The sequence below is a fragment of the Mercenaria mercenaria genome, chromosome 13, assembly GCF_021730395.1.
Source record: "Mercenaria mercenaria strain notata chromosome 13, MADL_Memer_1, whole genome shotgun sequence".
Classification (NCBI taxonomy): domain Eukaryota; kingdom Metazoa; phylum Mollusca; class Bivalvia; order Venerida; family Veneridae; genus Mercenaria; species Mercenaria mercenaria.
In genome coordinates this window covers 8144600-8216688 of record NC_069373.1, presented here as the reverse complement: position 1 = coordinate 8216688, position 72089 = coordinate 8144600, and the positions used below count along the sequence as shown (strand labels likewise).

Here is a 72089-nt window from a genome sequence, read left to right as displayed (position 1 = left end):
TCTCTGTTTGATAAAAGTTTTATACAAAAATGCAAATATTGTCATCATTATAAACTTTTTTTTCTTAATAACTTACCAACTTCAGTGCTAGTGTCACATTACAGCTAAGGTAACGGATACCTTTCCACAAAACATTAATTGCCCAGCATATACTTCATTAATATACAAGAACTCAAATAGCAATTCGTTATCTTTCTAGTTACTCTTCTAGTAATTTACTAAATTGTAGAATCATTAGAAGAAGTAACTATTGAACTAGCTCAATTATACATTAAATTGTAGACACATTCATATTGGTACTGTAAATGCATATTGGTACTGTAAATGGTGTATCAATGAACATTACTTCATCTCTTTCAGAATGTATACTGAGTCGTTTTGATGAATGCATTTCTTTTAACTACTGGCGTGTCTCAGAGCAGTATATTTGATTCATTTTCATGATCGGGTTTCCTTCCTCGTTTGAATTTTACAGTGATGTAAACATAAATATAAAATATATGATAATTCGTTGAAAAAAAAGGCAAAAAGAAAAAAAAAAAGCAAGAGCACCTATTTTAGGGAAGTCTCCAATTTTGCTCGAAACACTTGTATTTTTACAGAACTGTTTGGAGTGCTCCGTGCATTCACAATGTATGACTGTTGTTCCAATGTTGTCTGGAATACTCCATGCATTCAAAGCATGGGACTGTGTTGTTCGAATGCTGTTTGGAGCACTCCATGTACTCAGATCAAGCACTCACTCAGAGCGTGTGAATGTTTTGACTGAACGCTGTTTGGAATACTCTTTGCATTCACAGCATGTGATTGTGTTGTTCCATTGCTGTCTGAGTTACTACATGCACTCAGAGCATGTGACTGTATTGTTCCATTGCTGTTTGAGTTACTCCATGCACACAGAGCATGTGACTGTATTGTTCCATTGCTGTTTGATTTTCTCCATGCACTCAGAGCATTAATTGTGTTGTTCCCGCACTCAGAACGTGTAATTGTTTGAGTTTCTCCATGCACTCAGAGCATGTGATTGTATTGTTCCATTGCTGTTTGAGCTACTCCATGCACTCAGAGCATGTGACTGTAGTGTTCCATTGCTGTTTGAGTTACTCCATGCACACAGAGCATGTGACTGTATTATTCCATTACTGTTTGAGTTACTCCATGCACCAAGAGCATGAGAATGTATTATTCCAATGCTGTTTGAGTTACTCCATGCACTCAGAGCATGTGAATGTATTATTCCATTGCTGTTTGAGTTACTCCATGCACTCAGAGCATGTGAATGTATTATTCCATTACTGCTTGAGTTACTCCATGCACTCAGAGCATGTGAATCTGTTTGAGTTACTCCGTGCACTCAGAGCATGTGATTGTATTGTACCATTGCTGTTTGAGCTACTCCATGCACTCAGGGCATGTGCGGGTATTGTTCCATTGCTGTTCGAGCTACCCCATGCATTCAGGGCATGTGACTGTATTGTTCCATTGCTGTTTGAGTTACTCCATGCACTCAGAGCATGTGAATGTATTATTCCATTCCTGTTTGAGTTACTCCATGCACTCAGAGCATGTGATGTATTATTCCATTGCTGTTTGAGTTACTCCATGCACTCAGAGCAGGTGAATATATTGTTCCATTACTGTTTGAGTTACTCTATGCACTCAGAGTATGTGATTGTATTGTACCATTGCTGTTTGAGCTACTCCATGCACTCAGGGCATGTGCGGGTATTGTTCCATTGCTGTTTGAGCTACCCCATGCATTCAGAGCATGTGAATGTATTATTCCATTCCTGTTTGAGTTACTCCATGCACTCAGAGCCTGTGAATGTATTATTCCATTGCTGTTTGAGCTACTCCTTGCACTCAGAGCATGTAAATGTATTGTTCCATTACTTGTTTGAGTTACTCCATGCAATCGGAGCATGTGACTGTATTGTTCCATTGCTGTTTGAGTTACTCCATGCAATCGGAGCATGTGACTGTATTGTTCCATTGCTGTTTGAGTTACTCCATGCACCCAGAGCATGTGAATGTATTGTTCCAATGCTGTTTGAGTTACTCCATGCACCCAGAGCATGTGAATGTATTGTTCCATTGCTGTTTGAGTTACTCCATGCACTCAGAGCATGTGACTGTATTGTTCCATTGCTGTTTGAATTACTCCTTGCACGCAGAGCATGTGAATGTATTGTTCCATTGCTGTTTGAGTTACTCCATGCACTCAGAGCATGTGACTGTATTGTTCCATTGCTGTTTGAGGTACTCCATGCACTCAGATCATGTGACTGTATTGTTCCATTGCTGTTTGAGTTACTCCATGCACTCAGAGCATGTGATTGTATTGTTCCAATGCTTTCTGGAGTACTCAATGTACTCAGAGCATGTGATTGGAAGTACCGGAAAAATTTGTTGACATTTTATTCTATATCATTACGCAGACACGTTTTCTTGATCATTTTACAGCCTCAAAGTCACAGCAAATAGCGTTAGCAAGAGCTGTTTTGTGTCTGTATGTGTAAGCTTTATAGAATGCTTTTATTTTTATCGGGTTTCTCATACAGATTAGTCTTTATTGTAATCAGACAAAATGTTTTTGATCATAACATGTAAGACAACTTTAAAAAATATTCATGACAAAACAGTGTCATAAATCACACTGACACTATGTAGAAGACATTTATAAGCAGTTTCATATTTGACCTTTTGGTGGTAAGCCAAACTGAAAAGCTAAAGCCAAATTATGGCTTTTGAGAATTCCCCTGCAGACATGAAGAACCTACTCTAGTTCCTCCGCAAACAAAATGAGCCTAATGTAGTTCCTCCATGTAGACCCTAATATAATTCCCCTACAAATAATAAAAGCCTACTCTAGTTCCTCCGCAAACAAAATAGATCTATTCAAATTCATCCACAGACAATATGAGCCTACTCTGGTTCCTCCAGAGATAATGAAAGCCTACACTAATTCCTCTAAAGACAATTTTAGAGCCTACTCTAGTTCCTCCACAGACAATGACAGCCAACTGTGGTCTAGTCAAAGATAATGAGAGCCTACTCTAGTTCCTCCACAGACAATGACAGCCTACTCTGATCTATCCACAGACAATGGTAGCCTACTCTAGTTCCTCCACAGACCATGACACCCTACTCTGGTCTATCCACAGATAATGACGGCCTACTCTAGTTCCTCCACAGAAAATGACAACCTACTCTGGTCTATCCACAGACCATGACAGCCTACTCTGGTCTATCCACTGATAATGAGAGCCTACTCTAGTTCCTCTAAAGACAATCAGAGAGCCTACTCTACTTCCTCCACAGACAATGACAGCCTACTTTGGTCTATCCACAGATAATGAGAGCCTACTCTCTCCTCATATGAGAGCCTATGCTAGCACCTCCACAGATTATAGAAGCCTACCCTAGTCCTTCCGTACACAGTGAAAGCATATTCTAATTCCTCAGTAGACTACAGGAACCTGCTCTTGTTCCTCCGTAGACAGTATCAGACACCTCTGGTTCCTATGCAGACAATACGACCCTACCCCAGGTCCTCCACAGACAACATAAGCCTGCTGTAGTTCTTCCGCAACTCTACAGCAAACAATAAGAGCCAATTTCAGACCTCCTCAGACAGAAGTGTCAATAGCTAGCTGTACAAAGTGATCAGAAAGTTATTCTCATATGGCAGTTTATTCTGTAGTAGATGAACGCTTTGCACCACCAGTAAATGATTGCTGTAGATCTATGCTTCTTTCTGAGCTTCTGGATTTAATATAGGCCATACCGGTTAAAACAAAATATCTACTTTTGGTAACAGAAAACCATTTCATTCTCATTAGTAGACATTTACCTTAAATGCTGTCACAAGATGTGTGGGCCCGTCTATTTAGATACACATTAAATCACCTGTAAAACTGTCATAGCTTTGAAAAAAAGATGCACAACTAAATTCTATTTTTATTATTAACGTATTTTGTAATGTAGTCTAGGGTTATCAAATTGCCATAGTCTAGGAGAAATCCCGCCGTGGAATGTGTGTATTATTCCCAAATTTGTCATAAAAGTGTAATAAAAAGGTGTTTATTAAATACAGACATATATTAAAATTGTAAAGTCTGAAAAATGTCAATTTATATGTCCTCCATTATCATGCAACAACGCTTTTATTAATTCAGGATATATGGTATATCATTTGAGTAAAAATTTTCTCTTTAAATCATTATAATGAAAAAGTTAATATTTATCGGAAACTTAGAAGTACCATATCCGGACTTACTTTTCAAAAAAGGTCACAATGTTTTGGTAATAATATGGCTGCCACATTTTTGCTATGTACTTAACCCTTACCCTGCTATTTTTTTATAATGAACTTGCCCATCTTTCAATTTAGACAGTACCATTAACTGTTAAAAGGGGTACATACCAAAAAGATACTGACTGAATGGCGAACAGTGCAGACCATGATCAGACTGCACGGATGTGCAGGTTGATCTTGGTCTGCACCGGTCGAAAAGGCTTAATCACTTGCCACCAGCAGGCTAAAGGCTGTTAAACATGGCGTATAGTTTTCGACGAGTTTACTTTGAAACTTTAAATTTTATTGAAAAAAAAATCCTCATCAGTGGAAGATATTATTTTGCTGATTAAGTATTTTTTTTACAATAATTTAGGAATGATTAATACTGCGTTTAACATAACGATAAATTTAATTAATGAGCACTGAATCTTCAATGCTTATTTTCCCCTTATCTCGTAATGATCTGTAAAACCTGAAAAGTTTTGCGAAATCAAATTTACAACATGAATTTATCTTCTGAAATGAAGTTATTGACTTTTGTGACATAGAGGGATGTTTTATGTTTTACACCTGGTATATTACTTTGTATAAAAGTTTGAATGAAAATTGAACATTGAATTATAAATGTCACTAAGTGAAATAAAACATGACTTTCTCGTTAAAGGCATCTGCTAATAAGTGCCTATTGTTATGCAGTTGAAATAATGTAGAAAAATGCGAACACTTGTTTTTGTTATGAATAATTGAGTTTATTAGCAAAGAAATTCAAGATTGATGTATGAGTTTAACCCATTCCTAAATTCGAGCTTAAAAATCTAGCTTTAGTATGTTTATAATCCATCAAAAGTTTTAGTATACACATGTGTATAAAATAACATTTCGTTCCAGAAGAAAAAATAGTGCGTCTGATATTGTTTCTATATGCATGTATGCATAAATGCCCGTTATTTTTTCCCTGTATCCCTGCATAAATAGATGAATTTAGATCTATTGATAAACATTTTTATTATAAAAAAGTAGTTTTCATTTCAAGACTTTATTCATTTAAAACTCCACGATGCATCTCTGATGTAGTAAACAAATGAATGGTTTTTGAACAATTTTGGAATGTTCCTGCAGCTTGACCTTACAGCGGCACTATTGGTCAGAATGAACACGTGACACAATATTAAAAGATACCTGCATGTACAAGTTAGACCCAAGATCATGCAGATTTTCGTTGAAGCATGTCTTACTATATAAAGGCAATTACCTTGACTACAAAATGACAGTTATGGAGTAACATGACAAAACAAAATTTAAGCTACTTTACACAAACATAAAAAAAAAAAATATTTTTTTAATCAAGAGCGGGAGACACATTTTTTCCAAATGTTGCCGACATTTTACCACAATATGATTAAGACATATTATAAACAGTATTTAATATATCATCCACTGGTTGACAGACTCTGAAATCATATTGGGTTTAAACCCCTCTACCGCATAATATGTGAATAAAAGAGAAAGTATTTGAACCTTGGACCTCCCGGGGAGTCCGTCACTTGTATCAATCAGATCGGATAAATCCTGTTTCACGCCACCCTGCTTCCAAATATGCTGGCGAATTTATTTAGAAATTCTTTTATGAAAATATCAATTTTAAGTTAATTTTGAGCAATGAAAAAGTATTTAACTATCAAGGATCTTTTTAGATATTACAGACATATAAATACCAATGTCGAAATGTAATCATACAGATTCGACGCTAGCACTTAAAGAACTTAATATTTTGACGGTAAATTTGTTTCAAAAATCATTGAAGAGTAAATCTTGTGTTGTGATTTTCTTTACATTTCACGCTCAATGTCCAAATCATCATGGATGTTCAATGGTCAATATTATTACATTCTATTACTGATACGTTGCTCGTCTTTAAATTACAACTTAATAAATTAATCCAGGTGATACACTGACATATTTATTCATTAATTGATTTGGATAATACACTAATTCGCTCATTTTTATTACAGACATGCCCAAATTAGATGCCTGACTTGGTGATTTCCAAATCTGTTCACTACGACAATTGCATATTAATTTATTGAAATATTGGACAAACAAATTCGAAATGTGTGTAGGAGGAGACTTATTTGACTATACCCAGTATAATTCTTGCTTTAGATGCAGAATTTTTGCACACGGCTAATGCAAATAGATCTATCAAATAATTTAAACAAAATTTGTATGCTTAATATATCATATAAGAATCAAAGCATGCCGAAGAAATAGGCGCTTTGTGTCTCCCCAAAGGTATTTTTCCAGTATGCTGACATCAAGCTATCATATTGTCTTTAAAATAGAGACATAAATTTTAAACAATTATTCTGAAGGCATAGATTTCGTTTGAGCGTGCGAATTACGTCCACCCCAAATGAAGAATTCTGTCCGCATGCAAAAAAACGGTGCTTAGTATGGTCATACCATTTACTTTGGTAACAAGAAAAACATCTGCCGGCGCTTTATCCATTGAAATATCGTAGCAATTTAGCCGCTGATTATTACAAGGCGATTATACAACTGACAGTGACTGTCGCTACCAATTTGTCCAAATAGTTCATGAAGCGTGCAAATTATAGATGATCAATTTCAAGTTTTACGTGTAAATTATTGCCCTGCCTGACAACACCTTGATAAGGCGATGACTCTATATTGGGCAATTATTGCATTCTTCTTCCTTAGTCATTGTTAAGTTAGTCTAAGGGTACAACTTGATAGTGTGTTTTCATGGTACCCTTCGCTTGTATAGCAATTTATTTCAAGACTCATATATTATACCTGAAAATGGTTCAAATGTGCTTTACATACATACCGCAGTCACTCATAGCGCGAATTCGTCCACTGCCGTCTGGATAGAGCGAAAGAAAGCCCACAAAAGAGAGAGAGAGAAACATATTTCAGACACAGCCCTGTCCGAGTAACTTAGCATAGCTCTTTGTGGACAGATAGCACGGTTCTCTAACGTGTTCAGAGTATATCAACGATACAGTTGAAGTCCTTTTTCCCCATAACACTTTGTAAAATGAACCAAACAAACAAAAAAGCCAAAATACAATAGAAATAAACGGGACAGATCATGAATAAAGTAGATGATATACCGTGCTATACCAAAATATACCAAAAAACATCGCGTGATGGTAATATTTATGAAAATAACAGGAATTTTATTTATAAGTTTGGTGGTCAGTTAGACATAAAAAGGAAAAAAACATACTGCCGTCGTCCTAACGCATAGCTTTACAGAAGTATGCCGAAAATGTGGACTAAGTCATGCCGTATCTGGTATGTGTTGCTGTTACATGTTTCATCATGTACTTTGTTCATGATCTACTCTGTTGATTTCTATTGTATTTTGTCTTTGCTTCCTTGGTGCATTTTATAACGCCTGCGAAGGCATTTCTGTTACGTAGGCCTTTAGTTTCATTTATAGGTTTTGGATATGAAACGTTACTGCCACATATTTCCATTCGTCTTTACCTTAATTAGGCTCAATTAACTCTATTCATCAAAAGGCAAAAGAACCATAAAATCCACATACATTTTGGGAAATCAGCAACTCGTGAAAATAATCAAGATAAATTGAACAGTTTAAAATAGTTATTATGAGTTATAGTTTTTTTTTCACTAAACACTTGGAACAGTAAAAACATTTGACACCTGTCAACATTCGCCGCAATACGAATACCAAACATACGCACGCACACATACTCTCGTAAAATCAAGCCTCTTATGTTAGAAAAGAATTCTGTTTATATACCGTTTGCAAATAAATTTTACATAATTGGTTTGCCTTAAAGTAATATTGACTTTAAGCAATATTAAATTGGATGTAACAAATGCCCCTTAGGCAGTTTCATTAGGATCATACCAGATTGTGAATTTAAATCTATATAGTTATTAGGTCTATCAAGATGCTATCATGAAATAAATGACGTCAAAGCTTGAATGATTCCAACTGTATTCAAGCCACACTGGCTGCATGCCTGAAACCGAGGCAGTAAATTCTTGACATTTTAATGATAGATAATTATCATATTGCGTTTAATGACATTCTTTAATTAGTAATAAACCATTATATTTTTTTCTGAGAAAAAATAGGTATTTGATTGTGGTTGTACAATAGAATGTTAAATACCTTAAAGAAATCGTACTGTATTTTACTTTTTGAATTAACACAAGTTAGTTGGTTGGAAATAGACTTTGATAAAGATAAAAAAGTCCAAGGAATGGAGATAGGTTTCAATTTTGTATTTCTTTTTTTTCAAAATAGAAATGACATATTGGAAATACTGTAATTAATTTGGTGATCTATGACTCGGATGAGAACGTTTTTTTTTACCTGTTTATATATTTGAATAGTATGATTTAGGCTGTCTAGTGTATATTCCTTGGAACCAGGTCATTGACACAAGGTCCGGCTCACTTTGACAGACTAATTTTTACCTTCATTCAGCAGGACGGAGTACAAATGGCAACAGTCAACAACGTTATTGTGTTTTGTTTGTATGAGAATAAAAAAAAATCCTATCTCCAAACGTTTCAAGAAATTAAACTGATGAATACGTTTGTAGCTTACCAAAATAAAGTGACTGGCAATACAGTACAGTCATTCAAAAGCTTTATTTTTCTCTTATAATTTTGCTGTTAATTGTTTTACAGGCGTAAATAATTTAAAAGCATTAAAAATCCAGTATTTTATTTTGTATTTCCCATCTGCTGTGCTAAATGAAAGATAATATTTAAAGGAATACGTATTTTTAACAACATTAAACTCCAAGATGACCTATGATATTTAAACGAGGTTTGTTAAAACGCAATAGTTCTTCTGTATTGCTATTTTCATTTCACATTTACTGCATAAAAATTGTAAAACGATTGGGTTCGATTAAACTGTACACAATACAGACGAGTAGCTCAAGTCTGTCAGTGATAATACTATTACTTAATCTAATCAACAATATCATTCGAAAGGTAAACATCTTCAGTTTGATTGGAAATGGCTTCCCACGACGAATTCTTTAAAGAAATTAATTATTTTCAACAAAAGAATCTTAATCAATTCTTTCGGTGTAATGGAAAGTCTTATTTCTGTCACGCAGTTGAGCAATTGTCCTGCGCATTAAAGGAAGTCATTGATATTTTTGAAATAAAAGTTCTCAATTTCTTTTTGAAGTGGTACGAATAAAAGGTTATATGTAACATAAAGTGCTGCATTATTTTTTTTTAAAGTAAAGTTTCTCTTTTGGAAATTTGATAAGTCATCCCATACAATAGATCACGACTATTTATCGCTATTGCAGTTTCTCCTGGTGCATGCTTTCAATTTTAAATGTTTACATAACATTTGATATCTATTTTTACGTATTTGTGTTAAAACTTTAATTAATATACGAGACCTGAACCCTGTCTATTGAAAAAAATATACGACATTGGTACTGTGTAGCTCCCACGCAATGGTTTCTAATATTTAGATGCCCTAGTGAAAGTGAGTGTGCAATTTGTTTAACAATTATTCAATGAGATTCGGTCAATAAATGACGTAAAATCTGTCGTCATTGTTTATGTAGGGCAAATTTGTTTGTTGTAGGTAACAATTGTCAAACTATTGAGGTCTTGAGTTGGGTACTTTTCTCATAGAATTGGTAACTTTTAATGCGGTTAAATTGAAACAAATTACAAAATGTCACGCTCAAACACGAAAGTAAGTTTTTCGCTAAGATTAATGTTTTAAAGAAATATTTTGCCGCTGACAGATGGCCAAAGACAAAGATGATGTTATTTGCTTTCCGAGCATCTAGATGTTCTCAATAAATAATTTATGTGTCCTAAAGGACCAAGGCCAAAGTATTCCGCGAAATCAGAGAAGCTCCCCGCCGGTATTTATAGAATGTCTTATAATATCGTCGCACCACGTAATTTTACGCACACCTATTTCGACGCCATTTTTGTTTTGACCTCGCTCTCGATTAACTTGGGGTTTCCGATGACGTAATTACTCGGTGTAATGACAGAAAACATCATGGTTACTTTTACCGATAAAAAAGTTGGAAAGTTCAGGATTTGAAGATATTTATCAACTTACATTTACCCTATACATGATTTTTGATGTTTCTACTAATGCAAATTTTCATCCATTTTAAAAACGTCCCAGTGGAAGCTTAGATTAAAAAAATTTCTGGAAATTTTGTTTTACGTCTGCAGCCGACTTTAGTGCTGTCAAGGTCACATCACTGCCACGTGACATATGTAGTCGCACTATTTTATGCACTGTTTTGGAAGGTGTACGCATTATATATCAATGCCATCATTACTACACACTTCATTTTTTTCTCTTGTCAAGTAGGCTGTGAACACTGGGTTCATCTAAAGTTTTGTATAAAACAAAATGTGCCAAATTCCTCTGTAAACACTGCAGTCCAGAAAAATGAAAGAAAAAACATCAGACAGTGTTTATAAAAAAGCAGAGTGATTATTTATGTTCATAGCCTCTTATGTTCATGAATGTTAAAATGTTTTCAGATTTATTTATATCATTTGGCCTTAATATTGATTATCTACTTGCACCAGCTTTTGTGTCAAGTTTTATTGCAGCATCCATGACAGTTGTGGTGTAGCACATTACTTATAGTGATTGCACAAATATTTAAGCCAATCAAAAGCTTCGTAACAAGTATCATGTAAGATGCGTCGAAATAGGTGTGTTAGAAAAAAGTATGGCCGACCACACTAGTTGTTGTTTACCTTTTGATTTCTGGCAGTCAGCTGTTTAGAATAAGATGTTATTGGTATGATTCAATGCATAAAAGGTTAGTGTACATGCAACATCTAATGGAGTCACGTATGTTACTGAATGAAAAAGCGCGGCCAAGTTGCTTGTTATGTGCGTCGAAACTGGTGAGTCTGGGATACAGGAAAAGTAATATGATACTTTTTCCGAAGTTTGATAACATGTTCACAGAGCAGTAGAAAATACTCCATAAAAGTCTTCATACTAGTGATGTGCGATACGATAAAAGCGTCCTAATACTACGTTATAAGCTCATGTACGATATGATATTGCATTATTTTAGCTTTACTGCTTTAAAAACTAAAACAACTTTCATTAAATATCACAAACTAAAAACGACTGCCCTTAGAAAAAAATTTCTTGTGTCATCCTGTCCCATTTTTCCCCCCCCCCCCCCCCCCCCACTCTAAAGTATCTTTTTCGCTAACGTGATCTACTAATAATGTCAATTTAGATATATTCTCACATAAATTAGGCGATAACGCCAGCTTTATATCTACAAATCAAGGTATCGCTGAGATCGGGGAAGAGAAAATTAAAGCTATGAATATCTAAGAATGGTGTATTTAGCACTAAAACGTTGACTGGAATGCAATTACTTTAAATTAATGACACATTTAGTGTTATTATTACTTGTATTACACCTGTTAATGTTAAAAATGTTTTGAGAAATGAAGTTTTGAAGTGGAGAGAAATACGGTAATAACCTGCTGACAACAATGATCATTATTTGCTTGGTTGAATTTCCATTTCGAGGCTTGGACGTGAAACTATCGTGCAACCAAATGAATTTGATACAGTAGCTGTGTTGCCTCATCCCATAGTTTTTAAGTGCATTTCAGGAACTTTTCTTCCGTTGGAAAGCACATGTTACATTGTTGTTTGTTGTTTTTTTGTTGTTTTTTAAATGTGAATATACCCTTGTTTGAACCATATAGCTTCTTCTGTATTCTTGAAATTATATCTATGTTCTTTCTGCGGCCAAAGCTTTACTTCAGGTTTGTTATTACGCATTGATTTGAAAAGTTGCATAGTGCTCATGGTTTAAAAATCAAAGAACAGCCTTCAAAAGTACAAACATTTAACCGAAACCTTAAGTTATCACAGACACACTAAGTCTTGTTTCATATGCGACGCATCACATAATGATAACGGTTATTCGGCGTCTGAACCATTAAATAGCTACCAAGCCAAACTGCATATTTGAAATTGTGCTTGTTGAAGGAATAGCGTTAGTAAAACAATCTTCCTTCGTCTAGTATATCCTCCAACATCAGTGACTATCCATAAAGTAAAATAAAATAAGAAATTCGTACATAAAGAGCATTACATTCAATGGCACGATTTAGAGATCAGCTAGGGCAGTTTGTATTGCTATGATATTCTATTAACGCCGGCTGGTGGTCTATACTTCTGACCATTCTGCATATATCGTCGGCGGCAGGAATGTTACTGATTATTGCAGAGTTCCGAGTATTTCAAAAACAGAGAAAACTAAACTAAATTACTATCATACGTTATATAGTCGAGTCAGTTCTAGCTAACTGGACCGAACAACTCAGTACTGTACAGTGATTTAGTTCCATTGGAATGTCTCAAATTTCAAATAGTTTACCACATAAAAGATTATTTACTATTACCAATACAGTGTTTTGTGGAATTCATGAAGTATATTTGTGCCAGAAGTGAATAAAGCCAAATATTTTCTTCCGCTGGACACTTCTGCATGACTTCTATCAAACAGTCTTATTTAAAACATCGGTGAATTTTGATCACGTGGTGATGTTTCCCAGTTTTTCTATGTCGTCATTCCTCTTACATGGCGACGTACAAACGAGCTGCAAAAGGAAATACGTAAAATCGATTAAATGATGGCTTTAATTAAAAAGAACTACACGACTAAATTTATTAATCTGAAACAGTGGCTACCATTCTGTGATACTTCCAAAATCGGTAGGCCTAGCTGAAACACAGCTTCAGTGGATATCTTTATATAGTGTGCTCTTCACAACAAAGGATCTTTCTGTGGTTATCTCATAATTTAATCAAAGATTCATCTTATTAATTCAGTTTCGAAGTAGCGCTATAATATTCGTGACTTTTCCATAACATCTTTTCTATGTTCCACCTGCCATATAACCATCCATTACTCTTCTAGGAGCTTTATGGTGTGCGTTTGTGGTGTTCCCTTCTACACTGCAATAATAGAATTGTTTTTCATAATTGATAGAAAGTATCAATAGAGCATCTCGATGTACGGTGTGAAATTTTGTTGGCCGAACAGTTGGCCAAGTTTAAAGCTTTCCCGATTCGTGAACATCTGACTGTCTGCATTAAACAGTACCCATTAAATGTTATCATACATGGTCAAAACATTGTCCATATAAGAAGGCGAGCAGATGTCCACGGCATTACTTAAATATTATCAGCTCTCATTGTTGACGGATTTTGGTATGTTGTTAAAACATAATGCCGGTCAATGGAAGCTGCTTTTGATTTTTTTTTCGTGACCAGTTTCAAAAAAGGTGAGGTCGAGATGTGTATAGTTAGCGGTGACCTGACAGCAGATAACAATGATTTTTAAAAAATATATATATACACATTAAAAGAAGCATTAATTGTATTTTGTTTTGAAACCAAAAATGTTCACAATGTTTTACAGATGTAATTTCACCAGATAAAATTTATTACCAGCTAAAAGAACAGAAACGAATTTGTTTAAAAACGTCTGGCTTTATAAACTCTTGACAGAATTTACAACGGCTGGGAGGGATTTTCATTAGCAAAGATCAAAACGTTCAGAAAAGAACAAAGGAATAAAACTCTTTAATCTGAAAACTGTTCTAATACAAAATCGACAAAGTTACCCTTGGAGTCAAAGAAATCCATGTCAGCTAATCTTTACATCAATATCTGAATAAAATTTATGGCAAATGTTTAAAAGGAAAATGTAAAATAATGTCCTTTGTAACTTTTATTAGACTCCGAAGTCATTGTCAGTCTATACTTGTTTCGTTTGAAATTAGATGAGTTTCTTGCAGATACCAGTTTGTTACATACCGATTTTAGTTGTGTTATTGTCTGGGAAAAGGTTTTCATGGCCGATGTACACAATGACAGAATAGAACGAGAGGCATCAGCACAAATTTTCGCATCATGATGGCAAAGTTGTAATTATTTTGATATCGTCTGACATTTGGCAAGCAAACAACATTGATAAGAATGCTATTCATCTTTGTATCATTCTAGGCCATGGCAACTTTGTTGTTGTACTTAGCTTTCCTTAAAAGAAGCTACGAATCAGCTTTTAAAACACACCACTTAGGGGTTTTCGGATTTTATGCCTTCTTCTTTGACTGTGTCTGACGCTGACGGAACACGTAGCGGACAGGCAATTGGAATAACCTGGTGATTAATATGAACTTTGTCGTTTGTCAAGTTTCATCGGGTTCTTAATGACGTTTCTCTTGTTGCTATACCTTCTGCAGTTTGTGTCTGCTTGCTTACATTGTTAGCACTTTTACAAAATATTTTACATTTGTTTTTTGTTACCGTTGCGTGTGTTGATGATACGCCTATAGGAGATAACATTTATTTACACTGATCAGTAAAATTGGAAAATTTGGGACGGTGATGTGCTCAAATAATTGGCATAAGCTCCCATTTTTTTTCTTTTTTTTTTTGCAACACTATTCTATATTTTACTTTGTATGGTTGATAAAACCTACGAAGGCATCTATACAGTCACATTTGTAGGTTTCATGACTATACATTTTGGATTTTCACCCTTGTGGGTTTTTTTGGTTATCTATTTCTTCTGTCTTGTACTACAAAGTATTTTTTCTCTTAAAACTAAATGCACCAGGGGTTTACAAATTTCTTTGATCATTGTGGGATGTGGCAGCATTTCTCTATCATTCTTGTGAAGGATGCAACCAAAATAGGAAACATAAAAAAGAAAGTATGGAAATAAGTATAAGGCAATATTTAATTTATTTCTTTAGAATTACAATGTACAGTATTTACAATGGTTTTTACGTATCACATGAACAGGGACATTAACGTCCCTTGGCAAGGTAAAATATAACATTAAAATGTAACACGTATAAAGACTGATAAGGACATTGCTACAATAACGGTACACGAATTCCTGTACCCGACCTCCCTAATAAGGAACTGTCCAAGGCATGTACAGATAGCAAAGAAAACGAACAATGCGTGTTATTTCTAGAAGCACAATTAGGCATGGCTTTAAGATACAAAAACACGTAAACTAGTTATTGTTCTAGGTCTTCACTGGTCATGTTTTTTTCTATTTAAAATTAATTTACAGATGTACTTATACGCTTTATTACATTACAAAGAAGTACAATATATTTTTGCTCGTGTTCTTGCTGTAAATGAATCGAAGCATAAATTTAGGATGTAGCCAGCGACACTGAATCTATACTGAAATGGAGTTCTGTCAGTCACAACAAACATTCAGGATTTCACAACAGAGTAAGGATAGGAGCATATTTGAAGACATAAGTCGAACAGATCTAGATCTACTATTTTTTCAAGTGGATGAAATAGTGAGCAGATTTAGAATCTACTCTATCTTTGCCAAAATAGTAAATAATGTATGCTTAGGATAGATGCACTTACGTATTCGATTTATTTATCAGGTTATATACACAACGGTTTCATATTTAGTCATGTTTTTAATGAAAAAATGCAAATAGAAAAATTGTAAACGCTAAAAAATAACGTCATAAGTGACGTCATTTAGGGAGACAATGTCCTTATCATTCCTTCTTTGAGATCAGAGACAGTTCCGGTGTATCAACACAATATAAAATAGTTTGTTGACATATACACTTCAATATTAAAAGCTTACAATATGTCAATATGATATAATTATCATGTTCATGATATAAGAAACCCTTCAGAATGTTAAACTTAATGCAGGTAAATAAATTAAGGACACAAAATAACGCGCGTTCCATGTAGAACTAGATCTAAAGCGACATATGCAAGTCGACATCACAACTTATCCCAAAAAAAACATTATATGATCTCCAATCCTTTCGTATAGCTCTGTTCACGCGACTGTTCCAAAATGTAAATTATAAATGCGTGTGTGTGTGTGTGTGTGTGTGTGTGTGTGTGTGTGTTCGGGTAAACGTCTTTTTCAACAATTCTTCAGTCATATAAACGACAGAAATTATAAATAACACAATTATATATCTTCTCCAATATATCAACGAGATAGATAGTGCAGTTCTCGTCCTGGTGACTCGAAAAATGTGTGACAATAAAAGAATATAATACATATTTTAAAACCTTAATTGTAACATTGCAATAAAATTTCAAGTGCAATATTGTGGTAGTATATCAGTGTAATGATCTTAACTATTAAGTGTGTGTTAAAAGCCACAATCTATACTTAATATTTGTGGAAGAAGGTACCAGTATGTGATGTATCTCATCATATGATATTTGCACTTTTACAGCAATACTTGCGAAAAGGTTCCAGTTAAAATATATGTTAACCATATACTAAGTAACTTCAGTTTTGTTTGAGAGACACATGTTAAACGTAGAGACAAATTCTGTAGCACGGCTTTCACCGGATAAGTTCGTGAAGAAAATGCGAGGATTTTACCACAGCTTGCAGATCTTTTTAATATGTTTTGAAATGTAAGAATATTTTGAAGTATATCTAGATGTGAGTCCCATGTACACAATGGCGATATTGCGAAAAAAGGAAATATAAAATATACAGCTTATTTTTATTTGTTTGAACCAGTGGTTACAAAATTAAACCTTGTTTAACGAAGAGCTGAACAAAAAGTATATGTAGAAACTGACCAATAACAAATGTCGACAATATAAATGACAGAAGACAACGGACTCAATTTTAACAAATCATTTCAGCACTGAAAATCGAAAGGTGCCATGTCAAAAAATCCCCTAGGAAGACTTTTAATCTTGATGACTTACAATAAAAAAAACATAGTTGTGACAAAATAGATTTGAACACAGAAATGATAAGAAATTATTGTTCTGAAGAATTATCAGTCAAGTCATGCTATTGCAAAACTACAGATACGCCTCAAATTTCAGTTAAATGCACACGTATGAGTGTGCATGAATATGTATAAGTTTCATTATAATTTAATTATGTTAATCATTGTCATTGTGAACACAGAGCAGGCATGAACTAGACCACGTGGTTCTGTGCTTTGACAGTATCTCTGAAGTCTAACACTGAATGATACTATTTATGTTAAATCATTTCTCAGGCATGGGCCTTTCTGGACCCCTACAAAGACATTGTCTAAAGTAAAACATTAGTTTCTCTTAACAAGAGATGTTCATCTAAATCTATTTTTATCTAAAATGAAATGTTCATGTCTGAAAATTTAAAGAAAATAACAGTAAACTGCAAAATGCTACTTACAGTGTTAGAAGAAATCATTATGTCTGTTTTAGAATCTATCGGCTAAAGAGAATCAACACTGATAGGCATTAACAACAAATCTGGACCAAATACGTTACTTCTCTGAGCAATTCCACAGCAATACCAAATCATATTACAAACAGGTATCTGAATTCTTACCCATCTATTTATATCTGCCAAATTATTCTAAATTTATTTTAATGAGGAAACTTTAATAAAATGTCTAGATACCGAGGGTTCAATGCGAAACCTATCTGAAATAAATTAAAAACAGTTAGTTGGGATTTACGATGAGCCCTTGATAATTTGATAATGAAAAGCCCATCAGAGCGAGAGAAAAAACCCATAATGTATCCACATGTTGTACACCTAGAAAAAAAATCATGCCCTTCATGATTATCTAGACTTTGTGAACTTTCTCTCAGATGTTCAGCGTACTGATATTATAATAAAATTGCAAAGAACAAACTTGGCATACATGTAATATTAAAGTAATATGAACTGAAATGTACAGAATGTTTAAAAAATCGTTGTTTTTCGAAACAATTTCGTCACAGCAGTATGTAAAACTGATTTAATCATGATAAAATTGCAGGTCTTTTCGGGACTTTTTCAGACGCTATAATGATACGCAAATTTCTGAAACATGTCGTTGTTTTCGAAACAAAGTCGTCATTACAAGTTTGACCATATATAGTTTACATGACTCGAATCACCAACAGACTCCTGCTGGGGATCCTCTACCTGTCTGTTGCTATAGAAACCCTTCCATAGTCAGCTACTCTCACGCAAAGTCATTTGAAAGACACTGGTTAAATTATCCGAGTGTGTTGCTCATAAAGTTTTTTTTGTAAAAAAAAAATAAAAACAACACAAAACATATCAATGCCACAAAAAACAACCTTTCCCCTTGTATGATATTTTCCGTTCTTCACATATCTTATTATTGGCATTTTCACAACAGCTTTAAAGCTAGATTTGTACGCTCTTTAACGTTTCTGTACAGAAACGTCCCGCGTCGATATCTTCAGCACATTTCATATCTTCTGACAATTATTTGAGACGATGTAGAAGCTAAATATGTTCTATTTACAAGTGTATTCTAACCGTTTCTCTGTACAATTTTTGCAATTCACATTACAACACCAATGAAAAGTACAATTACACTGCCATGTTTTTGTATACTGATGTGTGTTATAGCCTCTTCCGCAACACATCAAGTCACACCCGTCATTACCGTCCGATCCTTTATTGCAATTTCTCCCAACTGTTCCTAATGAACCTGTCTTTTCGTTATATTCACAATAATTTGGTGACTTTTCGAGGTAAACTAAGTCCCGTCTTCGGGGTTTTCTGTTAGGTTTTTTGGATTTTTGTAGTAGTAACCTTTTCGGTCGTCGAAGTCGACCTCCTCTCCAAGGAACAACCAGTTTGGCACTTTTAAATTGTTCAAATAAATAATCTCCTATTTTTCTAAAGGGAGGTAATTTCCGCCAGCATGTTTTCAATGTACATGAACCGGAAGTTCCGTGACACCGGCACTCTGTACCCATATTATCTTTGACAGCCTGAAAAACATAACAGAGACAAGTAGAATTTTGACACCATGTATCAAAGTCGCCAAAACCATTTTATCAGAATTAAAGAACTTCACTCCTTAAAATCCACTAAAATTTATTTCAAAATGAAAAATGTGAGTTTTCTGGCCTGAATAAAAGTGCTAAATCAGGAAGCTGCACAACTGATATTTATATCTAATGGGTTATCTTTCATGATGGGTACCATGAGCACCACATGGTACCATGACAGCATCAACTACAGCTTTCAAATATTCTAATTCGTTGCATACTCTTAGCTAAATAAACATCACATCTCTATTTTGATATTGGTTAAGTAAACGTGGTATCCTAACTGATTTCTATCATTCAAATGCTCTAAAGTGCTGAAAATGATGTCATCCTGTATATGAAATAAAGACAGAAATGAATTAGCATCATGCAACCTTTATGATATAAGTCTGAAGAAGTCACACAATTCAAGCATCGCAAATATACTTTGGGATCGAATAATATCTTCGGTGCCATTTTAAAAGAAACTAGTTTGATATTCCGTAGTTGAAGTCTAGAAGCCAATGCGTTGCATTACTTCATAGCTGTCGGACTTACTTCATATACTTTTCACGGAAGAGCTTATTTCGTGATAAAAATAATCATTCCTCACGTTATAATCTTGTAAAGTGTTTAGAAAAGTGTTTTCCTTCAAAGCTTTATATCTTTCTTGTTTAGAGATTATTCTATCATGACCTTATGTAATGTAGTCACCAGCTTCCGGTCGTTCGGTGACTAATATTATGTAAATTGTTGGCGAATGTTATTGAAATTAAAAGAAGGGCAAATAATTTCTCTGACATCTAAAGACTGTTTACAAATGTATGTCCATGCCGTTTATTACATTATACACAACCAAAATTAACTTCATAAGAGAACCGAGGTGAAGTGTGTAGTTGAATCATGAAGTGTTTTACACGATCATAAGTTCACTGGTCACAATCAAATAGGAACTTAATGAATCACTGTTTTTCATTAATCTTGTCCAGTCACGTAAACTATTTCGTAAGCCATAAATCATTTCTGCCATTCCCGATTTTATCAATGAAGAAAACAATTTTGGAGATAATACTTTAGTAATTAAAATGCACTAGAAGTGATTTACAAACAATAGCGATTATCCGCTAGTATCAATATCGCATATCACCGAATATGAGGTCGTATTTGATCCTTATTCAGGTTGAGATAGAGCAATATTTGATCGTCAGCAAACGCCAGCGCGCACATGCCAGCTTTCAATTTCGGCATCGAGTGACCTATCGTACCTAAGTTAACTTTAAAATCGAAAAAGACAGACACTCTAGAGGCTTGATTTACACAATCTGAAAATACCAACTGTAAATCGGACACCGTAAACTTGACAAAGATATTATCGAACAACACAAAAACGTAAGTGAAGAAACTCAATATGCAAAAGAAAAACTATACAACGATCTGATCTGATCTTACCGTTATAATTCGTACAGGTGTATGAAACCAAATGCCTAAGCAGAAGAAGTAATAAATCTTTACTGACAACAAGGATAACTTTCCGTAATGTCGGGATGGCTGAACCCTGATACCCTTAAAACTCGACCAAAGTGTTCAGAAGAAATCAGTTTCTTCAAAAATGAAACATTTTACAAATGACATTAAATTAAACTTCACTAAACTCGGAGCGAAGGCCTGAGAATTTTAAATTGCTCAAGCCAATTGTAGTTAAAATCACCTTGAATCACCCATGAATTACTCTTGAATTACTGACATGTTACTATCATTCGAAAGAATGACCAGTAACTTGCTAGTACATTTCAAATACATATTAGCCAGTTGTGGATAGAAATCACCTTGAATTACCCTAGAATTTGCAATTCATGGCAGCTTCATTCAAAAGAATAGCCAGTAACTTGTTTTTTGTATGACTGATAAAATAAAACGACCATTTGAAGCCAAACACGTATATGCAAGCGATCGTTTGCGTTACACTAGACATTCCTGCGCAAATGGGCATGTCGTTCACTAAATAGGTAAATGAAATATGCAACCTTTAATTGCTTATGCCAATTAACCCTTTTCCAGGTATCAATTTCAAAACAAGGATTTTTGAATCTAACAGAAACATGAAATATATCTTAACAAGTTGGCACATTTGCTACTCATCCGAGAGGAAAATCTATAAAGGGTGCAACAGAGCATCATATGTAAGGCTTAGGATTGGCATGCCATTGGTTTCCGAGCTAATGGGATACAAGCAGCGGGAATTTAAGTTTGTTTCAAGGAAAATACACCACTGAATTCAACATAATCAAAATATTGACAGACAGACAGTAGCTGTCACCGTGGGAAAGCTTAATATGCAATTATTTCGTTTCATTTCATTGATACATAATTATATAAAATATTTCATAATCTGTCTAGGTGACATGATACTAAAAGTATAAAACTGGATTTGTTTTATCAATGACTTTTAATACGACCTTCACCTTTATAACGCATATTAATCCGATGACCTCTCTATGCAAGGTCAGTCAACGAAACAGGGCCAAAAAACTGAATACTTACGAGTTAAATGCCTGTGAAAGCAGTTTAAACAAAGAAGATAATACCATTTTTATGTAATATTGCAAATGTGTTTGATTTGGTCCATAAAAAAATGAAAGATAAATCTTATCAGCCTTTTAAAATACTGAAAGGATAAAATGAGGATTATTATGTCATAGTAAATGTTGGCAATGTTTATAACAGCTGCTAGTGTAGAAATATTTTCACGTGATGGATTTTAATATTATCTGTTGCATTCTATTCATTAAACTGGGATGTTTTAATTCTTAAGTATTATTAAAGTGAATAAATATGATTTTAAAATGCCACATCAATCTGGCACAAAATACCAAGAGGATTTCTTACATATTTGTAATGGTTCCCTCACCAGCATGCCCAAAATTTAAACAGCGTTTGACAGGGTTAATATGGCCAAATCCTCATCCATTACGAAGTACGAACACGAATTGGCTGTCAAAGAGAACAAACACGACACATCTTTTAGTTTTGGAGATAGACATTATCGTGAGTATTATCAGTCTGGGTAGACAATACTGGTATGCTACGGTGGCATGACCAATCCAGAGCTGTCACCTTAACGAGACCATTTCACCAAATGACAGAGATAAGCACTTGTCAACCAAACGCTGCCGTAAGTATTCACAAGGGGATAACTATTTGAACGAACCGTATTGCAAATAAAATAAAGACTGGAATGAAATTTTGAAACCAGCAAAAGTAATAGTGGCGACATAAAATTGCTTTAATCGGAAAAGAATGTCATTGGCAGATAAAGTCTATTGTAGGGACCATGTTCAAGAATGGTTAGATGGTTCACAAAGGCAACCACTATTGCGAATATAATCTAGATGTTGCCACTCATTTAGTAATATATATCAACCTGCAAGTCATTATGCATTTACTATTTTACATTAATGTTAGAGAGAGAGAGAGAGAGAGAGAGAGTAGAGAGAGTCATGAAGCGGATATGTATTTTCCGCTGTAAGTAATCAGAAAAAGATCAGATATGCGTTAGGAGATAATTTATTAATTTCAAAACTCAATTATTTTGCACCTGAGCACTATCCTTGAAATTCTGAGGGCATGATTTTTATCTGACAGAAATATCTTACAAAATAAAGTACATTTTGTGGTCACTTCATTTACATCAATAAATCAAATCAAAACCTAGTAAAACTGTTATAATACTGATTACTGAGCATGTTTTTCATATGGTTGCGTGCCTAGTATAATTTGTCATGGCTCACTCAAGGAGGCCACTCATTGCGATCAATCTAAGACCATTTGACACCATCAAAATAAATTTACTTTGACAGATTGGGCCATCAGTGGATTGTATGTTAGATAAGACGAGATAATAAACTCAAAAGGCGCTATGTTAATGCAGTCAACTAGTTATGATTGCCCACGCCAAATATCGCCACTATCTTGACATTGACTAAATTGATTTCAGTGTAATACCTATATCTAGCATGATGAATACCAAGGATAAATAAAGACTGCATACTATTCGGTGACCACTAATGGCATACAATTAGATTTAATAACGTATAATTGAATTTATGAAATATAATCTTGAAGTTATGAATTCCTTACTGATACCCTAATTATTTGGACGTCAAAAGTCAATGATCGACATTAATCTGCAATCAGATTTTATTATAAACAGTATAGTGTCATGGGTTTCCGAATTAAGTGTCATCGTTTCTAATACTTAAAAATGTCATTTTTCACTGACTATATCTTCAAAACGGAGCACTTAAATTTCTTCAATTATGATGACTGAAAAATTACGCTAACTGCTGAACATTATATATTTTGTAACGTTATAGCGGGGTTGTCCATATTTGTTTTTTTTTCTTTTCTGTATACATGCAAGTGTTGTAGCAATTCATGTTTACATTTTACCAGCATGTTACATCATTGACTTTTTTTGTAATTTAGTGTTTCTAACAATTATTTAGTCAGCAATGAAGCTATATATTCAGTATTATACAATGAAATAGTGCCCACTGGGACAGTAAAAATGTGTGTGACAGCTTAACTAAAATAAAAAGTTACATATAGTATCAAAAATATAACATCTGGTGTAGATAATAGTCTATAAGCACATCATTGTGTACATGATAGACAAGTAACAGAGTGAAATTACTGGTGTTGTCATAAAATGGTCAATGAGAAAAAAGGCTGAATGTGACAAAAATGAGACATATCCTATGTGAGTTAATGCCTTACTTCTAATATTACAGGAAGAATACCAGATTATATAATATGTATAACGATGCAGAGTAAGCCATAATGGGTTATCTAAATTCATGTCATGAAATCATGAAAATGAAAAGCTTTCGAAAAAAGAGTTATTTCCTCAAACAAGAGCTCACGTATTTTACATAATGATCTTCAATCGAATACAAAATTCTAGAATTTCCGCTTATACTTTAGTGATCTGAAAAGATATTGACATAAAGTATGAGTCTATAGCAATACATCATTACCTTGTTGGCATATGTTGCTAAGTCAACTGATACAAGTTTGAGCCATTGTTCCATTCATTCTAAAATGATTAAGTTTATCTGCGTACGTCTGCTTGCAATTGCTGCCTTATTCAAATATTTCTGAAGCTCCCCTAATACTAGGATATATCTTAACATTTTATTGAGGAATTTTGTTACTCCATTAAAGCGTTTTAATTGATAATTATATACTGCGCGTATTTGACAAGATTTAGACAAGATTGTTCGCATATTTGGTGCAGAATGAATCACATTATTTCTTTTAAATAATCATCACTTGCTTAACCCAAGACATCTTCCATTTGTCATACTTTGTCATCTTGGCTTAGACATGAGTATAGCAGGCTATAAACTTTGGTATTGTACAGGCTTTAAAGACATAAAACGATTTTTTTAACCTAATGGTTAGTTGTTGAAAATGTTCATTAAGTGCATTTTTTTTTCAGTGATGAAAAGATATGAAAGATCAGTGATATCAAATTGAATAGATCTGAAATTAGAAATATTAATTTACTGTAATTCAACTTCTTTTGATGACGGCTTTCAAAATAATGAAAGCACATGGTTATATGAAAGTAAAGTAACAATTTTCATTCTGTAACGAACATAATAAATTATGATCCTATAAATACTTCGTGTCGAATTACTGTTCAAATTCTACAGTGTAGAAGCTATATGTGGCCAATTTTAAAATATGTGGTTTCAGTAAAAAAAAATGCACCTAATGTGCATGAGGTCATTACTTGTCGAGAACAAAAAAATGCAATATAGTCCCTGTCTCATGTTAAATGTCATCTCATGAGAATCACTGACTTTATGCAAGGTTGCCATGGTATTATGAATGATTTCATGAACAATTTATTGTTGATGGTGAGACACCAATCAATATTTCAAATTTCATATTTTCTGGTCCTTTGGGATCACGAAGTCCATTCAATGTTCATGGATAATAGAGTTCCGCTTAAGCTGGTGCTAGGGGACATGAGGGGTATTGCACTTTCCACTACCTCTCCTAAGCAGACTCAATTAAACCGAGTATCATTTTGCTTTCTTGCATTCTTTGCTTCCAAAGGATCTTCTTTCAGATTTTATAATTATATGGCACAACGAAAGACTGAAAAGAGATAAGTAAATGTATGTGAAAGAAAAAAAAAATGTTTTGCAATTTTTTCTAAACTGACATACTTTCAGTTTGGATGAAATCAGCGAATTTCAATAACACATACATTAATATTCTAAATATGATTAATATCTAGTGAAAATATTCTTTATATAACTCATCAGACACTTTCAAGTAAGAAATTAACTTTTTTGTTACAACAGTCTCGCCAGTTATCTAAATTTTCATCACATCATCTAACCTAGTAAACATTTTAGTTATTTTGGCAATACATTTTTGATGATATATGAAAAAAATACGTATTCCATATCTTAACAACATGTAATCTGTTTTTACTTTATCACATAATCTACAAAAATGGTATTATATTTTACTAATCAGCGACACGGACAGTGTTTCAATGATACAATTTTTGTCCAATTTGTGGATAGCACTGATATCTTAATTTGGTAATCTGAGTACATCAAGGTACAATACACCCTATTCTCCTGTCATTATACTATTATCAATTGTCAGTGTATTTAAGGTTGCAGGTTTACTAAAGCTGATTGACATTTGACCCTCTGCCAGCGGATCACTGCTATAATTGGCTTCCACGTCTTCTTCTCTAAACAAGTAATTAATTTCGGGCGGTATAGACAAAAATATTACTATAAACTTCTTCAACTGAAAGTCTTAGAAATTAAAAGGAAATTTCAGTTTGATTTTTCTGAAAAAAAAACAACAACAACAACACAGACCTAAAGAACGAAACAATTCTAGTTTTCAATAAGTATCAGACTATTAAAGGTCCAATACTAAGGAAAGTGAGCATTTTAATTTCTTTTAAAAAGCACAGAAACTATTTCATTTTATTGGAAAATGAAAGTTGGTATGTAGAAATTCGAAATAAATCGCAGTATATGTACAATTATTTTTCTATGAAGTATGAAGAAAGTTAAAAAGACCTGGGGGTCATTCTGTCGATTCATTGAAATTTCAACATAATACACATACATTTCTTTGAGTTCCAAAGACCTTCTGTAAATTTTGACCTGCCAATCTTCATTATTTAGTGTCTTGCAGAAGTCTATGCACTGGCTATGAAAAAAAATGCCAACTCACTTTCCCTTAGTAATGGACCTTTAAGTTCTCTCTGACAAAAAGGGAACAGTATACTATAATACTAGGATAATACTTTATATTACAGCATATACACACCTCGATACTAACGTGTGCAACAGAAACGAACCCATACTGAATGATAAACAACCAGAAAACCACCTACTCTAGCCTCTTCAAAATATTGTTTACATCACGATAAACAAATTGACGGGTTTGCCAATTTTTAAGGATGAAATCTTAATAAAGTATCGCTAAATGCCATTTAATATAAAGCAAAAAGTAGTCATTAAATTCAAGAAGCACTCAAAACATATCGTTTTAAATTTGACATTTATATGATAAATTGCCATAAACCCTCGGGTGAATTATAATAATTATTGCATAGTTCTTTCCTATTATATACTAATACTTGGTTAAATACGATCGACTGGAAATGTGAGAAAATTTCTAAATGTATTAACCGCATCATAACTTTTAATGGCTGACTTTTCTGAATTATAAATATCTGATCTGAAATAAAACTGATGAAGGATTGGTGCAGACCTGAATGAAACATTAATAATTTGCTAAAATTTAAAGTCACCCGTCTTAACAACATAAACAACGTATGTTCTCCATGACTATTTGATAAACGACATTGTGTCTGAAATTATTAGTCCTCCACCTCTGATAATTCATGTGGGGAAGTTGGCAGTTACTTGCGGAGAACAGGTTTGTTCTGGTACAGAATCCAGGAACACTGGTTAACTGCCCGCCGTTACATGACTGAAATACTGTTGAAAAACGGCGTTAAACCCAAAACAAACAAACAAAAAACATACAACAACAACAACACAGCGACATCAGTAAAACTCCAAACTTGAGGTTCAAGAGTTTAGCATGTTGCTAACATTGACCTTGTATTTTCCACTAAAATATCCGGTCAGGGAACGTAGGCAATTTGAAACTCAACCACAAACAACTTACCATTGTCTCATTATATTCGTACCTATTTGCTTCTATTTGCTATTAATCTGAGATCAAACATCTTTTTCTTGAACACTACAACAACATTTAGCTCATATATTTGTACATACAGTTTCAACGGAGATGCACCAGACACCAGGGTCAGAAAATTTATAACATAGCTCTATTAATCTAGACAATAACTTGCATGAGGCCATGCTCTTTCATAGTAGAATATAGTTAATATTTTGAGAAATGTGAATCTGTTTCTTTATTTTTAGACATTACATACCTTTGGTATTTCTCTCTTATGAACTTAATTTAAAATGTTATCTATTTGATAAGTAAAAGTTTACACATATAGTTTTCTTCTCTGTTGCAGTTAGATATATGTTATGTTTCCAATGTCGTGTCAGTGCAAGAAAGGGTTTCATGGTGTGAGAAATCTGAGAAGGGAAGAACACCCGAAATGACATTAACCACACTGGGGTTATGTAACATTAGATGTGGCTACGAAGATGATAAATGGCTCAAACCGAAAACATCGTATCTCCTCCATTGTGGTGAGATATCCGAACAGTAAAGCGATACCCGATCTAAGCACAATACAATACGGAGAAGTGTGCTTCCTTGCGTTATGCCAAATTTGATATAATACATTTACGTCGAAAGACTGGGTTGAATTAGGAGTTAATCATGTGAAATAATTAATTAGTTTTACTACAGTATATCAGTTATGATGGTATGGCAGAGATAGTATATCTCGTTAACCGAACTTGAGAATAATATTGGTACCGAAGTTTGCACGCGTTCGCGGCCTCTACAACAATGAATTTACTAAACCAGTGATTGGCAGCGATATATTCATCAATAAGAACAACAAAAGATGAGAGCAGAAAAGGGAGGGACGGTGTTAACGCTCAATGATAAATGCAAAGTTCTATAGATTAAACCTTCTTGAAAACATACCTTGTGTCTGGGTACTTAGCACATGGAAATGTTTTAGAAAACAGCTTTATCTATTACTTCTACGTCATAACGTTAGTACCTAAGGCAAGTGTTTCCTGAGACAAAACACTGATTACTTTTCTAAGAATACGTCATTTGATCAACTATTATGTATGACTGTGCTTTGATTCTGAAAGGCTTTGCTTAGACAGGGGATGGATGATTACATTTCGTGCTGTCTCCATAAGGAAATCGAAATTATTTACAAAATCTTTGTGAATAACATATGTTCACCATATTTGAAACGACAAACAAGGGAGAAATAGTGTATGACTAAACTCACACTTTCGAAAAGAAAGCAACAATTTTATTTTCCCCAAAATTACTACACCAGTCATAAACCGTGGAGAAAAAATAATTAAATGTGTTTTGTTTAGTTCAAAAAGTGCAATGCATCAAAGATACAATCCTCTGAGTTAAGTTTTTACATGTGTTAAGTATCATACTATTTACAAGATAAAATTTTAAGATGAAAGGCGCCGACAACAACTGTTTCGAGACATCAAAATATAAATAGCAATTAATGACTGTTTTTGCTGCTCTCAGTTTAATTAGTTTTATTACTAAGCAGGTTATACTCTACAAATTAAATGATTAACAAGGCTTTGTTGTGTTAACATACAACGTTATTTAACAACACATAAAATGTCATGTAACGTATTTTTGCGTCGTTAATAATGCTGCCTTACCGAAGAAAGTAAGGAAGTGCACATTGGAGTTTTGCACATTGAAACAAATGTTTGAAGAATGAAAACAAGAGACTCTTGTGGCAACTATTGACTGATTTAGCAAGAAATGACTCTTATATATCTCTAAGAAATATTTGAAAACTGTGAAGAAAAAGATATATCTCAAAATATAAATATCCAAGACGTTTGGACTAAAATTAAGCGTTAGAATACCGGTTAGACGACTTTTGCCAGAACATACGATGCAAAAAATAGAATTTGTCTGTACTATTATACATAGATAGCAACTCTGAACTTAGTACAAGCATCTTGAGGAAATTATTGAAAGTAAGATCAACTTTTCTCTTTGTTAGAGATTTTTCTCTCAAGTGCTTCACATGATCGGATGATATATATTTGCTCACCAATTTTACTTCGTGCAATAACAAAAACGAGAACAATACAATGGAGAAATATTAGTTGAACTTGAACATGATAAATAAATTTAGAACAGTGCCAGAAGAAGAGTTATTTTGCGTCAAGAAACCCGGTATTTATAAAGTTCCACTGCTTACAGACTGCTAAAACCTTAAACATCAAACACAAAGTGAAATACAACAAGAAATTAAGAGTCACAACAATACACAGTTTACTGCCTTCTGGACTAACGGCCAGTTTAACCCATGAATGACGCGAGTAAATAAATCACGGGGTACCAGAATTTCACTCACACTCTTTGTCTCTCCTCTCTGTTCTCTAACAACTGGTACATACCGCTGCATGAGGTGTGCTTTACAACACAAAAATTATATCCCTCCAAATGAAGTCCTGGCAATGAGTTAATGCAAAAAGAACCGTCACATCCCTAATTTGTTTCATTTTTGTGAAACAATCGTCCCATAAAACTCTCTTTCTTGACATAAAAATGCGAAATAATGCATGAGTTATAAGACGGATGCTCGGTGATTTAATATTGCATTTGTTATATTTTTTTTTCCTTAATTTGTTTCAAATGACAAGTACAGACAAACAAAAACAGATTTAAAAAACAGCAGTGATTTTACCGCAACATATTATGTTTTTATGTTGGCTACAGATATCCATCTGCAATTTCCATCAACACAGGTAATCAAACTTTTACATTTGCATATTGCATCATTGCTTCTTTCAGGTACAAACTATAAGTCAATATCTCTTTAACGTTACATAAGTGGGTCTACCCAAATGACAAACTATGTTTAAAAGTCTACCCGGAATAAGTAAAATCCGTTTACTAGTAATGTTTGTTTTGATCGCATGTAATTTATCCTGTTAGAATCTATCTGTACTTAAACATTTTAGGCATGGGCATGTTTTTTTTTTCGTGAATAATTTTATTAAAGCATGTAGCCTTTTGAAAAAAGCACCTGTGTATTCTATAAAATAATAATTAAATGATATTTCCCGGTCTAGATATAATATTTAATTTAGGTGGAGCTTCAAAACAGTTTCATATCAATCCTTAAAATCATTATCCATATATATATATATATTATGATGAAATCAATGAAAACTCGTTGAAGATTTTAATCTTTGAGCAAAAGACGCGCCACTAGAAGTAACCGGTGTGATATTACAGCTATTAATTTGAAATAGTTATATTATGATCCAAGTATATTATTGCGATATTGTAATTTACGGAAATCTTCAAGGATGGTAATAAATTCCGACAAAAATGCCAGAGGGTTACAAATTTGACGATTTATTTGATAGTAAAACTAAATTGTATGCAGTCGTTCAGAAGTCATTACTGAATGTAGAAAATGAAAAATCGTTTATGAAATAACACAAAACATCAAATTTTATCAGCAATTAGCATATAAATTACAATAATTCAGAAAACTTTGATAACATTACTGTGAACATTTTTTTTTACGATGCAGATTTTTCATTGATATGAAATCATTTTGAATCTTACAAATTTGGGTAAATGAGTGTTTTAAAAGCGTGATGACATTTTTGATTTGCTGTAACAACATAAAATTATCAGTAAATGGAATTTTGACAATCACAGGCTCCGTTAAAATGTTGTTTTAACACAGTTAAAACCTAACTATTCTCATACAGTACTATAGTTATTCCATAAATAAAATCTATGGAACCAAACTAAATAACTGCAGACTCGGTTTGACCAGATCTATTCAAACGAGGCAATGGGATGTCCAACACATTTCACGTTCCATGGTACAAATTCACAAGTTACAGACATATGCATTTAGCATACTGTTTATAGTCTGTCCGACGTTTGATTCGGTTTTGTATGACTTTACGTGTATGCAAGAAGTATGTTCTTACTGTATTTTTTTTAAACAAACTTTGATCTTATATCATAAATAAACCCAACATGCCTGTAAGATGCATATCATTAGTTTCATGGATGGTATGGTATCATTTACTAAACTATAAAACGTAATAATTTCTGTACGAAAAAGTTTCAATCTCGAAGAATATGAAATGAAAGATTTGAAGACAATATGCTAAAGTAAACGAAAGACCAACAAAATAACAAGTTCAGGGTATAATGCTCTTAGGCACTGGCCTTCAGGCGAGGCACTAGCTCTATAAAACCAGACCAATTTACCCATGTGATCGTGTTTTGTAAATCTACACATTTTTCTAATTCTAACGAAAGATATTCTAGTAATTGAACCATATGAATTTTGATAAAAATAAACCAGTAAAATCTCTGCAACTGAGCTTATCACTGATCCTCATCTGAAAAATACTTTTTTCAATTTAGTTCAAAAAAGATTTCACTTTATCTACGGTATTGCTTTGGAAGTTTTAATTTGTATTTGAAACGTTAAAGAAACGCATGCGCTTTCTCTTCAATAAGGAGTGCTTATAAAATGTTCACTCAGTTAAACGCAAAAAACCCACCTAAATTTTTCAAAGTATGCACAACATATAGCAACATAGCCAATATGAAACCATCGTATACAGCAGAGAGTAATTGCATTGGTGTACGGCTGATATACTTAACCATCGTATACAGCAGAGAGTAATTGCATTGGTGTACGGCTGATATACTTAATTGCATTGGTGTACGGCTGATATACCTAACCATCGTATACAGCAGAGAGTAATTGCATTGGTGTACGGCTGATATACTTTACCATCGTATGCAGCAGAGAGTAATTGCATTGGTGTACGGCTGATATACTTAACCATCGTATACAGCAGAGAGTAATTGCATTGGTGTACGGCTGATATACTTTACCATCGTATACAGCAGAGAGTAATTGCATTGGTGTACGGCTGATATACTTAAAGTACCTTGACTGGATTGGCATCTTATTGTCTAACATTTTATATAAGGAAATATGTCAATAAATTGACCAGCTAAATAGATTGTTTATGATTATTTGTAGGACAGTGACCACACAAAAGGTGCAAGAGCAACACAACAACATACCAGACCAGTTTTATAACCGACATTTATGAGGGAAGGTGTCAGAAAATGAGATGGTTGTCCAGCTATGATGGTAAACTATTACATTACATTTTTTTCTTGATCTACAGCAAGAACACTACACATACATACTGAAGTTTAAGACAATTAATTATTCTTATCAAAGAAAAAAAAAACAATGTAAAACAACCATCGTGCTTTTTTCAACTATGTATTGCTTCTTCTATAATTCGATGACTGAATTATTCTGATACCTCATTATTTGTTCTCTTCCAACAGAAAATACGTGTTATAAGAAATTAAATGTGTCGACCATGGTCTGAATTAAGCATTCGTAATATTAAAGTAATACCCTAACTTAAACATGAGGGAAAATTAACCGGGCTTAATTTTGCACTTTGACCTCGGCAAGAAAGTTATCTTAAAAGAACAACAATGACTGAGCCTGACGAAAGATTCAGCCATAATAAATTGTCTCTTAATAAAAATTAAAAAGTCCAACAACAAGGTACAATAATAGACAACGATGGAAGCTTAACTAAATAACAAACGTTCTATTGAGACAGACATTTTATGCTACAATAGTTCCATACATCTCAATAATAGCAAATATAATTAACTTTTTACAAGACTACCAAGACACCGGTTCCTTTCAACAAAAACATAATAAACTATGAAATCAGTTTATCTTAACGTTTCAAATGAATTAATTCACGGTGATAAAAAGACCTTAAATAAGATGTTACCAGTAGTAGAGCTAAATTAATTGATTCGTACTGATTTTATCAGAGGAAAATTGATTATTATCTAAGCTGTGTTTAGATCATAAAAAATTAGTGTTAGATGTATTTGTTAAGTCATTCAGTAACCTGTTTTAACATTTCAAAAGCGAGGTGCTTACATTGAGGCCACAAGTGTCTACCTTTTAATCATGTATTTACCGAGCGAATGACTATGATTGATTCTATTTACTTTGTTCATGAAATATGCTGTGATCTAACTGTAGGACCACCTCTTTGACGGCCTTTGTTGCAAACTACCGCTCACGACTTCAAACACTAGCGTCTGAAGAGGTTCCTTGTTTTGAATGTGTACACATTTTAGAAGCATGAGAAAACGTAAAGAAATTGTGTTTGTCCACCAAAGTGGGGGTATGACTATATAGCGTCCATATAACAATTAACAGTGCAGAAACTGAATTTAGCTGGAAACGGCTTTTTTAAAGTCAAACATGTTTCGCTTAAAACAATTTATACAAAATCGGGCACGAGTATTTGGCGGTTAGTATATAGCCTCACTTAGAATTATCACATATTTTATCTTTGTTTCTCACCTTTCGTCCGGCTTTGTTGTTGTGTTTGTTCATTAAAGATCTAGCAGTTTCTTCTATTTCTCGTGCATCAAGAAATTTTCTGGCAAGTTTAAGTCCATGTTTTATGTCCGCACTACAACCACCCCAAGTCCAGCCTTTTGCACCTTTTCGAGCTATTTGAGATTTATCACATCCGCACTTGTCTAGACTTCCTACACTACACGCATGCGTAATGGCGTACACTACACCGGAAGAACTTATGGCTGACCAAAATGCAGCTTCTTTGCTTGCTGAAATAAAGAAAATAAAATTTAAACCATCTTGTCTGTATGCTTTTGTTTATGTGTGCCAAGTGTAAACTTCTAGATACAATTCATCATGGCAACCTTTAAAATGGCAACGTGCATAATTTGCATGGAAAGTTCGTGTTTTGGCATCAATATTAAGGGCTGAGGTAGATAATGTGATAAGTTTGATTTGCCGAATAAAAACATTTCAATGGAATCCTCAGTTAATTGCCTATGGTAAATACCAGCCTAAGTGCACATAAAAGACTTACAGAAAACTGTATTTAACTTTAAAACAAGTCATCCTATAACAGAGATGGTAAAATTGTGCGTCTTCTTTCTAAGCTGATAAACATATTATCCGAGAAACGGCTATCTATATTAAAAAACGGTTGTTGGTCTACATTTCTCTATCAGTTTTGTATGTGCAATATGGGCCGATACAGTCTTAAACCTACGGCCCTGTTTTCCTTCTAAATGATATTCAATGCGGATTTTGTGCTATGGTGTTCTTGAGTGAACATTTCAAAAACATCTGAAACGCATTTAGCTGACCTGGACAAATTAAGTGTTCTGAAGTCAGTCAAATGCAGAACTGCAAAAGAAGGCACAGGCAAAAAAGCAGCAAAGATTACAGAGAAAAAGTAACCGATTGACAGGTAGTTCTGTAATGCAAATAGGTAGGTAAAAGGTTTGTGTGCAAGGCATTGTTCATTATTTTGCTGTTCTATTCCCCTAATATTTTCCACCAGGCCAAATTGGGTAATATGTTGTAAAACTGGCTCATATTTTCGCTGACCCAGGTATTATCTACTAGCTTTGTCCAAAAACTTGAATCTGCTACTTAAATCAAGGCTTTCATAGAACATTTTACGAAGTAGGATCAAACGAGAGAAGTTTCCTCGCATTATCTAAGACTAGTGAGCAATCCAACTTCCAGTTTTTCCAATGAATTTACGGTTGCGCTACTAATAAAAGCCCTATTTCATAAGCGTTTAATTACAGGCAACAAGTTCAAATATATAATTAAATTGAGCTTAATGTTTTTGATAATTAATCAAAGTATTGTGGTTGTATAGTGCACTTCATCAACCATTGCACCGAGTGAGTAGGCAATTCATTACAGCATTCATTAAACATTAACAACATTTATAGATATAATTCGTGAGATAAAATTCAAAAGTATAGGTATATTCATCAAATTATGAAATATTTACATTTATGAATTATTCCATTTCTGATTGATTTAGATTTTAAAAATATACATCGTCGCCTACATAAATTGAAAACAAAATTCTGATATGAAGCCATATATTTTCTAATAAGAACTCCTGGTAGACTGTTTAATTAATAATTTTGTGTCATTTCACTTTTACAGTATTTTTTTCTTACACAGAGTATTTTTTATTCTTATTTTTTTTATATTTTTATATCCAACATGTACTTTAACAGTTACTCATTCTAAATAATAAAGATGCACTCTATTAAATAAAGTTTTGGCAATTTGAATACTCATCCTATGTTTTAAACAAGTAATAATTTTACGTTATAAAGTCAGGAAGTTACTAAGCATTAGATAAGATCATCCCACTTTCAAACGTTACCATTCCGGGTGGGCTAGAAATTCATATTTAAATAACATCCTATTGAGGAGAAAAAATGTATTATGCGGTATTGTGAATCATATTTCAGTACAACAATATTCACATATCGCATATGATTTATTTTCTTTAGCAGAAAATTATTTAATATATTTTGGAGCCGCACCATGAGAAAACCAACATAGTGCATTTGCGACAAGCATGGATCCAGACCAGCCTGCGCATCCGCGCAGTCTGGTCAGGATCCATGCTGTTCGCTTTCAAAGCCTATTGCAATAGCATTAGAGAAACTGTTAGCGAACAGCATGGATCCTGACCAGACTGACCAGATGCGCAGGCTGGTCTGGATCCATGCTGGTCGCAAATGCACTATGCTGATTTTCTGATGGTGCGGCTCATATATTGACACTCTTAAACAAAAGATCTGTAAAAAAAGTACCTGAATCTGATAAAGTGAAAGACCGAGAATGTAAGCTAAAACGCGACTGTTCTCAGGCTGATGATCACCTTGGTGTACGTTTGTAAGTATAAAAATACATAATCATACATCTTACATTATGCAACTTAAGGATGACAAGAGACAACCATTGAAATAACAAACCGTACAATGAAGAGCTATAAAGTAAGTTGTCAAACTTTTTGTATTACTAACCTATGCATTGGCAGCCCATCATTTTAATATTTTGACACTTTCTATTAAATTTTTGACGATAAATCATCGAGATAATATTGCGAGCGTCTCCGGAGTAGACCTGACATTTGCATTACGTACCGAGTACTTTACTACCACATTTTATGAAGATAGACAGGACTAGTGTTTAATTGCGATAACCCTTTTAAGTAGTCACAGGCTTTCATGGCTAAGACAAAGCAACAGAACAGTTAAAAGGATGATAAACATATAAATGAAACATTTTTTCTGTTTTTAAATTTGGCATTGGCGTATAAATATTGTTTACGACCAATTAATTAAAACAGAAAATGCAAAAATGCTATTTATTAAAATGGATTTGTTTAAACTTTGTGTTCTATTGTTTTTGTTTTTGCATTAGAATAATAATTGCGGTTCATGGAAATATTCTTAAATAGGAAACACTTTTTGAATACGATGTATGATAAATATGCTTTCAAATGACCTCGACGTCTGTTTGTTTCTAGTCTCTAAGACTGCAAGGAGTTTCATTGACAAACATGAATGATTATCCTTCAAATATAAACTCATTTGCACCAATATAAGGGATTGAAATCAATAGTCAATTCATAAATAATTGTGCTGAACAATTTATAGTGTAATTGAATTGTATTGAAGACACTAACCCTATGAATAGCACACTTGAATCATTACTGTCAACCCACAGTCTTGCGTAGCATACATTTTATTATCTATATTTGCACAACCCGAAAATATCTATTACAGTGTAACAGAGACACTCGAATGACAATATTTCATAATGAACTGCAACTAGAATCTACATTTTAATAAATCTTAAACAAACATTTTAAAGTTTTAAATGGTAGACACGGTGCCAGCTTTTTACAACCACTATCCTATTAACAAATTCTTAGGTAAGCACCAATATATTTTTCAAGTTGATTTCCAATATATGGTAGTTTTTCATTTTCTTCCAAAAAAAAAAAAAAAAAGATAATAATTTAAGCCAAAAAATATTAACATGTTAAGAAAGTTAGCCAACATGCTAGTAATATAAGGTACAATGTCAAACAAAATACAGATAAAATGGAAACCGTAGTGTAATATTACGGTTTATTTTAATGGTTATTCAATGTTCCTTATTGAGTAAAGTATCATTACATGACTCCTTATACAAATCTCTGGTCTGTATGATGTGCTATATAACCAGTCTATACATATTCGCTAGGTCAATAAAATAAAATTAATTTCTGATGTCATGTAAAAACACATTGAATGGCCTGCCGGTCAATAGTCAAAACTACTGGCCCTCGGTGTTTCGGACCTCGACTTCGGGCAACAGTTTTAACTACTGACTGGCAAGCCATTCAGTAAGTTGTACTATGGAACTCGGTACTATAAAACAAATATGGTAATGCGAGTACACACCAATAAGTAGATCTAGCCTACGTTACAATTTCATAGCCAGTTGACAGATTCTTCCAAATTACAGCGAGAATTAAAATGTTCCAACATTTTATTTTAAAAGTTCTTTATGATGCTTTAAAACAATCATATGCTACCAGAAGTGCACATTTTACTGATTTTGTTATAAGTTATGGTAAATTATCACAAGACTCATTGTGTGAATCACTGGTCTTTGTACAATTGACCGGTCTGTAGTTCAACACTGAATTTTGCTACGCTGAAGTCAAATCTTGAAGAACGAAGATGATAAAATACTTCTCATGCCATATAATAAAACACATCTTGAATGACTTACCAGTCAATAGTAATAACAATATTCTGACTAATGATCGGGGCACTCCATTCAATAAGAGTATAATATTAAACTTATGACAGAACACAGACACTTTCTTTCATTTATAGGACTAAGGTACCGTCGGCCAATGGTAATAGAAAGGTTCTAGATTTGTATTATAAGAACATACAAGATAGAAGTGACTTTAGTATTCGATTTTTCGCGCACTGTATGATGTACAATTTAGTCTCTACCAGTAGTGGTTTGAGGTGGTCCCCGGGACCAACTAGGGTGTTCTACCAGGGAATCACGGTAGACCTCTGGTATGCGAGAATGATATTACATATCCTCTTTTCACGGACTGCATAGTCGTTCATTCCGGGTTTCATATGCAGACCGTACAAGAATGTTCTAAACATAGCAAAGGTGATTCTGTAGTTCTTCTCTTCCCATTTAAAATGTCATGGATACATAGACTGCTGTTTCTGTTTCCCCTCTGTCTCATTTTCACATTTTAATGAATTAGTTGCTTCAAAGGCGTCACTGCACATTTAGTCTCAATATACGTATTTACTAAATCTATATTTCTTCAGTGTCTTATTAATGCCAATTATATGTCTATCAAAATTATAAAGATTACAAAGATTTCTTCATCTGACGATACAATGATTTCACGAGTTATGATTCTCTTTTGTCTTAAATCAATCAGTAAGGTGTCTTTTGTGTTACATGACTATATCTGAGATAGAGGAGCATATCAAAAATGTGACCTTGTCTTTATTTTAGGTACTATATCAAACTGTAATCAGGTTTTAAATACTTTAACACGATGCCCTTAACAGGTGCTTGAAATGCGAGTATCGGTGTAATCTCATGAGCAAAATACAATTCAATAACCAAGATATAGCCCAACTTAAAATGACAAAGCAAAACATGGACACATGTTTTTGTTGTGGTGTAAAGATCATTCCAGCCCTGTTTCGATCACAAAATGCAATGTCGGCCACTGTTTGAAGTTCTGATAATTTTTTGATATCATTTTATAGGATTCTGGCAACAATTATTAAAGAACCCATAATATTATTTTTTATGTTTATTTTTTTTAGTTTAAATTGTTGTCCGATAAAAAATGCAAAGTCGGTCGCTGTTTGAAGTCCTGATAATATCTGATATCCTATTTCATAAAACTTCTATAGAATGATGTTTACAAAAACTAAAGTACTACTACTGTCTATTCCAAGCAAAAACTTAAGGACAAATGTCCTTAACGGAATTTACATATAAATGCTTTATTCTTCACCGATCACCTACCATAGTTAGAGACATTTAATTTAAAAAATCAGCTTTTGTTCAGGTTTCATTGTAAATACATGTTTGCGTGTAAAATATCAATAATAAATATAATGTATCAGCTTTTGTTTTAATCAATGATATAGTGAGAAAAGTTTGATATTATTAGCCCTGCAAACCCCGTAAATATTAATTATAGTATATACAGGACAGTCGGCCATAACACACTGTCACTAGGATCATTTTATTTAATAAAATATTTTTCCAATTCAATGATCAAAAGAAATATCAAAGAATACAAGTGTCATAAAGGTTAGAAATTACGCATTCCGTAAATGTTAAAAATCAGCGACAATTAACATTTTTATACAACTATTTTACAAGTAATGGAGACAATTTCACTAGACCTAAATAAAAAAAGCCCTGCACGACATTCACGCGACATAATAATAAAATATCAATACTTGTTTCTTTTCATGAATATACTTATAAAACGTGTACTCACTGTAACTTAATTTCGGGGAGAGGCCAGGCCACAACTGCTATCTATCAGTAGGTTTCTTAAATCATAGCAAGATTGAATTACAAGATTACGTTATGACAAGCACTGTTTTTTTACAGTTTGCACAATACAAATGTAACGAAACTTTACTGAAAAGCGGGTTAATTCATAAAAAAATATACGACCATGCTCTGAAAACTTTTACCGAGGATATACAGCATTTTATCATATTTTAACGGTGCAGAAATTGTTGAAAATAAAAAAAAGAATACTGCAGCAATTTATAAAATAAACAGAGTTAAATATGATATAATTTCACACGATGAATTACCCATTTTAACGCCTTTATTTAGGAAGGCTCAAAACAAAGGGCGGCGTTCCTTGTAGTCATGGTGTTACACATGTTTATCATGTAAGGCGTTGTCAGAAGGTAAGTTGAGTCGGACTGTTGTAAGGGTGTAAACCTAGACTAAATTTAACTAGATATACAAGTGAAACATTTTGTTAAGCAAATATGTATGGGCAGATAGGGTAACTGTAAAAACAATCCTGTGTTAACCGCATAATTTCATATCTCAAAATCTACAAGACATAACGGCTATAAAAAGAATTTGCCATGTCTGACAACAAAGTGAATGTCATGCTCTAAGAAAGCAAAGCACGTTATGCTACAACCTAAAAGTAGATAAAAGTAAGGTCAAAATAAACACATCAGGTCAAACAAACTTCTTCGAAATACAAATCATCATCTTCATCTTGCTAAAGATTCATAGCATTTACGAAATGAAAATAATTACGCATTATTTTTATATAGGTATTCGAGTATAAGGTTGTTATTTTCATCTATTGTACAAGGGGTCACGAGATGGATCATATTTCTAACATATAACCAAAAATGACCGATAAGAAGAGAAATAAAAACACTATTATCTTGACATGTTATTCCTCATCTCATCTGACAATCGCCACATTGTATTTGTTCGTAACATTATTACTAATTTGGAAACAATTTCTAATGCTTCAAATATCTTCTCGAGGCAAAATTTGACCAGGTTGTCTGAAAATCAAATTTTGTTTGGTTTATTTAAGAACTTTTTGTCATTTTATAGGCATTAACGTTACTCGGGCTCTTCTTTTTTGCAAGACAGGTGGGAATACAGTTGTTCATAACCTGTCGAAATTTGCAAAGAAGGTTGTATTTGGGATCCTGTCCTGTCTGTCATTCTTAGTTGACTTAGTAAAACCAAAGAGGACAATGCAGAGGTATCGAAAAGAAACAGGCAGGTAATTGTCTATGTGCGGACAATACACATTTGACGGGTTGATTCAAGGAAATATTACAAAATATATTGAGCCTTTTAATGGAATGTATGGGGAATATCTTCTGAAACATTTCTTGTGGATGTATTATATAGCATTCATTCTAAAACTGAATGCTTTAAAAATAGCTTTTCACAGATTTTATTGCGCGACAAGTACTTTGCTAGAGGTGCATGGTGTCTCTCGTATTCTCTTGAAAAGCATTAAGACCAGTTTTCATGTCATGAAAACAATTTTCACTTGGTTCGAAGTTAATACAGCAACTTATCCATGTTTGATAGACAGAACTTGAAAATGGCGGTACATGTCCAATAAGAAAAAGTATAGTCTGCTTTTCGTTCTACATGTATATTGAATATTATAAAATTACGCTTTGTACCTCAGGTCAGCTTGTATCCTGAACTGCTTGAAATAATAAAATCTTAAAATGGGAACATTTTGGGATATATGGCGAGGGATGTGATCTGGTATGTTAACATTAGACTTTATTTGTCTATGCTAATTTGTTTGAAGTTTTCAAAGATAAATAAATATGAATAATCCATTAAGGTTACATAATCTTTCCCACTCATAGCCGAAAACATTGATGAAACAAAAATAACTATTATCAAATTCAAAACAATAATTTTAGACGCAGATGACAAGTCTTTTGGCGTCTGTACTGACATATTTTATTTATTAATTCGAACGACACTTTTGAGTGTATTTCACATAAATAATTTAATACATGAATGAATAAATAAATAAATAAATAAAGAAATAAAGATATAAGACTCATTCACCAACCTATTTCATGTTGATAGCCGAATAATGACTGGTATTTTGAAGCACTCGAGCAGTTCCAGCGCATATTCCGAAACTGATATTGACACTCAGTGATCCCAATTTTTGCACCTTCTCCAATGACTGCCATGGCAACAGGTCTACTTCGACATATAGCCCTCTGGCGTGGGGCAAGACCTGGGATTTTATTGCAAATAATATTAGCCCCTAAGGCGACAACAGACGATAGTGCACTGAAAAATAAAAGTGCAATAACGTGAAAACGGCAATAATTTTGATGCTTACTTAAACATTTTATCGTAACCAATTTTCTTCATCATATATCTGTCTTTACCGAAGATGTAGACTAAATGTTTCATTTTCTCTCACAGATCATCTGCCAGCTGCCACTCGGTTCCCATGTGATGCGCTTTAACTTCTTTTGGAGACCACGCTGATTCTGTTTTACAAAAAGTGCTAATTAAGGTATTAATTTGGTTTTAGTTAAAATCTACCACTGATGCCTGAAACGCAGCTATATTTCAAATTAAACAAAATAACACAGCGGCTTGTTCATATTCATCAGGTACATCACATATACACTATTCATATAAGATATAATTATAGTAAATACGAAAAATGAAAAACGATATTCGAGCATAAAAGTTCTGTTAAAATTGTTCGATGCCGAATAAAGGCATTGAAAATAAATGCAATATCAGAACATTTAATATCGAAGATGAATTCCATTTTGTTGTAAACGTATATTCTGGCACTAGACGCCTCTACCTTGGCAATGAATTTTACTACAACCTATATATTAACCAACTGTAAATATTATTACGCTTTGCATAATTACACTTTGGCTTTATTAGAAAATTCTTCACATTTTGTCGTTCATAACTGCTTCAAAACTTCCCCTAGGGCAACAGATACTTGCTCGAGATGGAATTCTGACACATTTATTTATATATAAAAATGTTTAATTTCTTATCCGCCAAAATAAATTACCAATAACATAAATATAAAACATATGACGATTACTTGATATCAATATTATAAAGGAAGAAAACACAAGTGCATTCGATTAGTTTGAAGGTGCTGATTATGTATGATACGACAGACGGTGGCCTGCCACAATGTTAATCTACAAGCCACAGGCGACCTTAGTAATAATATTTTGATACTAGCACATGCGTTATGACACAAGTATATTCAAATAATTATAAATAAAAGCGGTTTAAGGGTGTGCAACAATAATTTATCACTGAACGAGCGAATGCATTTGGTGATAAGTTTGTTTGTATGAATCCAGCCTTGAATCGACGAAACAAATACGGATTATCACAGAAAAAAACAGTGGTAAAGTTTTTCTTAAATAAATCAAAGATCCAATATAAGCAGAAAAGTACAACGATATGCAATATGATTAGAGGGTTTAGAAATAAAATGTTGACAGATATAGCGTACAGTCATAATACTTAAAGATTTTATCTCCTATAATTCGTTTATTGGGCTGCATATTTGGCGATCTGATAAAGGTAAATACAATTAGTTCGCACATTCCAGCACGAGGCACTACAAAGTTTTGTACAAGTATATCAGATGAGATGACGAAATTATCATTATTCGAACCTTGGTCACTGTCGTAATTAGCAAATTAATTTATTGAACAGGTTTAACGTGAAGGGTAGCATGACGTAAAGTATTTAGGAATGTAACTGAGCTGTGCCATGAGAAAACCAACATAGTGGGATTTCGACCATGGATCCAGACCAGCCTGCGCATCCGCGCAGTCTGGTCAGGATCCATGCTGTTCGCTTTTAAAGCCTACTGCAATTAGAGAAACCGTTAGCGAACAGCATGGATCCTGACCAGACTGCGCGCATGCGCAGGCTGGTCTGGATCCATGCTGGTCGCAAACCCACTATGTTGGTTTTCCCACGACGCGGCTCAATTTATTAATGAAAGAAACAAAAACGAATATCCAATAAATATTAGAAAGTCTTTAAGGAATACAGTAATAAAACACTACGGTGGAATAACTTGCATTCCTATTGAAAGTACACGTTGTATTAAATACTGATACTAATTTTATGTAAGTACTTTTTTATTGTTTACGTAAGCAAATACCGAAACATCGTAATTCCACTAGTTTAAAATGAAAAGGCATTTAAACTGTAGTCCAGAAAGTCATGTGCACAATTTTCAATATCTTATCGTGTTCAATGCATTGAAGAAAACGTAAAACATTTATGGAAATGCTTTATGACAGCCATGCCTTTGCAAGTAGCAGCATTTGTTTAGTTTCAGCAACACTAGGATCTTGTTTTTAACTGAATGCTATGAACTCATTTTCTTTGAATTTAAAGCAGAAGAAACGTTCAAATGTTGACAAACTCAGTTTGCTACAACATCGGCTACAAGTAAAATCATGTTTTAGGTATGGGTTCAAAATTAATTTCAGTTTGCTTTAAAGCTGGTAGATAGATAGAGAAAGAAACTCCTTTTATTCATCAGTATAATGATTTGCGACAAGTCTCAGAACAGAAATACAGGTGCAATATCAGTGCGAAATCCTCTTTTCTCGTAAGTGTTACCATTTAGCACTTTCTCTTCGACCTCCGTTTGTACTTTAGTTAGATTCTAGAACTCTTTCTCGTATATTCCTCGAGTTATCTGCATTCAAACCCATTCAGCTTCTGAAAAACTTTGGTCGTTATTTAAAACGAGGCCTGTGTCGCTATTAGTGAATAAATTTATTGAATCTACTGTAGAAAAAAGTATGACATAAAGAATATACGATTTTTGATTTATTGGGAAAACAGTAGGATAATCAAATAAAGTTCTTCAAAAATAACTTGTTTTGTTTCCAATGTACCTTGTGTACTAAATAGTTCAACAAACGTATACTGAACGTGCGGATATTCTTGAATTTCATATCTGAAATTTTCAATTCAGTTTTCTGTGATATGAAAATTTAGATTGACGCAATAGAAATGCCTCCTTTTTATACGCGCACGAAAACTTTGTCCGACTTTAGTCTTGTTTCTCCGCGTAAAGATTTGTATATGATACAACATAATGTGTGTAGATTATGAATTATGAGTAAATGACAGTTATATGATTTAAGTAATCATTACACATTGTGCATTAAACGTATGATTTCCATAATATGCTAATATCACATGGATTTAATTGTGCGGAAAATATGTTACCTTCAATGAATATTTTAAGAGTCCGTTTACCTCTTATTCCCATTGAGTTAATATTCAGATTTGTAGAATACATAACGTCTCTATATAGAAATATAGCTGAAAAACTAACGTATAAAACACATATTACATTCTCTGGAGATGTTCTCAGAGCTTTTGAAGTTTGAACAGTAAAATGCGTCATCTACCATATTTACAAGCACGCGGTTTAATTCTACGTACATGAACGTATACATTGAGGACATTCCAACAATATTTGTAAAAATAAATTGACTCGGGAAAGAGATTATCCGAGTTTGTTTCAGTTTTAGATATCTTCTTTCATGTAAGGTCAACCCTTCTTCCGAACCCCACTGGGCAAAATATAACTTAAAACATATGGGCAACTGCGAAAATTTTCTTGTCCTGTGGCACTTGTTGGCCTTTCCAGAATTGTTTGGTAAGCCATTCAGCTTGCGCCATAATGGCGGAACTGATAATTCATTCGTTTGATCTTCTTAAAATAAAAGGAGATATTTTCCAATTATATCTGTTAGAAAATACAGTTTAGCAATATCCTAGCTTCCATCATCCTTTTCCATTCTTACTGTATTTGACAAACAAATGGCATATGAAACGGCTGTTTGTTTAATTGATCTTTAATATTTTTTTTCATTTGTTTTAATGCCGAAATGAAGCCGTTTATTGCATTATAAAAATGTTGACAAATCTACGTTTAAATAGTTTACAGCGTAGACAATGGAAGACACACGTGCATTTATTATTTATCATTATGCCATGATAAATGAATTGATTTAAGAACGTTACACATTTGTCATAAGTGATAAAAAACAAAGGCGTCTTTTTTAATGCATGACCAACTTCTGTTTCTGCGTTGGCGGTCGTTAAGAATCACAAAACGGAAGGTCTTGCTGTGTGATGAAAATGGAATATTTTCAGGACTAATGTATTTTGTTATAAATGCAATATTCTAAGTTAATTAAAAAGACGTATTGTAACAGGCGTAATACTTACGCTTTTTATGCACCATGCATGCATTTATACGGTAAAAAATATAACATTAAAACTGTGTTTTATACTGTTCAGTCTAAAACTTTAAGTCTTACATGAATATGGTTGTACAAAAGCACATATTCTTTTAAAATTCTGTTCAAATTTGTACAAACTATAACAAATGCAAAACAAATATCTGATCGGTTTCGTTTAGATCAATCTAAAGACGCTATATATCAGAAAATGTGTGTTGTTCAGCCTAAATTTTCAAAGTCACAATGACTTTCAACATTACCTTTTTTGCAGTTGTCATGGAAACAGCAACTGCCAGGTAGATCGTCAATAAAGGTTATATTTACCTGATGGTGGTCCAGATAAATATGTTTGTAAATGGCAATTATGATATTTCTTAAGTGTTTAAATTAGTATGAATGGTATGAAAGAACAACATTTAACTAATTCGGGTACCAGTCTTTACCGTCACTATCGGCTTGTACGATCAGAATGTTAATAAACATGTTTTAAAATTTGAATTTAGTGATTTTTATTGCAGCTTGTAAAGTTGTTAATGTTAAAATATTTGGTTTTTATTCATAATATGAACGTTCGTCAATAACATATGGCCCTAATTTCATGGAGTGTGCCTCTGTGCATAAGTATATATAGTAAGAAAAACAAATGCCAGTGCTGATGTGTTGTTATCGCTGATGTGTTGCTATAAGTTACTTCTCGTGAACTTAATTGAAAAGTTAAAACAACCCTCTACCATTGTTTCAAAATGACCCAATGCAACGCCATTCACTGAGCCTCAAATCAATCAGTTCCAAAGAGCACCCCATACTTCCGATGCAAATTTCCCGTTTAAAGAAGTCCATCCAAAGTGCAAATATATTTTTTCTCTTTTTTAGACTTGTTTTGTCCTTGACTTTGACGTTTTTGTATCTTGTTTTCATGTAGGTACTGTTATTCACCTTACCACTCTACCTAAGCCTCTGCTGGTCTAAGACTTACTAATTAACACTAACTACCCCGTAGATCTACCAGTGCAGTGATTGTCTATATCTGTAATACACTGTCACTGTCAGGAGAGTACTGACAATCTTTGTCTTGCTGTCTGTCTGTCAATTAGTGTGGCTTATCAGGCGAAATTTATGTTCATGGGAGTAACATTATCTCTCAAAAATCTTCGGACAATCTATTAGTTAAAAACCGGAGAGATCGAATTTCGTAACAGTATGTGAAATACTTAGAGATATCTATTATTGCCTGGTACAATCAGTGAAATTTATCATTGCTCATAATAGCAGAACATTAACTGTGTCAAGTTATAGGAATGTCTTGTTCAAGATAAGATAAATTGTACACATTTTTGTTGTTAATCAAATATAAAAAAAAGCTAAAAATACACTACAGTCCATACCCATATAACAACTATTCAGCTAACGGCTCCCAAGTTTATATACAATGGGCTTTGGAAATTGGAAACAGGTGGTCAGAACACAAAGATTTTATTAGACAAAGAACTTCAATCGAAGACACAGTAAATATCTGTTCGAGGTACCCAAAACTCTATGCAGTGAATATGGCATCGGGTGAATATTTTAGTGCTTCATCTGTATTTTATATTTTCGAAGAAAACTGCAAAATTTCAAATAAAAATAAAACTTCAAAACAATTTTAAAAGCATAAATTCTTTAAGATTCATTGATATATTTGACATAGAAAATATTTCAATCTTTGGTTAGCATTTGATAAAACATCAATGGCATAAAAAGCACCATGAATTAGTAATGTTATGTTTGGTCTAAAATTCTGCCAGCAGTTAATACAACGAAGATCACATACAAAGTGGGTAAAACATGCCATATATACACGAAGATTCTAAAATTTTGCCAGCATTTTATAAAACATGTATATGGCGTAAAATTCTTCCAACATCTAGCTAGTACTTGACAGAGGTTCATCATGGCAATGCGGTCGAAGTAAGGAAAGAATTTGCAATCTGCAAATCGAACCCAGTTAAAGCAATTGTAATCTTATATATGTACTTTGATGACAAGAGAAACTCGGTCGCGACGCAAAGAGTTAGCTTCTTTTATTTCCGAGTTCATATAACATAGACACACACCTGCAAGCACTAATTGTTTAAGATAAAAGAAGACAGATCTATAGTAAATATATTACCAAATAAAAACAAAAAAAAACCTAACATTCTGTTTTCGACACCATTACGGCTATATCAATATCCAAGTGTATAAACAAGATGACTGACCCTCTATAATCTATAATAATTTTAGATCGATTAAATTATTCATATGATGTCTATGATCTTCTGTATCTGTCTCGATTATTTATTACAGGTCTCACATCTATTCTAAGAAATGGTTGATTGATATCATGTTTTTCAGTTATTTGGTACAATGTATGTAACATTATACAGGAGGTAGTCAAATATATTCCAATGGTTTTGCCATGATAAAGCTTTACGTATATGATAATAATCACTATAGGAGAGTCCTAAAATTTAAAGCTTTACGTGTATTTAATAATCACTATAGGAGAGTCCTAAAATTTAAAGCTTTTACGTGTATTTAATAAACACTATAGGAGAGTCCTAAAATATATAAGCTTTACGTATATGATAATAAACACTATAGGAGAGTCCTAAAATAAAGGTCTAACTTAAAGCTTTACGTATTTGATTATAACAAGTTCTAAGACAGACACGCTTCAACATATTTAAAGGTCAGAATTGTACTTAAATAAATCCACTCAGACATGTCATGTGAAACAAATAAAAATAAAGAAGGAGGGAGACAATTTGCAACATATCCCTGTCACATACAAGAAATTCCACTAAATCAAACGTTGCAGCATTAGTTATGAGGAGTGTACGATGTGCAGTAGGCCGAGAATATTATTTTTCTCATGACAATGATTGATTTGAAACAATAATTCATTTTAATTAACATTTGCTATTTGTTAGACATTACCGTTACACAATAATACATTTATTTTATCAGTAGACGCTATCAAATATTTTGCATTCTCAACATATAATGTATTAAGATGAATGAGAAGGAAGTACTATTCAATGCTGTTTTTTCCTTTGTATGTGAGAAAAAAATGGACATGACATAAACTAAAACGAAACAATGACAATCTCGGATTGCAGTGTATCATAATTCATGCGGGGGTGATCAAACCAGCTGGGCATATAGTTTAATCTATATAGCAAATAAATCGTGAATATTTTTTTGTTTGCCCATTCCTTTGTTGATGCGAACATGCTAATTTTGAGTTTTGCTGTCCATTGCAGCACAGTATTGATCTATCTTAAAAAATATGTGTTTATTTACATCATATCATAAATTAAACCTGAAGACAACGGATTTGCTTCTTTACACACAAAGGCTCAGTATAAATACTCCCTAGAACTGAGAAATCTATTTGTAAAAAGTATACGCCATCCTGTATATAACTGAAAACATATTCATTGCCATTAATTATTTATCCTTAACTTGTTGCTTGTTACTATTAACTAAAAGAACTCCGATTACTAGGCATTGTGGTTTGAGTGTGAAAATAGATACATTTATTAAATAATAAATATCATGCGAATTAGTAACTAAATATATGTAAATACATTCCTCGCTAAAAAGTACACGAGATATGATTTCATGATACTTCGAAGATGTAGGTATACACAACTTTCTAAAATCCAAAAATCCCCCATATTATTTTTTACTCTAGATCTGTACCAACACGTAAAATGAGATGTAATTAATTACAAATTATGATATCTTGTTACTCTCATTGTAAAAAGATACAGTAAACCGTGGTATTTTCTGCCATATGCATTTATAAAGTATGTCCGCTTTTTGACACACGTTTGCAGTTATTTATATTTTACATCTTAAGCTGTTATGAAATTTGATATATGAGCCGCGCCATTAGAAAACCAACATAGTGGGTTTGCGACCAGCATGGATCCAGATCAGCCTGCGCATCCGCGCAGTCTGGTCAGGATCCATGCTGTTCTCTAACAGTTTCTCCAATTCCAATAGGCTTTAATAGCGAACAGCATGGATCCTGGCCAGACTGCGCGGATGCGCAGGCTGGTCTGGATCCATGCTGGTCGCAAAGCCACTATGTTGGTTTTCTCATGGCACGGCTCATATTATTCTGAATTACAGAGTTCAATGCACACCATGTTGAGTAAGGATTTATACTGAAATCAAGAACAGTTTCATTTTACACAGTAGAATGTACTGAATACACTAACGAGTAAAGATTTTATGTGTTTTGCTATAGGATTTCCATTCACAAAGTGAAAACATGTATACCAACTGAGTTATTGGAAAACCTGTAATAATTATTATGTAACGCGTAAGAACTGACAGCATTTTAAGTGCTTTGAAGACGATTTCTCTAACTTTTATACCATATTTCTTATTAACGCAACCTAAGTACCGTCATTAAAAAGTTTTATTATGGAAGACGCATTCAATAGAAGACAAAAAAAAAAAACGAAAAAAAAAAAAACACCCAGAAAAACAATGGTAATATCATTAACAGGTGTGAACAAATGTACATACGGAAAAGTTACCCAGTCTGTACAAACTTGGCCAAAGCAGTCGGCATTTATATAGAAATTTGACCAAATCTACTTACAGAAAGTTTCCGTAGACAAAGAAGATAAGATACAGCAGTCCAATGAAGATCTTGTCGGCCCTACTAACTCCCATAGCTTCTAGCCATCGGTAAAGCTCAGTGAAGCCTCATGCCAATATAAATATGTCATCTATTGACAGTACTATCAATAACACATTCGTTGTACATTCCATAGAAAGTTTATTATTCGTCTCGAAATGATAACCAGAATAAAATTGAAATATTATGTAATATCTTTTTCTAAGTCATCGCGTCTATGACAAAGATTTATTTGCAGTTAAAATATCAAGAGCACTTGAGCCACGCGATAAAATCACGTAATAAATATTGTTCGTCAAAATCAATTAGATGTACACCAGCTTACAATATTTTTACCTAACCATATAATGCACAAGTGTCAGAAATCTAAATAGACAAAAGACTCTAAGATTTCTTCCTAAGCGTTTAACAACACGATTCCAAACGCAAAAACCTATAATTCGAAATTAAATATCAGCTAATGCTTTTTTACATCTAATTTACTCTTGCATAATAAACAGGTGCCAAATTATTAATTAATCTCTACTTTATAACGTTTACTATCCCTGTATATAATTCATTTCTTGCACATAGACTCCGGTTAGCTTAAATAGTGTATTAAACTATCAGCAAATGCTCTTTCTTACTGAGTGTCATATCCATTTCACACTTTAACAATAGTGATTCAAATATTTCGTCTTATTTTACGTTTATTTCAATACTCGATTGGTTCTCGATTGACAATCTGTATTTCACAAAACATTTCAATAAGATTACCCACATTGAACCCTGCGATTGGTCCGAACGCGTCAATTACACCATAACCCCGCCCCTTCGGCCTATTTCGACAAGATATAGACAGATAAAAAGTCTACTCCGAGATTAAACATAAAAATCACTATATGACTAAATACGCATCAATTCAAACACGACATCTGTTATAGCGTTAAATGCAACAAAATCCAGTGTCGATTTAGAATTTATCTATGCTAAAAAGTTATACATTAAGCCACTGAATTCGTAAATGAAATGTAGTTATGAGAAACTTTTAATAAATATAAGTGTATGCTACAGAAGAATCCGTAGTGCATCCATGCAGTCAACTAGTGTCATTTATCAATCGCTAGCATATATGATTGTCACAGGCCTTAGTGATGAGTTATGTAATACTCGTGCCATTTGCTATTTTTGGGGTTATACTTTTTTCCGTTTGACAATATAAACATGAACCGTTTATCAATATTTGCATGAGCAGTTAATTAAAATTGTTTGTTTTGGTATGGATCTAAATCAATGTGAAGGACATTTGATCAATATCATATTTTTCTCCTTCTCATGCGCGAACGTATCCATCTCCTTTTCTTAAATTCACCCCCTTGTGGCTCATTGTAAAAAAAAACTGCATATCTATACTGTACTTTTACCTTCACATACAATTCATTAACCGTGTCATATGCGACGCTTCATTTAACACTGAAACAGTTCAACTAATTTATAAACGAAGAAGCATAAGTTTATAAATAGCTGCGAGCATTTGCGATCTTTCTTTGCATATGAATCAAACTGTACAACAAAACTGCATCTACAGTCAGGTAAATATAATTACAAGTTTATGATATTCCGTGCCGCACAGACAGGTAATGAATCCGATAAAGTAATAATATATTTATTTAACATAATGCAAAACATACCCATTATGGGAAGTAATAACTGATAAATTATATCTTGGGGTGGGAAGGTGTATTTCATATCTTCAGCACAGTCTATACGATTGTCCAACGATACACAGGACGGGTGCATTTATACTATAATACAAACGAGGAGACAGTACATCTGTTTGAACTAGTAAAGGGGGCGTGCGCTAGCCGTACGTTTTCAAAGATCAAAGGAAGCGTCTGTATTCCTGCAAAACACAGTACAATCGGTCAGTCAAAGGCACCCCCCACCCCTTGCGTACAATACACATATATCATATCTTCTCTTCAGTCTCAGTTGAAAACAATTGGATTAGACAGAGACATCTCATAACAGTAGCTTGATCTGAGATGTTGTACTCGACTCAAGTGGATTTTGTCGGGCCTGAATTACATAAGACGTGCAAGCGTCGAGTGTGTTCAGATCTGGACAATATATTTTTGTCTGGACGGGGAAACTACATGGCTTACTTTTACTTCTTTAAATGTGTTTCCGTCTGAACTACTTACAGAACCATGTTATGAAAATTCACGAAAGAAGTTCGGACACACGCATGATACGGGATTGTATTTCAACATTGAAAAATACGGAATTTCTTTTCTGTCAGTTCGTATATACTTGAGAAATACTATTTTTAAAGATTTTATATAGATATATAATAAAAGGCAATACTTCGCTTCCCATTCGTAATAATTGTAGACAATGCTTGTATTGAATTACAAGTTCCGTTTCCTTGGCAATATCGAACTTTGTACAGATTGCCACATGTCTATATGAGACTTTGTAAATCATTGACAAAAGCACATAATTTTATCCCAAAAAAATATAAAGACTACTGATTCGTGTAATGGTACACTATCATAAATGTGGATTGATATATAGGTTAGGTGGTGACAAATAGAATGCACTTCGTGTGAATGGCCAGCAGTAAGTTGTCATAAATGGTTAAGATACAGTAACTAAGATGTCAAGTTTATGTTGTATCACACTCGAGTAGGGACAGCCAAAAGGTAAGAAAAAAGTATTATAATGTCTTCCGTACATGTGGATGGTTAATTGCGGATAGTTCTAAATTAAACGATCCCTTAGTAATAAGTTCAAAAAGTAGACCCACCTACACATTTTAAAATGCACCAATATACAAACTAGTAAATCATCTCCACTATAATGATCTGCTTGTCAACATAGTAGCTTTAAACGAAATGAGCCGCACCATGATAAAACCATTATAGTGCATTTGCGACCAGAATGGATCCAGACCAGCCTGCGCAGGCTGGTCTGGATCCATGCTGGTCGCAAATGCACTATGTTTGTTTTGTCATGGTGCGGGTCAAATTAAGATTTTATTAGCACATTATTCGTTAATGCAAATTGGAAATTGAAGTGAATACAGTATACGTGTGGTGTGGTAGAGGTAATACTAGTACCATTATTAAGGTTGTTGTCAGGGTGTGTTTCAACAAGTACAGTATACCTGTGGTGTGGTAGAGGTAATACTAGTACCATTATAAAGGTTGTTGTCAGGGTGTGTTTCAACAAGTACAGTATACCTGTGGTGTGGTAGAGGTAATACTAGTACCATTATAAAGGTTGTTGTCAGGGTGTGTTTCAACAAGTACAGTATACCTGTGGTGTGGTAGAGGTAATCATACCATTATAAAGGTTGTTGTAGGTGTGTTTCAACATACAGTACTGTGTGGTAGGTATACCATTATAAATTTGTTCACAGTCTCATAACTTGTGTCAGGTGTGTTTCAACAAGAGAGTAAACGGCTGCGAACACAGAGAGATCCTTTCACTCACCAGCTGTTGAATATGCTCATTGCTTGGCGGAAAGGTTATGTATAACCACCCTATATGATTATGTAAATTAAAACAAAACGGTACAGTCTGATAAAAACTTGTTTCGCTTTAATAAGTTTCGTTTCTTCAGTTTACATAAAATATTAAATTCAAACGGAAATGACGTCAACAGGATCAGGCAACCGTTCACACCCCCGCGCGAATTTATTAAAAATTAGTGATGCTGCTCGATATAGTACTAGTATTAACTTTAAGTATTGTACACGGTTTATACTAAAATAGTTTAAAATAATCAACCGAATCCCTTTGGATATGTTGGTTTGCTCACCCTACCGGGTTTGTGCACCAAGCAACCCCTCAGGATTCTGCAGATGTTGCAACACGAAAGTAACATTCGATTTCTCTACATAACAGAATACTTTGGGTGTGTTTTAAGAGGAAAATAAACGTGTGGTAACAGATTTTTTACATGCGCATTATTTGGCAAACCGTAAACGTACCATGGTCCTATAGCACATAATTCAGAAGGAAATGACGTCCGTCTGGTCAAACAACGCTGACATTCAAGGAAATTTAATGAAAATTTAGTGGCGCGCGCTGACCTATATGATACTAACTTTTATAAAATAATGCTCAAAACGCATTGATTGTTGTAAAAATTAAGACCGAATCAGCAAAATATAATCAATTAGGGGTTGATGACCTATTCAAGAGATAAGAATAATCGCCGCAAGATCAAAACTAAGTTCAGCTACAAGCAAAGATGCTCTTTCTTGTCAAATGCAAAAGGTTAAAGAAAAACTTGACAGACAGCAGTTTGTGAATTACGCTATTAAGTTACCTAACCAAATGTTAAACATTTTCCTCAGACATTGTTGAGACTGTTAATTGATTAAGTCACCCTATCGTCTTTATATATATAAAAAACGTTTTGCTTTTTTCGCAGTTGCCTACAGTTACTAAAAAGACTGCTACATATTAGCCTACAATTTATAATCTATACTACTCAACTTTCATAATCAAACAACGGTTTGAAAAACATCACCCATTTCAGCCAAGGTCACTTTATAGCTTATCACGTATGCTATCCGTCCACATTGGTGCCCTTTCATGCAGCCAGCATACGTTTGAATGACATTCCGGGTGTCCTTGACATCACATTCCAGGCTGTATAGGATAATTGGATGCAGCAGCCTTCAGTTAGTCCTAAATTTGTTTTACTGTATTTAAATCCTGACTATTAGCGGCGGCCAAATCAGTTCTTCGCACATAGAATCTAGTGGTTCATCAGAGTGTTTCTTGTACCCCTAGCAGTTTGGCTCTGAGTTATCTTGTGCCAGTGCCATGCGCGATTTTCAGCAACATGAAGAACTATGACGAGAAGACCGCTTTCTTGCTGGTACTGGTATTTAAGAAATATTTTAACACGAGCCTGATTTATTTTCATATCAACCAAACAAGATTGAATATTAAGCAAACATATCACAGTTTTTACGTCACAGTTATTATGTCATAGCGCCGAGCGCCATATCTGGGCGCTTGAAAAATAAACCATACAGAAAAGGGAAACACTTGGTGGAATTAGGTAACAATCCATGGTGTCTTGACTGAATAGAATTTTCTCTTGAATAAGCTCAGTTTTGTATTCTTTATCATTCCGTTCCTTCACATCTGAACCCCAAACAATCATTTTCTTCAAAGACAAATCTCTGTTTTCTTAGATATAACCTAAACAGTGACTTGTCGTTGAATAAAGTCGGGCTCAGATGTGAAAGAATTTTATCACGAGGACGCAGCTCGAATGATATAGTAATATACATCTTAACAACAATGATTTTACTCAACAACAAGTCATTGTTTAACATTTATTATTTCGTTTCTAATACGATATATAAAGTGTAAATATCTACAGTCTTGACAACATCCACCAAGTATTTACCTGTTTGTGTAGTTTCCATTTCCGGCGAGTCGATATGACGTTTGATACTATGACGTAATACTTTTGACGTTCAAACGGGTCGTGTCTGAATTGCTGGTAATAAATATGGACGGCCAGCATACGCGATATGCGTACGACATTATGCTTTTGTGACCTTGTTTGTAATGGGTTTTGCTCAACCTGCCATAGGCCCTAATTCGGTGTTCTCTTTTAATTGAGTGAAATGAAACTTTTACTCACTGTTGGTTAGATATTATGAAACAACAAAATAATGCATTAACTGTTTAATATTATGTGTAGGCGGTTTCTTGTCGCTTGGATATAGATAACTCCTATTTTTTGTACAGCAATGTAACTTTGTTTTCCGGTATTTTGTAAATAAATACCCTTTATTCAATTCATACAGTTGTTGAGTTTTCTATACAGAGTGATACACAAGCTTTCATTTGAGGGAAACAATAAGACATAAAATACGTTTATGTACTTGTTCTATGAAATATCAGAATAACCAAGGTGACCGATTATGAAAGTTGAGTAGTGTACTTTAATATCTAGAAAGTGTTTGATTGGTAGTGAGTCTGTAAACTACTAAGGGATACCCTAGCCGTTTGAAATGTTCTGGTACCTAGCCGTTTGAAATGTTCTGGTACATCTGTTGGTTAGGAAAAAACCTTTCGTCGACAAAACAGCAGGTCGTGTATGGCAAATACTCTAGATATAACCCTCGTGAAAATGTTGAGTAATTCAATCAAAATGTCCCCTGTATTGTCATAATGTCTGTTTTATGACCAAGGATTTATTGCAACATTATAGGCTATAATCACACAATTGTTTAGCTTTATCATCCGATAAAAGAAATGAAAACTACGATGTTTAGACAGCCTAAATTCTTCCACGTTTCTGTGTTCTTGTTCAGTTTGTCTTTCTCTCGTGTCATCTTTCTTTTCAAATGTGAAACTCTAAGCCAAGTCATGAAACGTTTTTTATCTGTCTAGAGACATGTGTCACAACACATTGTAATTGTTATTTATTATAGTGCCCAGTACATCGTATGGCATTTAACAAAATGAGTAATTAATAGCTCAGTACTTTTTCAAGGAAATTTGTTCAGTTTACTATTGTGACTGTCTTTTTCACCACCATAGAGGTAAGTATTGTTACCGATGCGAAACGTGATGAAATTCTGAAAAGTGAGCAGTTAGGCTTTGTATAAAAAGTGGACCACCCATATCAGCACACCCAACCTTGGCAAGCATAGTGATTGATGTATGATGCAACTATGCACCGCGGTTTAAGAGTACGGTTTGTGGTTCGTGCAAAAATTTACGTCATTACACACTTAACATGTATATCATTCATTCTCAGTTACGTACCTATAATTTCAGCCAGGCAAATCGTTATATGAGATATTCTACAATACTTTAAAGTCATTCAACCTAGTGTGACATTTCACAATGAGACTGGAAAATGTTGCAACTACTAATTGTTTCGCAGCCGTAATTGTTCTGTTGTCTGGAAATTTAATTTTCCAAGTCGACTAAGATCAAGTTACTAGTACATTAGATTGAAAATGTAGATTCAAATTATTCATTTCTAATTTGAAATGGAATATTGAAATCTGAACTCCTGATCTGTTTATAACTGTATGATTGATATATCCGTAATGTTAGTCTTTTTATATGACTTGTTCATAGGAATGATTTTTCTTTCCTTTGTATACCTGTAAAAGACTGATGTTTAGTTAATTAAACTATTGATTATTATGTTGTTACATATTTTAGTTTAAGACATGTTTAAAGACTGTTACATATCATTGCCTGTAGCAATAAAATTATCCTACCGCCCAAAAACTTGCTTGTAAGCAATCATCAATTATTAATTTAACTTTGTTCAAAAATCGTTCGCTCTACACCTGTTTTCGTTAAGTTGAATAATGCACGTTGAAACTAGTGTGTCACTCAACGAGATTGATCATCTCATGAAAACTTATGGCAGTGCCAAGGAATGATGAGTTACATATGTCATGACATAATGTTTTAAAGATAAAAATGCACGAAATACAATGACATGCAAACGACGAAAAATAGTTACTTCCAGTATCATGTACTCTTATATTCACGGAAATAAATTACTCTTTTGTTACGGTTTCAGTATTAAGCATTCTTCAAGTCTGAATTTTACTCTCTCTCTCTCTCCCTCTCTCTCTGCCCCCCCCCCCCTCTCTCTTTCTGTATGTGTGTGCGCTTGCGTATGTGCGTGTAGAAGTTTAGATCTCTCTAGTGTGCGTGCGTGCGTGTAGAACTCTCTACATCAGTGACACTATCATTTTACTGCTATATATCATATCATTGGCAATTCCCGCTGCTTTTACTTCCTAAAGTGTGTTTCACCCTCAAACCAAGGTATATTAGTTTAAATGTTTCACCCTCAGACCAAGGTATATTAGTTTCAAGGTTTCACCCTCAAACCAATGTATATTAGTTTAAAGACTAAGATTGATTAAAAAGAATTTTTGAAATGGATATCATCTATTTCGAAGCTGTTGAACAGCTAGAGAGGAATATTTCATTACCGACATAATATATTGTTAAAGGTCACCAATTCTTATCATAGACATCATGAATATGGCGTCTCCCACAAATCGAAATATGTGTATCTTATCACACTTTTTTTTAGAACTATCTTAGTTCCACCAACTTAAAGACAAAAACACCTGATAAATGAGTATTTTTCTCGCGAATGATCCGACCCCTGTTAACATCGTTGTTATAATGGGATGAAACGCAACTGCAGCAAATATTGTCAAAATATTTCATCCTGTAAGCTCAGAAAAAGGTAAAAAATTGAAAAGAATAAAAAAATCAATTCTTAGGTTTGTTTACATAAATGACCAGTCAGAGTGGATTGGGCAGCACCGTATTCCCAGTTAAACATTAACATTATTCCCAGGTAAACATTAACATTATTCCCAGCAAATTCCCTGTACTTTAAAAGATAAAAGGTAAGGGTAGATTTCCCGAACGTGTTGGTGTCTGAACGTAAGTGCATATTAACTGACATAATTATGTATTTCTTACCCTTATGCTTAATGTCTATTTGGTTCAACAATACTTCGTTTACGCAAAAAAAACAAACAAACAAGTAATTTTAATAAATGCCGTAGTCCTAGGGCCAACAGTATATTGCTACGCTGGTAATTGTTTCAGACAATATGGAGGTTCCACACGAATGTATCCGCGCTGTGAAGTAGCTTCTCATGCGTACTACTTAAGGGAAGATCCAACGCGTGGTCCATAATTGCAAACACATTCAAGGTTACGTACTGTTTTACAAAATAAAAGTATAAATTTAGTAAATGACAAACAACGCACCAGTATACTTATTTCACACGAATATAAAGAGAACTAAAATATAATCAGAATAATATTATTTTCTTAAATATTATTCAGTTTTACAAATGAAAACATACCTTTAAACTGATGTGTCAGCTGGAGAGATTGATTAGCTAATGAAAAATTATGACAGTGCCAATTAAAGGAATGACGAGATAGGTAATGACATACCGGATCATCTATGGATATTAACCCTATTTAGATTTCATAATTTTGACGGTAATTTCATAAAAGCATTGTCACGCTTAAGACATATTCGAGTGTCAATGCAATGTCGGTGCAAAAAAAAGTTTTATTTACGACTCAGAGACTACAGTTTGAATAATGAGCATAACTTTGACAGCCGTCTTGTTGTTTTGTTCTCAATCAAGTAATTATTTCGTGAACATCTATCTAAAGAAATATAGATAGTATTGTACTTTAATTTGATGTACAATTAAAAAGATATTTATTACCGTAATTGTCTCATTTTGTGTATACGTTCTAAGTTGTGACCGAACAAACGATTAAAAGTAACAGACAGATGAAATAAAGACATATAAATGAGCCGTGCCATGGGAAAACCAACATAGTGGCTTTGCGACCAGCATGGATCCAGACCAGCCTGCGCATCCGCGCAGTCTGGTCAGGATCCATGATGTTCGCTTTCAAAGACTATTATTATTAGAGAAACCATTAGCGAACAGCATGGATCCTGACCAGACTGTGCGGATGCGCAGGCTGGTCTGGATCCATGCTGGTCGCAAAGCCACTATGTTGGTTTTCCTATGGCACGGCTCAAATTATTTTTATCACAGGCCAATTAAAAAGCAATTTAAGGTTCTGATTCTGCATTGTATTTGGTATTATTATCTCCTTGGAACATAAACATGCAGTACTATTAAAATACTTATCTACCTTTATCTATAACAGTCATACTCTAAAATGTCTCGTATCACAAATTTGAACAATTCTTAAAACGCAGCTACCAAAAAAAAAAAAAAAAACAAAAAAAAAAAAAAAAACACACATAAACAAACAAAGAAGGGAAAAAAACTAGAGCATGTGTATTAATGGATTTTTAAAACATCTACATAAAATATATACACAAAGAAATAACAAGGACAAAAACAGCACATATAAGAACACAGTGGGTGGGGCACCGCCTTGGAAGATTATGGGCTCAAACACCACAAAAAAGCTTAACCCTTACACACCATGTTCGAAAGTTACAGAATACCGTAAACAAAATTTACTCGCGCCAAGTGAATCCCTTATGGGCGCAAAGATAACAGAAGGGACGATATATAAAATTCTAAAAAAGCTCGTGTAAAAATATATAAAGGAACACCTAAAGAACCAAATACGCAAACGCCCAATGCGTTTGCACAAAACAGAGCCGGCCAAGAGAAAAACCAATAAGGACAAGACTAAACAAGCCAAACATCAAAGCATTCCAAAAGAACTTTAAAACGTGTATGTTATAGATTCTTTCACCGACACAGTCTTCAACTGTAAGAGGATCAACACCAAACAATGCTATGTAGTAATATTTTCATATTTGCAAGGAAGTGATTTTCCATTCCGAGTGTCTTCGTTTGACATACCATGTAATCACAAAGATCTGGGACAGTTATAAATTCGTCTTTTTAAGTATTGCTATGGTTACGGTTCTGATGGCACAAAAGCAATTAAATATAAGGATGTCGGAGTTTTTATTTCTCAAACGCATCATTGTATTTTCTCCAAAAGAGTTCTTGCTATGACAAATATTTACTCAATTGATTTTGTAATGACACTATGTATTATGTCTGTAGTGTAATCGAAATTATTAGATCTAAATATGATGTTACTGTGGCAAAATTTCAATAACGAATATATCACAACATTTCTTACAACCGTAGTAAAGTTTTGAAAAGTGGTTCAAGTACAGTCGTTTCCGTGGTAACAAAGCGTCCTGTATGCGAATAAAAAGAACTGGCAAAAATTGCCCCGGGCGCAGTCATTTCCGTGATGAATGGAATAGATGGTGCAGTTATTGCCTTTGCAAAAATGCCGCGGATGCAGTTATTCTCTTAACAAAAAGTCTGGCGGGTGCAATAATTTCAAAGGTAAGAAAAAATGTAGCAGGCGTATTTATTCCTATGTCAAAAATTGTTGCAGATAGTTACTCCAGTTATAATACATGTGTAACAAGCGCTTTCATTATCACAAATGGGTCATCCATGGCAAAAAGTCTAGCGGGAAAAGTTATTCCCATGGCAAAAATTGTCACGAACGTAGTTATTCGCATGAAAAAAGGTGATGTGGGGCAATAATATCTACAACAAAAATTGTCACGAAGGCAGTCATTCCCATCACAGAAAAAATGTGTAGCGAGGACAGCAATATCCACGGCAAAAAATGCCACGAACGCAGTCATTTTCATGACAACAAAAATGCGGGCGCAGTAATTCCCATGGCAAACGTTTTATGAATGCAGTCATTCACATGATAAAATGTGAAGCGGGCGCAGTAATTCCCATGGCAAAAGTTTTGAATGCAGTCATTCACATGATAAAATACTTATCGGGTGCAGTAATTGCCATGGCAATGTGTAGCGGAGGAAGTAATTGCCATGGCAATGTGTAGCGGAGGAAGTATTTGCTATGGCAATGTGTAGCGGAGACAGTAATTGCCATGACAATGTGTAGCGGAGACAGTAATTGCCATGGCAATGTGTAGCGGAGGAAGTAATTGCCATGGCAATGTGTAGCGGAGACAGTAATTGCCATGGCAATGTGAATGCAATCTTTCCGTGCGAACCAAGTGAAGTTGTTGTTGATAGTCATTGCTTTCATAAAAGAATAGCCGGCGAAGTTATCCCCTCAACGAAAATAGAATACAATCATTCCAATGTTTTGCGTGTCCTAATTATTCCTATGAATAAAAACGGTGTGAGCGAGCGTAGTTATGAAACTATAATTATCATCATAGTTTCATGATAATAGTTTTATCGAAAGTACACGTGTAATCTGAGTTAATATGTTTGTATTCTTACGAAAAGAAAAAATTCAATTGCCACAGCAAAATTATTTTCAATTAGATTATAATTTTATACCCGTTCTGTAAGTTGGTAAATAATTTAAAATATTTGGAATAACATGCCATTATGAATCGTTATTATTAATACAAACAAAAGTTCCCTCAATAAGTTTTCAAAACTTGGACAAATACAAGCAACAAAAAGATGCGTATTAGCGATATTTTACACCAAATAACGCCCAGAAATATTGTAGAATGTATCTTAAATCGCCTTGTTGCAAAGAACTTGAATATTGATGTGAATTAGTATCACCTAATTAGTGTCAATTTGGCTATTCATTAAAATTATCTAAAACAGTTACCCCCGCAGATAACCCGTGTATATTTCGTTCCCAGACAAAATATAAGTATGATAAAAATGGTATTTCAGTCGCTATCAGGTAGAGGGTGGAAGAAAAGAAGAACACGAATTAAAGTGTTAAAGTAAAACAGTCAAAGCCCTCGCCTTAAGGAGTGCATGTCCGTAAAAAAGGGACAAATATGTAATTCATATTCTTTCATATATCGTCTTTTTATCATTGAGAAGGTACATCTGGAATACATATCTTTATGTTTTTAACATTTCGCTGTACTTGTGTGATAAAACCCTTCCAGAGCGACTGAAGTGCTTCATTCAACATTCAAAGTATCAAAACACTTTAACATTTTACATTGACCGTCAGCACAGACATGCATCTCATTCTTTTTATACATTCTGTGGTAAAGTATAGCGTTTAAGACTTATTTAGACAGTCTGTTTGTTTGAACGTTTAAACAAATCTCTCTGGCAGTTATGTTTCCACGTCCGTATGTGTGATAGCGGTTTTCTGTTTGTTTCATACTCTTTTGATATTGTTCCGATTTGCGAGATTGTTTTTGTCGTTAGTCTGCAATCAAAGGCAACGTTGTCTAAAGGTTTATTTTTACGAGTAATTAATGCCTCCGACACCTTTTCTTCTGCGTAGATGTTCGCTTAACTTGCCAAACGATGTGTGTTTAAGTAAAAATCCAGGATACTCTTTGCGAATGTGTTATCGCACCTACTTTTTGAAAACGAATACTTTTAGCAAATTAATATAACGAAGTTTGCTAGATGTTAACATATGAATTGCCAAGTAAATAATGAAAATTCGATGTTTGGAATTCGAATATTCACTACTTGGCTACAAAGAAACTATTTTGCCCAGACAAATGGTGTTCGTTTATGCAGCAAAACGAGATTCAAGAAACATAAATTAAACAGTGCTATAACACACACTGAATAATAAAATACAATGGGGAAGTGTCAAAACCGATCGTAGAGCGTATGAACTAGAAGACAATGACATGCTACAATGAATTACAATGATCATCGCCCGCAAGATATCACGCGGATGACTTTTTTCTGCCAGAGTTTCTGGTCAACCTTATTAAATACGGTGTTTTGAGACTTCCACATGTTATAATACATTATTAGGAACAAATTAATAATTTAGACTTCAAATATACAGAAGTACAGAAATGTAATTCACCACCAGTTTGTTAGCCAGTATGATCCTTAAAAAGACATGATCCAGGATATTCTTTAAGCATGCAGGAGAACAGGGATGATAAAAAGTATTCTCGTTATTTCGTTCGGCGTGCGTTGTGTCGTATATTCAAATAAACTGTCGCTTGTCTATAATTTATTTCTGTCCATCGGTATAGAAGATATTGTTTGCATAAGAAATATGTGTGTCCTCTTTAAAAGCTTCATGAAAGGAAGTCGGAAATGAATGACTCAAATATTTGGAAATTTTACCAATCGCCACCCGCCGAGCAACCCCCCACCAGCGTCCACCAACATACAAAAAAGGTAGGAAAATACCATGTTTCCAGTTCAAATCAAAGTGTTAATAAATTAAAATACCTTTGAACGAATATCAAATGGGTACTCATATAGAGATTTAGACCTCTTGAGATAGGAGACAAGTGTTGACTTTGTGTGTAATTATGACACGGGAGGGCAGATCAAAAACTACACAAACAATAAACCCACGATGTTAAAGTTAGATACTAATTGACAACTCAAATACTTATTGCGGGTTACAATTTAGGTTGGGAAAAATAGCGGGTGTAAATTTATTGCGGCAATTGCAAAAATATGTCCTGTGTGAATTATTCTTATCTCTTTTGTGATGATCTTCTCACTTAAGAAATGGACGGATTTTCGACTTTCACACACAGTTGTTGTAGGACTAACTTTCGGACAACTTTCACGTCATGGGCAATCAAAAATCTGTTTCTTTTATATTTTTATACCCAACATGTTTATGCCCGGAATTTTCAAAGGTTAAAACACTGACCTGGCGTCTAACTTTCTGAATAGTATTCAATTAGTAAAGTTGATATATAATTTTATCCAAGTATATGGTCAGCTCATTTTAACCGTTTGCTTGTGTCATCTGGAAAAATTTCGTAAAATATATAAAATGTTCTTTTTTTTTTCAAAATCACAATCTTGCACGTTTGGAGTTCTCTCATTTAAAACAGTCTTTAATTCCTTTAGCATAAACATTTCCGTACATTTCAAGGACAGAAAACTAATATTAGACACAACATAACTGCTGAAGAGCAGACAGTTGTTATGGTTACAAATTTTACGAGATAATGAAAATTATCAAATCTGAGGAATATGACCGTAAATATAGAGTAGATTGATTTTGTGAGAATCATGCAAGTTAAAATTAGGACAAGTGTATAGAGTTTTAACGACCGTAGACTGTTACCAGCAAATAAATAAATAAATAAATAAAAAAAAAAAAAAAAAAAAGCGGACAAAATATTGATTAGTTTGCTGTTGCTCAATCTTTGATAGGCAGAATTACGCTACTAGTTAAAATTGTCATAAGTATTAAAATCAATTAATATAATCATATGTATAATTATGTACATGATATTCGTGCTAGTAATAGTAGCTTGAAATACTATGACAGTCCCGTCTGCAACAACACAAAATGCAGCTTGTTGCGGGTGTCGAACAGCGCCAGGTAATAACTACATGATGAAATAGATGTCTGAAAAGGTACATAACTCCATTATTTCAATGTTTAGTACAGTAAATCAATATTTTAGAAGAAGACGTTGGCAGTCGCAGAATGTGTATTAGACAGTGCCAGAACATCAACAAAACAAACAACAACAAATATAAGTTCAGGTTAAAGTACTGCTATCTCTGTGACTTTATGTATAATAAATATAATGTATACTCACTCTTCCTTCGTGAGCAGTTTCGTTCCATTTCCAATGTACATTATCTTTCCTATAACAGTCATATCCGGGTGTCCCATTCCGTAAGAAATACACAATGTCAAAATCACAACCGTGACAAAATGATGACAATTTTTTTTGAAAATCCGCATTTCTCCTTCATTTACTTCGTATAGCCATGTGTTTTTGTATTTACATTATCAAAATATCTCTTGATTGTTCAAAGAAAACCGCGAGTCGGCAAGTAAATTTATAGTACTTCGTAAATTTCCATCTTTTGAAGTTTTCGAGAGCACCAATATTGAATTAAGCTTTCAATATATTGCATTCCTTTAAAAAGGCACCTTCAATATTTAAAGGATAAAATAATAATGAAAATGTTGTCTCATATCCAAGCATATATTACACACAAACCGTTAAGTCTTGTTTTTAATCTGTTGTTCAGAGCATTAAATGATAAAAGTTTCGTGAATAAGAAGGGTTCGTCTTAAAACATAATTAATGTGAATAAAGCATCGCATGATCATAGAAAGCCATATATCACGCTTATCAATAAAAACTATTGACTTCCTTTACGTTTGTATATTGATGCATTTACGCACACTTTAAAATTGTCATCAATGAAATTCCGTAGTATGTCTTCTAAAATATCAGTAATGACGACTTCCCGCGACGTCCGTTTTAAAAAAAGATCACTGGAATGTATTTTAAGTATATGCAATTATTTAAAAAACGCACCAACCTTTTTATCGACGTACAAACTATTCAAAGATTCTTTACGCTAATGGTCCATATAAACGATTTTCGTCATGTCTTTTTCTCAAACGAAAATAATAAATGTATATTTCATACAAAAAGAAAAGTAAGGCTGGTGTTCGCTTAATTATGATGGAACTTAATTTGCATATGCTTAATCGGAAGTTTTATAAGAGATATACAATACTTAGTGTTAGAGATATATTATATATTTGCATAGGATGAAGTGATTATTTACGATATTGTGTCTGAAACATTTACTCGAAATATCATGAAATTGCCGACATTGTTAAGACTATTAAAGCTGCTGGGTCACAGGTAGGATCGTACGCCACACATGTTAATTATAGATATTAATGCAGTTAACCATTTTCAAATAGTTTTAGAAAAAAAAATAAATGTCGAGTTTGTTCATTGAATATCTAAGACGCCATATTGCTCACGGAATGGATATTGCAAAAATTATATGTAAACAGATTTATTTCAATCTTCTTTTTTTTACAAAATATATGTTTTTACCAAATTTAAGAGGACTTCGTTTTTACAAAAATAATGTGAACACGTCGCTTTAAAGATAAGATTGAAGAGTGAACAACCTGCACATTATGTCTGACAAATCCCAGCTTGACTGGTTTAACCTTATCAATATATTTTGTGCACACTCAACTACATTATACAGGTCACAATTTATCATAAATAAAGAAGATTTTATTTCTTATCACAGTAGCTTTTTTCGAACAAGAATGTCGCTTGAATATGAACTTATTGAGCTTTATGAAGTGCGACAGTTTATTCATTTGAAGTGTTGAACAAAAGAGCCAAGATTGTCACAAACAGTATTTTTATGGAAACATGTTTACTATGAAAAGGAAAAAGATGTTTAAAAGGGGAATATTGCAAGAGCGTATTCTGCTATTTTTTAATATTATTTTTCATTCTAGCATAAAACTGCTGTTCTTGAGAGATTCTCGCGCTCGCGTGCTGTTATAACACCTTTTTATATATGCGCGTTCCGTGGCAAAGCGTAAACGTCATTCGGCCCTAAAACGGATAATTCAAAACGAAATGACGTCAACGTAAAAAAACAAAACTCAGACATTCTAGCGCATTTCGTGGAAATTTAATGACGTTGAGTGACATTGTATTCATTTATCAGTTTTTACGCGTTTTATGCTGGAATAGCGTAAGCGCATGTTCATTTCGTGTTATTACATTTGCAGAATCCCGAAGGATGTTATAGAAAAAAAAACATGCGTTATCCTTACATTATCTTATTGCGCACGGACCAAACGTTTTATAACTTAACATTTTGTTTTCGCGTCACTAAGATCATTTTTTTTTTAAATTTTAATGAGGTACCAGCACATCCATAATTATATTTTTAAAAGAATATTTCTTGGCGACTAGTGTGTAAATCGTTTGAATATACAACGCGAATTATTTCAATGAAAGGTCTTTAAGCAATGTTCAACGCAAATACTTATAATAACACAATGTTCTATTTGTTCAATAATTCAGAAATGCTATGATATTTTTGTTCTCTGTAATATGTCAAGTAGGAGAGCAAAATTAATATAGAGTTTTAGAGTTTATTAATTAATGGACCATAGGTCCTTGCATAAATATATATTAAAATAAAGTTACAAATGTCAAGCATCATTGTTAGAACAGTTTCTAAATATCAGTACTATATTTATATTAGAACTGTTATACTATATATTCATTCATATGAAAAAATATCATGTAGTATGTACAGCGTGTGGAAAGTGCGGTTTATAAATAACAGTATTGATTTCTAATGTCAAAAGCTTTATGTACGTCATATGAAAAATTTGATATCATATTTGTAATTCTATAAGGTAACTAATTTAAAGTAAAAGGTAATATATACGATATCCTTTGATTCCTGTTTATCAGTTAAATCACCATCAATGTCCGCACAAAATCTCTTTGGTCACTTAAATTGTTACATCAGCTAAGTTCCTGTATCTTCCTATGTCAGTTTTCTAGCAAACAAATTTTGAAAAGAATATTTTGTTAAGACGTTTTTTTCTCCAGAATACATTTTCATTTAAAGTGTATAAGTCACTTAGAATAGCAAGTGCAATTACACGTTTCGTATTAATAATATACTAACAGTCCTTCAGAATTAACCGAAGAAGCGACGCGTTATGTATTCTAATTACAAAGGAAAACTTCACACAACAATTCATTCCATGCATTTATATTTCGGATAAAATCCGTTGAAAAGTCTTTTTTAGTGTAACACTGCCAGTGACGACTGTGAAACTAAAATCATAAATCTCGATGAAGGTGGTTATAGCTTGCAATTACTGTAAGATGATGGCGGGTGAAAAAAATGACAAACTTTTATAATAGGTGTCTGCTAAGAAGAATTATATGTATACAAATATGTTAATACCCATAAATATGGTAAAATTCAATTTGTAATCGGAGATGCTCAAATTATATCTATCCATTGGGCGGTCATATCATTAAATAACAGCCTTTTTAGTGGGGAGACTATAACGTTTATATGAAAGATGATGTAGTGACGTTTATATGTTATAAATATGGTTTTATGATAAGGTGACAAATTTCAATTCTATGTGTGTAAAAGATACATGTTAAGCAGCAAGGGTGGTGTTACATTATCAAAATAACAAAAGTCGAACTAAATATGCAAATACTATTTCCATGACAACAATAGCTATCACTGAAGGTCATTAATATACCCAGACGTCGCTTTGAATCAGGAAGAGTAAAATGCTGTGAAAACGACATTTGACAGCAAAAGTGCAACTCTGACCTTGAATATGGGTTCTGCACTCTTTACATTGGCTGGTTGATGTTAACAATTAGTACAAGCTTTAGTCTTCCAGCGATTTATAATTTATAGAGCAAGATAAAACAGTCATTATTGCTTTATGATCTTCGACCTTCAAGTGTGACCTTCTTCTCGAGTCTATAAAAATCTGCAAGCGGTTAGAAAGAATTGGAGCGGCCCAAGGTTAGGTTATTTGACATCTGACCTCAAAACTTTGACCTTGGACAAAATGACGAACTTCAGCAATTTGACCACTGTCCACACAGGCTGGCCTAGTAGCCAGGTCTTGTAGTTTTACGATGATAAACATGGATGTGAAGTTACCTGGAAAAAATAACATCAAACGGTTTCGGAGAAATGCGCCGAGAAAAGAATAACTGACAGACGAACAAACTGACGAACGAGAGTGACTTCAATATAGCCCCCATTTACTTTGTCTCTTGGAGTACAACAAAAGGATCAGTAATCTTGGCCATAACTTCACAGGTTACAATATTATCAAAGAAACTTAAGTGACATTAAGTGTGAACTTAGAAAATTCAACCGCGGACAACTTGAATGAAGATAACAAAAAAACCCCCCAAAAAACCCCATATCTCTGGTTCAGATTATCAGGACCCTTAAAAAAAGAAAGAAACAACTGTTTCCTACCAAAACATACTTTATTTGAAGGACATGCAGACTATCAACATCCGAGACAGGAAGACACTAGATATCTCAGCCAGGAATATTGAACAAGAAACAAAACCGGATACATACGAACGGCTGAACGAGCCAATCTGAGCAAAGAACATACCATCTATAGGAGATATTTTTCGACGACTGAGCAAGGAATATTTTAAAATTTGATCTAGAACTAGAAACACAGCGTCTATACGTGATACATATCAACTTCTGAGCCAGGCACACTATAAAAGTTGAGCCAGGAACAAATCATCCATAGAGGATACATATCAATATCTGGTAAAAATACATATAGAATCAACGTCTGAGCTAAAAGATACAGTCCACAGACAATATATATCAACGTCTGAGCCAGAGATATACAGTAAACAAAGTATACACCAACGTCTGAGCCAGAGATATACAGTGAACACAGTATACACCAACGTCTGAGCCAGAGATATCCTGTGAACACAGTACACACCAACGTCTGAGCCAGAGATATACAGTGAACACAGTATACACCAACGTCTGAGCTAGAGATATACAGTGAACACAGTATACACAAACGTCTGAGCCAGAGATATACAGTGAACACAGTATACACCAACGTCTGAGCCAGAGATATACAGTGAACACAGTATACACCAACGTCTGAGCCAGAGATATACAGTGAACACTGTATACACCAACGTCTGAACCAGAGATATACAGTGAACACGGTATACACGTGAACACAGTATACACCAACGTCTCAGCCAGAGATATACTGTGAACACAGTATTTATTTTGTTGGGATTAACATCGCACCGACAAAGCTATAGGTCATATGGCGACTTTCCAGCTTTGATGGTGGAGGAAGACCCAAGGTGTCCCTCCGTGCATTGCTTCGTCACGAGCGGGCACCTGGGTAGAACCACCGACCTTTAGTAAGCCAGCTGGATTGCTTCCTCACATGGAAGAATTGAACACCCCGAGTGAGGCTCGAACCCACACAGATGAGGGGCAAGTGATCTGAAGTCAGCGACCTTAACCACTCGGCCACGGAGGTCCCCGTGAACACAGTATATATCAACGTCCGAACCAGAGATATACAGTGAACACAGTATACATTAACGTCTGAGCCAAGAACCTAATTACACAGAGGATAAATATCAATGTCTGAGCCAGGAACATACAGGCCATAGAATATACATCCCAACGTCAAAGCAAGGAACAAATGGTCTACATATACGTATCAATGCCTGATCTAAAGAACATATCGCATCAACGCCTGGGCCAAAAGATAAGTCCACAGATAATACATATCAACGTCTGAGCCAGAATCGTACAATACATAGGATACTAGTATATCAACGTCTTAGCCATATAGAGGATACATCTCAACGTCAGAAGCGGGAACATACAGACCATAGAGAATACATCTCAACGTCAGAAGCTGGAACATACAGACCACAGAGGATACATCTCAACGTCAAAAGCGGGAACATACAGACCATAGAGGATACATCTCAACGTCAAAAGCGGGAACATACAGGCCATAGAGAATACATCTCAACGTCAGAAACTGGAACATACAGACCATAGAGGATACATCTCAACGTCAAAAGCGGGAACATACCGCCCACAGAGGATACATCTCAACGTCAGAACCAGGAACATAGAGGATACATCACAACACCAGAGTCAATAACATACAGTTGATAGACATCGAGTGGTCACAAAAGCTCACCATGAGCCTTTGGCTCAGGTGAGCTAAAAAAGGAAAATTAGCCCTCCATGAATAGCTGATTTTACAGTGCCATCAAAGCATGAAACAAACGAAACCTTCAATAGAGGATAGGTATGA

At 33.9% G+C, this 72089-nt stretch overlaps 1 protein-coding gene across 2 annotated transcripts; it reads right to left on the bottom strand.

Moving 5' to 3' along the window:
* Window positions 1-15096: 15096 nt before the first annotated feature.
* LOC123529956 (protein Wnt-7b-like) lies at window positions 15097-67011 on the bottom strand. 2 transcript variants are annotated; one of them, XM_053521112.1, is made up of 4 exons: window positions 65998-67011; window positions 42020-42249; window positions 33862-34130; window positions 15097-19139 (listed from the first exon to the last, which is right to left on the bottom strand). In XM_053521112.1, the coding sequence occupies exons 1-4, from the start codon at window positions 66144-66146 to the stop codon at window positions 18657-18659; spliced, it is 1131 nt and encodes a 376-aa protein (XP_053377087.1). In that variant the 5' UTR covers window positions 66147-67011; the 3' UTR covers window positions 15097-18656. The 2 variants fall into 2 exon arrangements, with proteins under 2 accessions (XP_053377087.1, XP_045166528.1); XM_045310593.2 differs by lacking the exon at window positions 65998-67011 and adding an exon at window positions 50878-51877.
* Window positions 67012-72089: the final 5078 nt, after the last annotated feature.

Excerpts from the sequence above, each read along its gene's own strand:
- LOC123529956 (XM_053521112.1), bottom strand. The coding sequence starts at position 66,146 with ATGCGGATTTTCAAAAAAAATTGTCATCATTTTGTCACGGTTGTGATT. Across the intron at positions 34,131-42,019 it reads CGGCTATCAACATGAAATAG|CAAGCAAAGAAGCTGCATTT; the intron begins GTTGGTGAATGA and ends TCTTTATTTCAG. Across the intron at positions 19,140-33,861 it reads ACAACAAAGCCGGACGAAAG|GCTGTCAAAGATAATATGGG; the intron begins GTGAGAAACAAA and ends TATGTTTTTCAG.